The sequence below is a fragment of the Chenopodium quinoa genome, unplaced genomic scaffold, assembly GCF_001683475.1.
Source record: "Chenopodium quinoa cultivar QQ74 unplaced genomic scaffold, ASM168347v1, whole genome shotgun sequence".
Classification (NCBI taxonomy): domain Eukaryota; kingdom Viridiplantae; phylum Streptophyta; class Magnoliopsida; order Caryophyllales; family Amaranthaceae; genus Chenopodium; species Chenopodium quinoa.
The window spans coordinates 4,367,219-4,439,307 of NW_018744704.1; the positions used below are offsets into that span (position 1 = coordinate 4,367,219).

At 38.6% G+C, this 72,089-nt stretch overlaps 2 protein-coding genes across 2 annotated transcripts; one reads left to right on the forward strand and one right to left on the reverse strand.

Annotated features, from left to right (window-relative positions):
- Positions 1-16,491: 16,491 nt before the first annotated feature.
- LOC110702938 (developmentally-regulated G-protein 3-like) lies at positions 16,492-36,073 on the forward strand. The gene is made up of 10 exons (XM_021880699.1): positions 16,492-16,674; positions 17,044-17,097; positions 22,790-22,963; positions 23,316-23,387; positions 24,697-24,756; positions 32,080-32,189; positions 32,627-32,926; positions 33,434-33,625; positions 34,344-34,395; positions 34,492-36,073. The coding sequence occupies exons 1-10, from the start codon at positions 16,633-16,635 to the stop codon at positions 34,540-34,542; spliced, it is 1,107 nt and encodes a 368-aa protein (XP_021736391.1). The 5' UTR covers positions 16,492-16,632; the 3' UTR covers positions 34,543-36,073.
- Positions 36,074-67,668: 31,595 nt separating this feature from the next.
- On the reverse strand, positions 67,669-70,062 carry LOC110703002. Its single transcript, XM_021880760.1, has 2 exons — positions 69,470-70,062; positions 67,669-68,590 (listed from the first exon to the last, which is right to left on the reverse strand). Exons 1-2 carry the CDS (start codon positions 70,060-70,062, stop codon positions 67,669-67,671), a joined length of 1,515 nt encoding a protein of 504 aa, XP_021736452.1.
- Positions 70,063-72,089: the final 2,027 nt, after the last annotated feature.

A 72,089-nucleotide genomic window follows, 5' to 3' on the forward strand; every position in this document is an offset into this window, starting at 1 on the left:
GAAAATCGTGATTGCCCTTATAGTGAGTATTTTGTTCGAGCGCCAAACGATTTTAGAATTTTTCCATTCATATATGATTATTCTGAAAAACGGCTTGTATTGAATGAAATTTATTGGAGGATTCATGACGAATATTATCATAATTTGTATAATACGCCGGAGGAAGAATCATTGGTTAAAAAACCAATGGTTAAAGAGTCATTGGCTATAGAATCAGTGGTTGAGGTATCATTGGTTTCAATAGAAGAAGAATCATTAGTTGTAGAACCTTTGGTTGAAAAGTCATTAGTTGTAGAACCAATAGTCGAAAATTCTTTTTCTTTTGTTAATGGACTTATTCGTCAGCGTAAATTAATAGAGTCGTCATTAGGTGGTGATAAAGAACAAGACTACCTACATACTAATTCTGTTAATTCTAAACTCTTAGCGGATGAAGTAGGAGCTAGTGGCATATTTTCATCTCCTTATTTAAATTTCTCTTTTTACCTTGAGTTATCTTTGTGTGCTCCTAACCTTTTCTATGTAAGGATTATTGTGCTTGCAATTAAGCCCTATATAGTGCTCAATGAAATGTTTGCAGGAGCGTATGATAAGTTACTCAAGGCGTTAAATTCTTCCGATGGAAAAAGAATGGTCAAGCTAAAGACCTTATAAACAAGCGCTTTCGGGAGGCAACCCGCTTTTCGTTTAATTTTTTTTCAATTTTTTATTTATTTATTTATTTTTATTTTTTTTTAGTTTTATCTCCCTTGGTGTCTATATGTCGTTTTTGTGTTGTGTTTGTTATTTTCAGAGAACATCGGTATATAGGAAGAGCGAGATACCGAGAGATTTCATCAAAAGTGGAAAACAAGGTGTTTTGCTCGCTGCCCGGTCAGACCGGGCAAGGCTTGCCCGATCGGGCGCGAGCAATAACGTTGGAAGAATCAAGTGAAGATTGGGAAATCCTCTCCGCCCGATCAGACCGGGCATAACCAGCCCGATCGGGCGCGAACAGCAGCAAGTATTGACGATGATGGTGTTGACGACGATGATGATGATGGTACTGAGCTTGAGTTCGAGTGAGAACTCCGGTATTTCCTACTCCCCACTTGCTGCAATGAGGACATTGCCAAGTGTAGCTTGGGGGAAGTTTGTGCATAGTAGCTTAGGTATGTTCTATGAGTTTTCATTGCTTTGGTTTGTTTGATTTTATTGCTTTTGGTGTGTTTTATTTGCTTTCATAGGTTAGTTTTAATTGCTTTGATTAGTATTTCAGAAAAAAAAAAAAAGAAAAAAAAAAGAAAAAAACTTGAAAATACGAGAATCATGACAATTAATGACCATTGAACTACTTCCCTGTGCCCCTACCCTTAATGATAAAAAGGTTTTGTTTCAATGTTGATTGAAAGGCTTGCATTGTAGACTAAAAGATCATGATTTGACCTTGAATTTGTTGATCCCTAACAGGAGTCAAAGTTATTTAACCATGTATGATTTAGGAGCTTGACTGTGTTAACCGTGAGGCTTGAGCTTTATATATTCATTCTTGTGTGTGTTTAGTTCCTGGTGTAGCATTGATCTTAGTTTTGACTTTAGACTCTTAGTAGTGTGCCGTAATGCATTGCACGTGCACATTGAAATGACGAAGGCCATGTTCATTAGGTAGCCTCCAGACGAAATTAGAACATCCGTTCCCTTCTTGCTTACCCATGTTGTAGCTTGACTATATTTTTCGTAAACTTCACAAAAAATTACCCCTTGGCCCCAATTTGGTTACTTTTCCCAAGTTTAGCTTGGGGGAGCTATATTATGCAGTATTTTGTGTGATTTTAATTTCAAGTTGCAATTGATGAGAGACATATAAAAAAAAAAGAGAGAGAAAAGAAGGAAGACTAGCATGGAGGTTTGTTAAAAAAAAAAAAGAGAATGAATCGAAGAACAAAGAAGGAAAATCTTGTACTTAAAATGAAAGAAAGTGTCTTTGTTCTCGAGAAAAGAAAATAAAAAGAAAAGAAAATAAAAAAGAGAAAAAAATGTTGATGTGAATAAAATAATAAAAGGAAGCTTGAAGTTAGAAAGAAATGTGAAGAAGTAATGGGTGCTTTTATTGTAGTTGGGTTTGTGTTTTGTTGATTGAAAAATGGTGAATCGAGGTGTGACTCATTGCATTGGATAGCTCCCCGATTAGGCTAATATAGCCCACATTTCCCAAATTATTTTCCTACCCATTCTTATTCCCGGCCTACGTTACAAGCTTCATAAGTCCTTCCGATCTTCGTGCATAGCGTTGTGTTCATGTGAAATGAGTCTTTTGTCAAAATGTTGAAGTATATGTTGCATTTCGAGTCGACATTGACTAGGTTGAGAGATATTATAACCCTCCAAACATGGGAGTGTTGTGAGATGGGGGGATTGCATTATTGGTGGGGATGGTGAGAGATCGAGCTCATTTTTAGCTCGCCACATAAAAAGTGTGTTAAGTGACCACCGATGTGAGATACTCTAGTCATCGATTCTTGAAATATACATGGTTGGTCTCGTTTGACGATTGATTAGGTGGATCGACGGTTTGAGTAATTTAATGGTTGGCTAGGATGCATGCTTGTTTGATTTCGATTTTGAGTCGTGTTCTATATTTGCATTATGGGGTGAAGTATGTTGTTTGGTTGTTGATTATCTTTGATCATCTTACTTGAGGACAAGCAAGAGTTTATCTTGGGGGAATTTGATAGGTCCTATTTTGCACATGTTTTAGGTGGGTATCTAAGCTCATTTGATTACAAAATTAGAGATCTTTAGTGCAAATTTGCATTATTTGCTTAAGCTGTGCTCTACTACTCTTTGTTTGTGTGTTTTGATGAATTTCAGGTGATTTATATGAAAATGGAGTATGGTTGGCTAATCTTGAGTATAATAATCATGGAGTATGAAAACATATTGCTTAAGAATATCAAAACATGTGTTCGAGACGAACTTAAGTGAAAATGAAGCAAAACGTTGATGAAATACTTGACAAATATGACACATGTTCACTATTATGCTCATAACTTTTGATATATAAATGATAATGGAGTGATTCAAATTGCATTAGAAATTAGACTTAAAGACCTTTCCAACGATATATTACACGCCTCAAACGGAGCTCCAGATATGAAGTTATGACTAATTTAAGATGAGTTAAATACAAACTATTTGCTGCAGCCTCTACGTGCCCGATCGGGCATGGTCCGCCCGGTTGGACCGGGCACATAGGAGTTAGATGATTTTTGGTAATTTCGAAGGTAGCAAGCAATTTATGAAGACCGCCCCACGCGCCCGATCGGGCAAGGTCCGCTCGGTTGGACCGGGCACGTGGTGGAAGAAGTGCTACGAAGGAAAGCAACTCCGTACTCTCACCGCCCGATCGGGAGGTGCTTGCCCGGTTGGACCGGGCACAGTTATGCGGCACTCCGTATTATTATTTTCTTATTTTTAGGTCATTAAGGGTATAAAAACCCGTTGCAATCTTCTTTAGAAAACGAGTTTTAATTTTTCCTTTAGTCCTCTTTCTCTCTCTAGAGTTCTAGTTTTATATTTTAAAGCAATTGTAATTCTTTCCATTAGATTTGAGCATTTATCTTCAACAATTTAATTCCGTTCAATTGAAGAATCTTTGGTATTTATTTCTATTTCATTTTTTTCAATTATTTTTGCTTTTCAATTATGTTTTCTATAATTATGATTGTTATTGTTTATTTCATTATGAGTGAGTAGATTTCCTATTCCAAGATCTAGGGTAGCCCAATTATGATTGATGCATGAATTAAAAGTTTAAATTCTCTAATGACTTTTACAATTGCTATGCTAATTTGATTTTGATTATGTCAATACTAGGTTAGACGTAATCTTAGTATTGTGATTATTCCATTGTTTCTATCACAACGAGAGTTGGGTTTAAACAGATTTGAGTAGATCAATTTAAGGTTTGATTTTCAACATGAGAATAGTTGGGTTGATGATTGGGAAGTGAGAGTAATGTGTTTAATGTCTCTAATATGCATGATACCATGAGAATAGGCTTGATTGTATGTCAGAGAAGCCATTGATACTCGAGAGAGGTCCTTGGTATTGATTAGGGTTTACTTTTCCCCATTCAATTGGAATTGTATGTTAGGGGTAGAAATATAATTGCATCATTCGTAATTGTGGTGATACTTGATCTTGGATGTTTTAATTATTTGATTTCTTCATGTTCTTTAGTTTATTTTTGTATTTTCCATACATTAGTTCTTTAGTTAATCGATCATTGTTGAATTCTGCTTAGTAATTACTTGAGTCTAAATAGTTATTGGTGAACCATAGTCTCTTGGGATTCGACCCTTACTTGCCTGTCTACATAGTAGTGGTTAGTTAGGTTATTTTTGTTAGGTACGCGACACGCCTACCAGATACCTTCCAAAGAGACCTGTTATGTTACATAGCAGGTCTGTTTCCCTTCTTAAATTAGTAATCTAACTACGCTCAAAGAGACCTGTTGTCTCACTTATTAGGTCTCTTATTAATCATAAAGAGACCTATTCTACTGAACAGATCTCTTTACCAAAGATACCTATGAGCTAGAGACCTCCTCTTAACAGGTCTCTTAGGCCTATTTTAACAGGTCTCTTCGACCTTTTTTGTGGTAGTGACATCCGGTGGTGGTCTACAAAAACCAACCCCTCAAGCTGCCAATGGCAACTTTGGAGTCATCCGGCAAAATTCTCAAATGGGTCATTGAAATGTAAAGTCTAGAAATAACTTTTGAACCAAGAAAGGCAGTGAAAGGTCAGGCATTCGCCGACTTCATTGTCGAAATGACAAGGTCGGCTCAGCCGGAAAATGTTGATCAGGTTTGGAAGTTATATGTAGACGGGAGCTCTACTATGAACGGTTGTGGTGCAGGCGTAATTTGCAAGTCTCCGGAAGGGGACAAATATGAATATGCAATACGGTTCAAGTTCTAAGCCTCAAATAATGAGGCGGAATATGAGGCCCTGCTAGCCGGCATCCGTATGTGTAAGGCGGTAGGGGCAAGAAAGGTAGACGCCTGCTCTGATTCTTAATTGATCGTTAGCCAATACCATGGTGACTACGAGGCCACCCATCCGGCTATGATCAAATGTCTGCAGGCGGTCAAAGACGAGGCCGAAACACTTGACGAATTTCATCTAAGTCAGGTGCCCAGGTCAGAAAATAATCAGGCGGATGCACTGTCTATGTTGGCATCATCCGCCTCTTGTGATACGCCTAGGTTAGTCTTTTGGGAAGTCGTGGAAAAAAGAAGCATTGAATATGATCCCATTGGAGTTCTAGACCGAAGCTCGACCTGGATAGATGTCATTCGGGCTTATCTAGCAGACGGCAATTTGCCGGATGCCCCTTCAAAAGCGGCTGCATTGAAGAAGTGCGCCGCAAGTTTTGAGATCCATAATGGAGAACTCTTCAGGAAGGGTTACCTCCAGCCGCTGCTGAAATGTGTTACCCAAGAAAGGGGGAAAGAAGTTCTAAAGGATCTACACTCAGGCTTTTGTGCATCACATATAAGCGGCAGAACTCTAGCAAAAAGGGTTAGGCGGCAAAGCTACTTTTGGCCCACTCTTGAGGTAGACGCCATGGAAATGGTGAAGAAGTGTGACAAGTGTCAAAGATTTGGAAAACTCATACACCGTCCGGCCACTGATTTGACAGTTATCTACAGCCCGCTTCCATTTGCAAAATGGGGCATGGACATCCTGGGTCCATATACGCCTGCTACAGTCGGACGGAGGTACATTTGTCGCTATAGATTACTTCACCAAATGGGTTGAGGCAGAGGCGGTCAAGGGCATTAAGACAAAAGAAGTCATCTCCTTCATTTGGAGAAACATCATCACCCGGTTTGGGGTACCTATGTCTATGGTCTTTGACAATGGCCCTTAGTTTGAAACGCCTACCCTCAAGAGCTGGTTAAGGGATCTCACATTGTTTTGCATCAATCGGTCGTCCCTAAGCGAACGACCAAGTTAAAGCCTTCAACAAGCTCATCTCAGACGGCATTAAAAAGAAAATTGAAAGAGCTGGCGGGCTATGGGAAGATGAGTTGCCTCATGTCCTATGGGCCATCAGAACAACTGAAAAAGGGGCAACCGGTGAAACCCCGTTTCTCATGACATACGGCACTAAAGCCGTTCTACCTATTAAGCATTACGATCCAACACTTCGAATCATGCTCTATGATGAAGAGGCCAATTGGGAGGCCATGCGTCTAACATTGGATTCACTCCCGGAGCGCAAGGGCAATGCCGCCTTGCGTCATGAGATATACCGTCTGAGAATGACGAGAGCCTACAACAAAAGAGTGCACAAACGACCCTTAAAAGTGGGGGACTTTGTGTTACGGAAAATGGAGGTCATCGGAAAAAGGGGTTAGCCTCTCAATTATGGTACAACCGGCAAAAAAGTAAATTGTATAAAAGCACCTCAACCGGCTAATTACCTCAGCAAGCAGCGAGTTGATACGGTCAATGTTGACCTGGTGCACACCCGGCACCGCCTCCTTTTCGGACCGAGTGAGGGTCCTCAGCATCCTCTTGGCATATTGTTGGAGGTCAGGCCAACCAGAAGAGGTATCTGCATCAACAGATTTATTTGTTAAGTATTGAGCATAGGCTGTACCTAAATTCTGCCGGCTTCCTAAAGAATCCCAATATTAGGTAGCTTAGGCCTTGACTCGCATAGGCCCAAGAGGCCAGGGGGGATCAAAGGTGAAAGTCATACCTTCATTTCCAAGCTGAGAGGTCATCCCACCCCCAGGCGCATTGGAACCGGTCGCTACAGCAAACTGCCGGCTTGAGGGAGTTTCAGGCTCCTACGTCTCAACCTTAGCCGGCCTTGTGTTTAGGCCAAGGCCTTTCAGGATTTTGCCTACTGAGGAAGGCCTTTCAGGCACAGGCGGCCTTCTGGAAGAGGGAGGGGCAGCTGGAGTCCTCTTGGACTTGGAAGGAGGCTGGGAGGGGTCCTCGCACGGTCTTTTTAGCATCTTGGTTAGGGAGAGAGGAACATTCTTGCTCCCCGTTTGAAAAAGAAACAAAGCAACCGGTTAATATCAGATTTGACATCAAACTATACAGACGGTAATATCAGCCGGAGCTTACCCCATCATCCTTGGCCGCCAGTTGGGCCCTCTTCTTCTCTAACTGATCCTTCCGAATCTGAGCAGCCGATTTAGCGGGTGTCTTCTCTGGAGGCACCATCTCTAATCCTTTCTCTACAAAGGAGAAAATCAAAGTCAAAATCCATTCAAGCATGATACAGACGGCATAAAGTGTCGATTATCAGTCAACATACGTCTACTAAACGTTGTGCTAAGGCCACAGGCGGAAAGGAACGCCTCGTACTTTAGCCAGTTCGGATGAGGGACCCAATTCTTGGGGACAATGACTTCAGTCCCATCATCCAAAGGCATGGAGGTCTTCTTGAAGAGCCCTGTCTCCATTATTTGCATCCAAGCCTCATCCGATACTTTGAGAAGGGCGCATTTCTTTCCAAGGAGAGACGGGTGCTTGCTGTAGTACTGACGCAGCCGGTGGTTTAGACGCAATGATGGGGAAGAAACCAAGTAAAACTTTCTCTTCCAGCTGCTCCACTTTGACGGCTTGTCAAGCGTCATCATGTTTTCCAGATGCGTGGTCAACGTATACCATGCATTCCAGCCGCCTGGGGCATGACTGAGGTAGTGCATATGTGCAAACGCCTCCCAGCTAGGCGTTATGTCCTGCATCTCGCAGGCAGCAATGTATCCAAATATATTCACCCAAGGATTGGGTGTTAACTGCCAAACGCCAAGGTCGTAGCCTCTTATAATGGCTTTTATTGTATTATGGAGGGGGAACCGGAGGTTGGCTTTGAATGCCGCCTCATAATAGCATAAATATTCGTCGGAATGATCAAGGTCGTCATCCCAGACGACGGTTACCTCTACAGGCGGCACTAAAATTTCCCATCCTTCCCCAACCGGGCGCTTCTGTAAAAATCCGGGTAAGGTAGCATTTAGAGTGACCACATCCCTTGCGGTCATGTGCGCCTCTGCTGGATTATTGATTGGGGCCATTTATACGCGTCCTCATCTCCTTGGGGGGCATCGGCTCCAAGGAACACTCTGAAGAGTCTGATTGTTGGACGGTCTCTTCACCGCTTATATCCTCGAACTCCTCTAAAATATCATCACTGGGCGTGCTAGGTACACCTGGATGGTCATACTGTACAAGGTCAGCCGGAGCTTCGGCTGAGCTGTCTGATTGGTAGTCGAGGTCTACAGTCGTCCGTCTCGTCCGAGCCATTCTGTCCTGCACATGAACAGAGACGGTCGGATTCGCAGAAGAGTAAGGGTGGTCCAAACACCCCCAAATGGCATCCCCAATCCTAGACTCAGCCGTATCAGGTGACCAGTTGAAATCTGTCCTAGGCCGTGCCGTGTGTGTGTTGGGTGAGTCCATTATTCTTTACAAGCTATACAACCGGGAAAACTCAAAAAAGTTGCAATGGGTAGAGACGGTACCTCGAAAAAGTTTTGAGTTTGGGGGAGGTTGACTATCTGGATCAGCAGCCAAAACTCTCTTTATTGCTTGCTAGATACCCAGACTGTTGCCCGGATGTACCCACTTGAAGAGTAACTAAAAATTGTAGAAAAACCCAAGCGTTCCTCTGAAGTTTTGATTGAAGATACCCCAAACGATTGACCGGCTGTGGGTGTACTAAAATCTAGGAAGATGTCAAAGGACCCTAGGAGGTCTTAATATGTTTTGAATGAAGAAGCACTCAGACGGTAATCGGTTGAGTAAAGAAAAGGAAGACGGTTGTGCAAGAACTAGCAGCCGGTATCAGAGCGCACTTTTTCTCTCAGAAAAATTTCTTAAAAAATTGCATAGTGTGAGAATGAGGGGAGGGGGTCTCTACTTATAGAGAACCCCAGAAGGCGAACCATCACCTTCCAAGTTCAAATTCAAATTCAAAAAAAAAGAGAGAAAAGGAGACGAAACGTCACCTCCTCAGAGCATGACACCTGTCAGGTGCCACGTGGCAAGCCACGTCACACCTGTGAGGGGCAAATGTTTAGGGTAAAAATACCCTGTCCACGTGGACCAATCGCGTGCTGAAACGTGTCAGCATCAGAGAGGCTCTGAGAGAACCAACCCCTTGGTGACACGTGGCACTCCAACCCATGAAAGGGGAACTGATCTCCTTACACTATAAATAGAGGGAAATCCTCATTTATTGCACATTCATAAATATACACACAAAACCCGAGCAATATTAATTGCAGAATTCTCTCGGAATCCGAGAGAAAAACCTTTACATTCCGCACTTTTATACATCCGGATACGTTCTAACTTGATCGTCGGAGGCAGAACTCCACCCAACCAGGGTTTTCCGTGGTTTTGCAGGTACAGACGGTCGATGCACATTCTTGGAATTGTAACTCTCCCAAGGGACTCCAAAAATCCCGAAACAACTTTCATGTAATATTGAATGGAAGAAGAGAGCTGATATCGAGGTTTTGGATATTGAAATGGGGTTTTCTTTTCTTGCTAAAGAATATCTTCCTAAGAAAGTGAAGGAAGTCTTAGGAAAATGAAATTTTGAGATTTTTAAACGATATGTATGTGTTTAGGAGGTAAAGTAGTAAAGAAAAATTAAGAAAGTATAGAATCAATTGATAAGTGTTAAACTTATATGAGTATGTAATGGAAAATTTACGTTCAATATCATATCATTTGCATTATGTATACTGCATCAAATTTCCTTCATCATTTTTTTGCATTGGCTGACCTTTATTTATCAAGAGTGTCATTTTTATCATTCTTTATACTTCTCTAGGGAAGGACTTTTCATGGTTCCCCTCATGTGAGTTGTAGGTTATAAGATGGCATGACCACTAGGTACTACCTGGCTTTCTAGTAATTATTTAAAGTTCTGATCAGTTGAATACTTACGAAAAGGGAGGATGGGTAACTAGCCAATATGCCCACTGGGGTATTTATCCATGAGACATGTTGAATTAATTTTTTTTAATTGAGTCATTCATATCAAAATAAGTGTGAACAATATGTATTTTTCGTCTATGTCAAAGCTTGACTTTAATACTGAAGAAGAGAAAGATATTGTGGAGCAGGTTTTAAAAAATGCAATTCTTTGCTTGATTAAGGAGGACAGGGGTCTTCCTGCTATTGAATTGATGTTGTCAATTCTTCAATGGGGCATTGCTGCACCTTGTTTGAACTCCTTTTCCAAGAAGGGCTTGTGAAGGCCCAATTTGTCACCAAAACTGTAAGCTATCTAGCATATAGTAGTAATTACTACCTTTCTTTAATAGATAAGACATGTCTTCTCTATATTGGTAACTGCTTTACTTGATATTTTGCAAATTTTCATGCTATCCAGTAGCAAATTCCATAAACTTGTTGTTAGAAAGTGTGACACTAGTTGATACAGAAAAAATTAGCTTGTTAGGTCCTCGGTCATTGAAGTTTATGTTTGTATTTAACTGTTGTAACTCATTAACTCTGCTGCTTGCTTTGTTTTTGCAGTTTGCAATGGGCTTAAATATCCCCGCAAAAGCAGTTGTTTTTCAATGGTAAAAAAAATTGATGGTGATAATCATCATTACATTGGATCTGGTGAGTATATTCAGGTGAATGAAATTATCTTTCCCATGACCTATATTATAGTGCATCTGATAATTGTTTGATTTTGTTTTTACGCTTTGATTTTTCAACTTTTTTAAAGATGAGTGGAAGAGCTGTTGGTTGGGCTTTTAAAATTCTGTCTATTTCCAACCAACTAGTCCAATGTTTAAAACCACTTCAACCCAATTTAAAATACTTAGTTGCGCCAATTAATTTCTCATATTAATTTATACACACTAGTTTGATGATTAAATACAGTAATTGATTTCATTAAATACAAAATAAATGAATCATTTCAATTTATAAATAAAATATATAATTTATATATAATAATATAAAATATACAGGGTATTACATAGTGTTTGAGCCATCATCATTCGTCGTGGCCGGCAGCTTAGGTTATGTCCGTAGAGTCACCTTGGACTGTAGGACGTACGATTTTAGCAACCTTTTCTCAACCAATTTGTCCAACAACCTCTTCAGACTGTAGCATTCGTTGGTATCATGACCCACATCCTCATGAAAGTGACAGTAGTTGTGTTTGTCACAGTACTTGACCAGACCTTTCATCGCCTGGGGCTTATCAGAATACACTCAGCTCTTGCTTTCCATGAGGATGGACTAGCAATCTTTATTAAAATCATACTGGGGGACGTACGGTTTAAACTCTTTCTTCTTTTTCTTAGACGGCTAATTGGAGTCATCAACTTCCCATATATCTTTTCTTTTCTTGCTCTCTTCTTTTTTCCGAGCCGGCTGTTCATGCCGACTCTCTTTTGTTTTTACAGATCTCTTGATCTATTTGCTTGCTAGTAGCTCTACCGCTTGAATGTAAGCTTAATCTTCTCTCAAGGCTTTTGTAAGGGTAAATATCCTCTTCCGGATGTGGTTGAACTTGAAACCTTAAAGCCGACCCATCTTTCAAACCCTTAAAGAAGTCTGTATATGCAACTTCATCAGACAGCTTTGGAATCTGAATTTTCTCCAGGTTGAACCGTTTGACATAGGATCTCAGCCCCTCTCTATCTCCTTGAACTAACGCACCCAAGTCCATGCTTGTTTTCTTGGCCGGTTTGTTCATGGAGAAGTTAGAGGCGAATAAGAACGCCAAAATTCTGAAATTGTTGATGCATCCAGCAGGCAAGTTGTCGAACCACTGCTGGGCTATGCCCTTCAGTGTTGTCGGGAAGCATCTACACCATGCAGCATCATCCTAAATACATCAGGTTAGTATATGTCATTAGGTGATCCTCTAGGTTGGTTGTGCCATCATAGGCACCAACCAAAACATTTTTAACCTTAAATGGCTAAGCCGCCTCGGTTATCTCCTTGGAGAACGCATAAGGCTATATTCCAAGTTTTAGCAATCGGAGCTGCAAGTCCAAAAGCTGGACCTGTTGTGCCGCTTGACCTCCAAAGAAGCCAGGTTGCTGGAATGTAGCCCCAAATAGGTCGTATGTCTGCTGAGGGACATACGGTGCCAGTTGTATGATATGCAGGCCAGTGTGGATGGATTGACCGCCTAACATATTAACTTGTCTGGTATGGGAATACTTCAGTGAAGCATTCCGGAATGTGTCGTCTGGCATGGACGACGTTGATGTCGTATCAGACAATTGCTGCAATTTTTTGCGCTCATTAAGTTCCCGAGCGTCTTTGTAAACTTTCTTATTGTCATCCGACTCCTCATGTTGGATGGGATTCCTTTTAGGTGTCTGCGGGAGACAATGGTTTGCCTAGTCAATTGTTGGTTGACCCTACTCGGATAGAGACGACTTTTTGGCCGACTGACTCTTGCTTGGCCCAACATTCTAATGAGTGTTGGCTTTCATCATACTCTTGATTTCGCCTTTGAATTTCATCATGAACTCCATGAATTCCGACCGCATAATGTGAACGGGAGGAGTCGGCCCTTCCTGAAGTACGGGACTCCATTAGGGTTCCTTTCTTTCTCATCCTTTGACCGGATGCGCCTTACTTTAAGGGAGTCATCAAATGGGTCTATATTGGCCTCTGCCTCTACCTCCGTCTCAGTATCTGTATCGAATTCAATATTGAATTCTACCTTATTCGGGCACTTCATGTGGTACATGATCTTTAGAAGCCATCTTAAAGGTACTATCCCCACAGACGGGGCCAAATATTTTGGGGTTTTTTTGCAATGTCCTCCCGGAGAGTTACAACCGGATGCTCTGTACTTGAAACAAACGGAAGCTCCGATTTTTTGGAGTTGCGCCTCCGACGGTCAAGTTAGTGCCGAAATGAAGAAGTAGGCGGAGATTAAAAGTAGAAAGTAGTTTTCTCGATTTTCGAGATAAGTGCAATGAATGCTGTAATAATTGATGAATAGTGAATCCTTACTCCCACTGTCATAAATGTGCAATATTTATAGGAGTGTAGGAGTGCGTGCCCATTAGGCCATTTTAACCTAAGTAAATGGACTGCGTCGTTTTTACTGCTCCTCAAGATTTAGGCCTAAATGCCGACATTTCCTCAATGATGATGGATGCCACGTGTCATGCCCTGGTTGGCTCATTTTGAGCACTAGCTATGGTGACACGTGTCTAAGGTATTTTTACCCTAAAAAACTACAATTTTTGTTTTTTGGTTTTATCTTCTCCTTTTGAAAATTTATGATGGTATAGTGTATAATTGCATAGGAAAAAAGATGGAAAGCAAAGGTGAAAACACAAATGACAATACCAAATCTTCTTCCAAACCATCGACAACCGCAAGTTGTTCCCAAAATACAGTAGATAATGCAGAAGATAGTGCTGAAGGAACGAATAGAAGAGAGCTAAGAGCAAACTAATTTGGAGGATCCTTCTATTTTACCCCGAACTAGTAGACATACATTATATCAAAAGCTGAGATACTTTTACAAGCAAATGAGTGGGGGATGTAATAAAAGCATAGTGCAACTATTGTTTTAAGAAACTTTTTGGAGGATCGAGAGCGGGAACAAGTCATTTGACAGATCATGCACTACAAAATTAAGTCAATATAGCCACAACTGAAATTTGTTGCCATTCACCAAAAATCCGTTGCCAACTCTAGTTAGCAACGGGTTGGAAATGAAAAGTTGTTGTTGTTAAAAGGCTTGTTGCCATGGGATTTTGGCTATCAGTTGCAAAACAATTTTGTAGCAATATTGCATTCATTTACTTATAGTATCCATGATGGTTGATGTACTTGGTGCACGCGTTGCCAACTTTGGCAACATATTACCATTGGTTGTTGCTAAAAGTGGCAACAAATTATTGATGTAAAATTTATATCTAACACGGCTCGGCATGTAAGACTATTTGAATCCCCAGTCTCAAGAATCACAATTGGTAGGAGTCGAACCTGTGACCTCAAAGTCACGTGGTGAAACTCTTACCAACTATACCAAGTACTATTTGTTTACTTCTACGCACATAATTAATAATAAGTGAAAGAAATATTAGAGATGGAATTGAACTTAAAGACAAAATTAAAAATCCATCTCTAAATTACATAATTTACAAAATTCATCTCTAAATTACGGAGTACATAATTCGTCTCTAAAACAATTTAGAGACTGAATTAAAAATATGTCTCCAAATTAGGGACAGAATTAAAAATATGTCTCTGAATTAGTGACGGAGTTATCAGTCTCTAGTTTAGAACATTTGAAACCCGCACTGCCGAATTGCTATCCCTATATGTGTTAATAAAATAAGAAATTATAATCATCACCCGCTAAACATCCGATCCACCCGTTTCACTCCCGGATGACGGATGGATTGGATGCGGGTGATGGGTTTTGCGGGTGGCGGGTTGATTGGGTGAAGCGGATAGAGTGAGCGGATGGATGCGGATGAAGCTCCATCCGATTCGTTGCCATTCTTAAACGACATTATCTACGCTTCTGAAAAACAATTCCTCTCTCCAAATTCATCTTTGATTTTGTGGAGTATGTGAAAAGAACGAAACTCTGTTATTTTCAAGAACTAGCTTAAATCCTATGCCGCGCATGATTTTTACAAATTATGTAATGGAAAATGTTAATTCAATCATACGCAACTTTAACTTGCCAAAAGAAAAAAAAAACTTCAATTTAAATAATTAATTTGTACTCATACCAAAAACATTAATTTGTTAATGCATTAGACTTTATTAAAAAAATAACAAAAGAGATCTAGATATTATGCGGTTAATACCTGTATAATAAACTTATATACCTTTTGTCCCTTATTTTTATTGATACTCTTTGAATGATAAAAAGTTTAATGCAAATTAATTAATTTTTTTTTATTTTACTATGTGATAAAAATAATTAATTTTTATAATCAATTTTTCTATTAATAATTATTGAATACTATATATGAAGTTTTATAGTATTATACCAACTGTTTTTTAATAGGTTATTGCAAACATTTATATTATAGGTAGTATTATTAAAGTAGGGAAAGAAAAGCAGGGAAGAAAAATTGTATTACTGACAGATTAATTATTATATTAAAACAGTTAAGATATGTATTGTATTATTATTATTATTATATTATTATTATTATATTATTATTATCATTATTATTATCTTGATATTATTAATAAGAATTTTAAAAGTAGAAAATAATTTATATACATTTACAGAAAATATGATTGTCAAATTAGAAAATGTTACATATTATAAAAGCCTGAATTTTGACAAAAAAAAAAGAAGAAAGAAATGAAGAAAAAAGACCGAAACATATGTCGTTTCTGATTCGCTTTTAGTGTAGATGAATTGAATATTCAATGAATAAAAAAATGATGTATTTTTATATTTAAAGATATGACATAATATATAATATACGAAATGTGAAGTAATTGGTATGGAAAATATTTTATATAAGAATATAGAAAATTTGTGAATCATATTTTATGTAAGAATATGGAAAATATTTCATATAAGAATATGGAAAATTTGAGATATTTGCTATAATATAAATGACATGAATCTTTTTTATTGTATGAAAAAAATATATGTTGGTCAAATAGGAAGGTTATATTATTATAATAATATTCTAAATATAATTCTAAGAAGATTTGATGAAAAAAAAAAAAAAGAAAATGAGTGCTTTGGAGGGGAAATAAACAACACTATGAATGACACTTCCTGGTGTCTGTTTTAGTATTATGTTATTAATGAGACTTTGAACATCCCTCGAAGTTTTCACTGAGCGCAATTTTGCATTCAAAAAGTGGAATTGCTGTATCCTCATATATACATCTTTAGCTCGGGATCTCCAATGTAGAGATCCGAAACCTATCATTACCACCCAAACCCTCCTAATATAACCCCTATGTAGTTGCATGGGAGGCTCCTCCTCTCAACTCCTTCAAACTCCAGTTCAATGGTTCGGTCAAAAACAATTCAATAGTAGCAGAAGCCATCATCAAAGATAGTGATGGTACACCCATTGCATCCCAAGCTTTCAACCTTGGCACCACCAACAAACATAACAGAAGTTTTAGGTTCTCACGGGAATTATCCTCAGCCTCTAATAAGGGATACAAAATTTTCAAATCAAAGGAGACAATCTCCTAGTTATCAAAGCAGTGAGCGGTAACTAGTCGACCTTCGAATGCTTTAGAATGGCCCTCGTGAGGAAGAAGTCCTAATCCGTTAATTTTTTCTTACCCTATAAAACAGTAATAAATAAATAAACAACAAGAACAACCAAAAAAAAAAAAAAAAAAGCGAAGCCTAAATGACCAAAGTGTCCTCAATATTGGACTAACTCATCTCTTGATTGTGTACGGCTCCAGAGTCCAGCCCACAATAGCTCTGGGCTAGGTTGCTAAACATTGAAACAACTCAACTCCGTATTTTTATTTTATCGGGGTTTTTTCATTTCTTTTCGTTTTCGCACTCTTCCAGAACTCTCTCTTCATACAATCGCCTTGAACTAGGATTATCAAACACATTCTTTGAAGAAAAAACTCCCTTGATTCAGCAAAAATGGCGACTGTTATGCAGAAAATCAAAGATATCGAAGATGAGGTAATCTAATCTATATCTGTTTTCTGCCACTCTTTACTTATTTTTAATTAATTTTTTTTAGTATTTAATTTGTTATAGTTTATTGCTATTTGAAATTTATTTGGTGGTTAATTTTGTTTAAATTTTAGTTGTGCAGTTAATTGAGATGATTTTTATGCAATTTAATTTAGTTTTGTGGTATTGAATCTGTTATAATTTTATTTCAATTTGAAGTTTATTTGGTGGTTAACTTTGCTCAAATAATAGTTGTGGACAAAGTTAATTGAGATGAGTTATGTTTGTTATAATTAGATTTCTGTATTATTCTTAAAGCAATGGTGTATTTGATATTTGGATTCGTCGGAGTGACAATATATTTATTTCATGCAGATGGCAAGGACCCAGAAGAATAAAGCTACTGCCAATCATCTTGGATTGTTGAAGGTAATTATTGCTTAGTAATTAAGCTTTTTATCGAATTACGAAAGTTAATTTTTTTTTTTTGTGGCATTGACATTATAGGGATGGGTGTACATAGTTGTATTAATTTTGATTTGAGAGGTGAACAAATAAGCTTCTCATAGCTATAAGTATGTACTTAAAAAGAGCAAAGATATTGAGAATAGGTGAGCTAAAGAGTAAGTAGGAAAAATATTTTGTTTCGGCTATTGCATCAAAGATTGCTCTAAGAATATCTTATTTAAAAAATCTTTATAAATACATAATTAGAGATATTATGGTCAAATTGTGCGTTGATAACATGCACAATCATAATAAGATAATAAACAAAGGGAGCTGTTATTAATGTGTATTTGCCAAATATTTTCTTCTTTTTTTTTTTTTTTTTTTTTGGGGTTTTAAGATAATTTTTCTTGGATACAAAATTATAGATATTTGGCGATAACCAAATAGAATTGAGGAGTTGTGGTCCATTCTTAATTTTTAATGATATGATCTTATGTGACATGATTATTACAAGAATTAAGTGTTTAGCACCTAAAATAAGGGGAAGGGAACAAAGTCTAAGGCTTAGTTTGATTATAATCAACAGGGAATATTATCTATAGCTAATTGTAATCATTATTATTTGTTTAGTACCTAAAATAAGGGGAAGGGAACAAAGTCTAAGGCTTAGTTTGATTGTGATCAACGGGGAATGTTATCTATAGCTAATTGTAATCATTATTATTAATGTTTAAGAAGCTTATGTATATGAGGTCATTTTAATTCCTAAAAACTAGTTATGATAAGTAAAAATCTTTTTTAATTAATTCTAATCAATAACATTTAGTATGAATCGGTGAAAATCAATATTGTATACAACAATATATTTATTTCTTTCATTTCTAAAAGCTCTTAACATTTACTTTTTGTATACAAATTACGATAATTGTAGAGAGTGTTGATGTGGTGATTGGGTGTATGAAAATGGTAAATACAATAAGATTGTAAAAAGGTAGTCAGGTGTAAAACCATTTGGAAAAAGTAAGAGGGAGTGAGTGAAAATGTGTAAGTATTGTGGGTAAGAGGGGTAAGTTGGATAAAGGATTTTGCCAAAAATGAAATAAGTAAAGGTGTTTAGAAGAAAAACAGAAAAATGTATGAACTTTAACAAAGAAGGTAGTATTTGTTAATCACTTAACACCAATTTTAATCACTAATATATCTAACACTTTTTTACTCAAGTTACTCAACACTATTACTAAATACTAAATACTAAATACTAAATACTAACTCTACTTTAACTTTTGTGATTTAACTATGACGAAACATAGACATATAAGATCTTGTTAAATTTGTGTAAATGTATGTTTTCATAATACCAAAATAATTAGAGACATTCACATTAGTTATTAGTTTAATCAATAAAATCTTTTCATTTTAGTTGAATTCAGGTGAAGAGTACAAAGCCTTAGTGGTAGATTGTCAAACAAACAATTTTGTTTTTATGTCAAGATGAGGTGCACTAGCCCCCCCCCCCCCCCCCCCTATTTCCTTCACTCAAAATGGCAAAATATTACTTTCATTTCTTGTTCGCCTTCAAACACACTTCTATTTTTTTTTTTTAATTAATTTATTTATTTATTTATTTCATTCCTTCCACCTTATAATGAAAGTCCTCGAGCTTTCCCTCTCTTATATCATTAACTCCTCTCACGTAACTTTTAGAAATTTGCATTTTCTTACAATCCCTTTGATACCTTTGCAAAATTTTAACAATTCCTAAAGTAAAATGCTACTTGAAAGTACTATATTTTTCCTTGCTTAAACTTTTGTCCCTAAATAAGTCTTATTTTACCTTTATATATATATATATATTTTTTATATATATATATATATATATATTATATATATATATATATATATATATATATATATATATATATATATTATATATATATAGAAATGGGATCATGTGAGAACCCATGGCTTAGGTGAGAACCATTTAAGGGTGAAAACCCATCTTACACCATCCATTTTTATGTTATGGATGGTTGAGATTAAATCTTGGTGTTATGACTTGTGCAAGTGGGCCTCCTTTTTTTTTGTATTGGGACACACAATCTGTCAAAGCCTGTCATTATTGCATGCTTTTTTTTATTTCTTGCATTGAAACACGCTAATTTGCATTGGAAAACCAAGAGATTTAACTAGCTAATTTATTCCATTCATAATTTTCTCCTCTTTCTGATATATATATATATATGAACTATCTCCCCTTTCTCATTGACGCCATTATCACTCTCATCCAGCATATTTCAAGCTTGGTTGGTTCAATCATCCGTTTTTTTTTTGGTAAAGGTAGTATAAGATTTTTATTTCAATTGATTAGGACAATTAATTTTTGTTTTTTAAGAAAAAAAAAAATGCATATTCATGTAATAAATCTGCATATTTTGTTTACAAAATTTGCATATTTGATTTTTAATTACTTATTTTATTGTATTAAAGGAATAATTTTGAGATGTTTCAAAAGATGTTATTATTGTTTCAAAAAGACTTGTCGTTGTTTCAATTAAAAAATGTAATGTTACATTGAATTGTGTTGTCAACGTTACGTTAAAATGTAGTTGAAGTGTACGTTAATGATGTTTCATAAAATATATTAAGTGTTTCAATTTATAATATTAATGTTTCATATATATTATTGCTTGTTTCATATAGTTGGGCTTTATATGAACTAGGTTTACTGTGATTTCTTATACCTTATTGATGTTTCAAAAAACATACCTTATGTTTCATTTTATACTACTTATGTTCCATAAAATATATGTATTGTTTCATATACTAATGATATTGTTTTATACATAAAAATCATTGATGTTTCATATAATATTTCATTCGAATATTATTTATATTGTTCCAGAACTATGAACTATTGTCCCATAAATTATACATTGTGCATACATAAGAATTAATATGGTGAGACATATCATGTAATTGGAACTATGAGCATATCATGTAATTGGAACACTAGTTCTTATAAATGAAATAATATATAATATTTATGGGACAATAGTTCACATTTCTTGAACAATATAGTTATTATTTGACAATAATGGGCATATCATCCAATTGAAACACTAGTTCATGTCTATGGAACAATAGACCATATGTGTGGTACAATAGTTTAAATTTCTGGAACAACATAATTAAAATTCGAGAACTATGGACATATCATGTAATTGGAATACTAATTCTTATGTATGGAACAATATATAATATTTATGGGACAATAGTTCATATTTCTGGAACAATGTAAATACTATTTGACAATAATGAGCATATCATCCAATTGGAACACTAGTTCATGGCTATGGAACAATAGACCATATGTGTGGTACATCATTTCAAATTTATGGAACAACATAATTAAAATTTGAGAACTATAGCATATCATATAATTGGAACACTAATTCTTATGTATGAACAATGTATAATATTTATGGGACAATAATTCATATTTCTGGAACAATATAAATAATATTCGAATGAAATATTATACTTTCTCTGTTATTTTTTATATTGCATCATAGGGGTTTTGGAGGCAAAATTTGGTAGTGGGAAAAAGTAAGAGAGAGAAACGTAAAAATACAAAATTGTCCATGTAATGTAAAGATAAAATAAAAAGTAAGTGTGAAAAAGTAAGGGTATGTTGGGTATTTGCAGTGTGAACATAGATATGTTTTGTCCTAAAATGGAAGTGATGCAATATTTGTGAAACTTCCCTAAAAGGCAAGTGATGCGATATTAAAAGAACGGAGGAAGTATGAAACATCAATAATTTTTATGTATAAAACAATATCATTAGTATATGAAACAATACATATATTTTATGGAACATAAGTAGTATTAAATGAAACATAAGGTATGTTTTTTGAAACATCAATAAAGTTTTATACATATAGAGCCCAACTATACGAAACAAGCAATAATATATATGAAACATTAATATTATAAATTGAAACACTTAATATATTTTATGAAACATCATTAACGTACACCAACTACATTTTAACATAACGTTGACAACACAATTCAATGTAACATTACATTTTTTAATTGAAACATCGACAAGTCTTTTTGAAACAATAATAACATCTTTTGAAACATCTAAAAATTATTTCTTTAATACAATAAAATAATTAATTAAAAATCAAATATGCAAATTTTGTAAACAAAATACGCAGATTTATTACATGAATGTGCATTTTTTTTCTTAAAAAACAAAAATTAATTGTCCTAATCAATTGAAATAAAAATCTTATACTACCTTTACCCTAAAAAAAAACGAAATTAACAAAATGATAAAAGGATGTTTGCCACCATTAATGACATTGTGAATGAGCTTTTCCCAACCAAAAGACCATAAACATTTGACGCAATTGAAGAAGGAAGACCATTACTCAGGATGATTATTGATAATTCTTCTTCGTTTTCGTCCTTCTAAAATCAATATTCTTGAGGTAGGTTAGACATGGTTGCTTTTTTTGATAGGTAGACATGGTTGATTCAATGGCAGAAAGAATTCAGTAATGGAGGAAAGAGAAATTGGAAGATGGGAGAATTTCTAGAAAGAATAGAAAGTGGTGGGTCATAAGATTTTCTCTCTTTTCAATTTCTGGAATGCGTGCAAAATGGGGCTGATTAATTACACTTTCTATGCAAAATGTGTACTGTCAGATCTAATTAAATGGATGGCATGAGATTGGTTCTCATTTTAACCAGGTTCTCATATAAGCCTTGGTTCTCACATGATCCCTCCCCTATATATATATATATGCTCACTTTTAATCAAATAATGATTACCTTTAATCGACCTAATTCACTATTTCTTTTCTTATTGACCTTCATTTAAACATCTGCAAAATGCAAATGAGTAATCTATTTGAAACTGAAGGAATAGCATTATTGAAACCAATTTTTACTTCAAAACCTTGATCCTAAAGAAGTAAAACCCCCAATTAAAGAAGGCCTTTTTATTGGCTAATTGATGTATCAATCAAAGCCTTAATCCCATAAGTGGGGTCGGCTACATGAACCAAAAGTGATTATTCCGTATAGGTATAGTCATCCACAAAAATTGATGAGTTTAGTTATGATCTAATTGTGATGGGAGCCATTTAGCATAAAATGATGAGTTTAATTATGATCTAAATTTTAAATATTCCATAAGTCTGTATTATAATGTATTATATAGAAAACGCCTTGTTAATTTGAAAGAATATAGCTTTGATTTTATGATGGCTTATGGAATTTGTCCAGAAAATTTGTGAATAGCAATGTTACTGGGGTCTGAAGCCAAAATACACTCACATTAATCACACTACTGTGTATAGTTTATTTACCATATTCTCCGTTGCTAGTATGAAATCATATTCCCTGCATTCAGTTCCCGTTATTTATTTCTGAAGCATTCAAATCAATGAATAAATGGGATATTTGCATAATGAAGACATGAAGTTGAATTTCTTTATTTTTACTTGTATAGTACTCAGTTAAAGTTATATGGTTATCAAAGTTTCTTTTGTGTTACTGTGTCAATTTTGTTTCTTGTTCAGTATCCTTTCAAGTATGAGAATTTATTTTCTGGTTTTCTCTTACATTTTTTGCGTTGATTGTTTTGAATTGCCAGGCTAAACTTGCTAAGCTGCGGAGGGATCTTTTGACACCCACCTCGAAAGGAGGTGGTGGTGCTGGTGAAGGTTTTGACGTAACAAAAAGTGGAGATGCACGAGTTGGGTTGGTTGGCTTTCCATCGGTTGGGAAATCAACATTACTTAATAAGTTGACTGGGACTTTCTCTGAGGTATTGCGTCTTTTTCTCTGATCTCATGTTCACAAGTTGTTGGCAATAGAAGGGCTGGATTTGTTTCCTTTTGTTCTCTCTCTTATATTCACTATTATCTTCTCTTGCATTTGCATTTGCATGTACCCACACCTATTCCCGACTACCATCACACATGTTTTCTAACACTAATCTTCACACTCACATAGCCACAAGTACAAAATTCAGAAGGGGGTGGAGTGTGGAGGGGATGAGCTAGCAAATTAAAACAGATTAATTTTATTGAGCAGTAGACTACAGTTAAGAGACTAAAGACAGAGGAAGACCTTCTTGCTACTGGAAGTTCTCCTAATCCTTATTATATGTTGAACAGGTTGCTTCTTATGAGTTTACTACATTGACTTGCATTCCTGGAGTGATAATGTACAGAGGAGCTAAGATTCAGGTATACTTCAGCTATCAATTTATTGCAATATTTTTGATATTATTCTAGGTTCAGTAGCTTTTACTTTGTAGTATCATTATATTCATTATGGTCAAAAGTTTAATGGGACATCATTTTTATTGGACAATTTATGTGTATCTGTTGTAGTTTTTTTAATACTATACCCTCGTCTTCATTGGAATGTGAGGGTAAAATGTTATTTTTTGGGGATGTGTTTGGTTTCCTCGAATATAATATATTGAGGTCTCATTTTGCATGATTTTGCTGGTGTCTCAACTTTGAAAGGTCTGACTTTTGAATAAAAGTTTTAAGCTTCTAATGATGCTATGTATGAGGCTATAAAGATCAGTAATAATAGTATGCCCAAGGCTCATGGAATTAAAGAATTGGGAGTCTAAGGGAAGCCACCTTTTTGGAAGGGATCCAACTTGAACATGTTTTGATTGCTTTAGCCCTACATCTAGAGATAATTATTGCATCTAAAACTTTCACTCTGTCACTGAGACTCAGTTAGAAGGATGTCTCAAGTGTCAACTCGATGATCTTAACTATAATTTATAAGATCTTCTCCCAAATTTATCAGTGTCTTATCAATGTCCAATCGAGTATCCAACATGGGTATTTGAGATAATTTGAAGACTCATAGTAGCACAGCTTCCACTCTTATTGTCAATTTGTCATAGGTACTGATGTAAGAAAACTGTAATTGCAGGTCCTTGAGAATCTTTTTATTTTCTGACACAAACTTGTGTAGAATAGGTTTTTTTTTTTTTTTTTTTTTTTTTTTTTTTTTTTTTTGGGGGGGGGGGGGGGGGAAGAGTATAACAGTCTAATACTTAGAAATAAATTTAAGTCTCAGTAACTTGCCTAGCGTATTTTGACCCAAGTTGAGCATTCTTCAATGCGTGTGTACTGTGTAGTGATCATCCAGTTGCCTTTGTTTGTTCTATATGTTGGGGTATCTTAATTCAAGCTATGTTAACCAGGGATTTTTTGTGACTTGAACCTAGAAATCAAGACAAGAGAATAGGCGGCTCATATATGAGGATGTGGTCTGATTTTATTAGATTTATCCTTGTTGATATTTAGCTTCATAGCTTGTTTTATCCTCAATTTTGCCTTGATAGTGGAGTTGGATGGTGCATGGTCCTTGTATTATCAATGAAGTGTTTGGTATATCGTCTGTAGTACCATTTAATTTATGCCCCGCTTGTAACCTTAACAACCTGTCCATTTTAGAGCTGTGCTGTGATGCTCTTACACTTGCTATTAGTGATGGGACATCTCACTTTGTTAATTTGTTTGGCAGCTGTTGGACCTACCAGGTATCATTGAGGGTGCCAAGGATGGAAAAGGTAGAGGAAGGCAGGTAATAATTTCTGGCTTGCTATTCATGTCTTTATTTGGTTGCTTATGTTGTATATATGAGTTCGCTGGAAGTTAATCACTGTTTATAGACCAATTTATTTTTCTTCCTAGCAAGCAAGGTAGATCGAGGAGGGAATTAGGATCAGATGAATACTACCAGATCATAAGATCGTAAGACCTTACTATATAATACTCCGTAGCATATAATATGGATAATATTGCATACTTTGTATATGCCATACAAAACCACCTATTCTAAGTAATCCTAATACTTTGTATTAAATAGCCAAAAATATAAATATTGCTGCCATGCAATACAAAACTACATATGTTAAATTATCTTAATATTTAAAGGCATTGTTTTGCTCATATAAAGCCGATATTAAAGTATTTTCAATGGTACAAGTTATTAAGAACCATCACAATGATTAGATTTTTTGTTGTGTCGCTTCATCTAAGGCGACATTCCACGCATAACTCGCATTTAATTAATTAGTAAAAACTATAACCAACTTAAAGTTGTTATAAAATTATATGAATTTCTTTAATGTTTTCAATTTTCAAGCAACAATAGTTGATATAATTTTACTGATTGTTGAATTAAATAGTAATAAAAAATTATGTATGATATTGTTTATTCTTATTTATCATTGTATGTTGGATTTGATTGGTGGATCATAAGATTGTGGAATTGTATTGAGATCCTACCACTCTTAACCTTTTTTTTTACCCAAATATTTAAACGTTAAGAGATTTAAATCAGTGACATCAGGATTATAATGATCGGGTAGCAAGTCATTTGTAGAGATGAACCATGGTTCTATCATTCAAAATTGTTGATCACAATGAATGCTGTTTTTAATAGAGTGAATCAGCTGATTTCATGCTTGGACAGTTTCTGGTCAAATGTTCCGTGAACTTAGCTAGAACTGTCTGAATGGAACTCCCAAATCCTGGGAGATTTGAAAAAATTTGCATGCCTTCAACTTCATTCTGTGTTTCCCAAGGTTCCCAACCCATTTTGTATAATTTATCTTAAAAACAGTATGAAGAATCTGTGTAAGATAACCTAGATAATGGAAGAATCATTTATTTGTAGAAACTCTGCTCATTTGAACTGATGTTGTGAGTTCAAAATTTTAAATTCCGCTGTTGCTGTTCAACTGTTTAGTGTTTACTTATTTTCAGATTGTTGTTGGTATTTTTGATATATCTTGTTTTGATGTGGCTAGCCATTTTTGCGTAAATGAGTCCACTGAGTTTATGATCTTCCTGGTACAGTTAATGTGCTGTCTTGTAGGTTGTAGCGTATTAAAGCTTTAGAATTTAATGACATTTGAACTCTGTTTCATGACTTAAACCCAGTCCTGATTTTGCATTCTATGACCTCTCATATTCCACTTCTTAGCTAGGTCTAAGCAAACCAAACAAGTCACTAGGAGCCACCGTTAATTTTGTATCAGAGGACTGTTGGAGGCTGTTTTCTGAACTTCTAATCTTTAATGAAATACTTACAATCAGAAGCGCATAATCACTTCGTCCCTATTCAAGCTTTCTGTTTTTCCCTAATGGTTAGTTTAGATAGCAAAGTGTAAGGGAAAGGGAAGGGAGGGAAGAACAAGGAAAGGGGAAGAAAGGAAGGGGACGGAGAAGATAAGGTTATTTTTTTCCTCCAAATCTTTCCAACATTGGAAGGATTTGATTTATTAAAGAGGGAGAAAAAAATGAATCCTTACATTTCCCTTCCCTTCTTTCATAACAAATGGTATTCAAACAAGGAAGGATGGATCCCTTCTTTTCTCTTCTTTTCCTTTCCCTCCAATCTTCTCACTCCAAACAAAGTGTAAATGTTTGTCCCAAATAATTTTTTGGATTTTATGTGCTTCCCTTGGGGCTACTAGTTATAGAAGTTATTTCTTCCACTAAAAAATTATGGTTTCCATTTCTCTCCCATAATAATTAACATTAACTATGTTTTTCCACTCCTATGTTCTTATTAAGACTAATGAATCCTTCCATTTCCCTCCTAACAAAAGATATCCAAACAAGGAAGGATGGATCTCTTCTTTTCTATTCTCTTCCTTTCCCTTTAATTTTCTCAATCAAAACAAAGTGTAAATATTATAAACTTTCTGATTTCTCTACTTCCCTTGGGGCTAGCTATAGAAGTTCTTTCTTCCACTAAAAAATTATGGTCTCCAATTCTCTCCCATTATAAAAAATTGTACAATGCCATTAATCTACGTTTTTCCACTCTTTACATTCATATTAAGAGTAGGCATTTAGAGAAATGACTATAATCCCACAATTAACCAAATTTTATTGAACTTGAAAGAGTTAAATGCCGTGGTTTCTATTTGAGCAAGAATATTGTAAGAGCAACTCTAATGGTTGCCAATAGGTAGTTGCTTGCAAGTGTTTAAAAGATTAAGCTAGTAGCTATACTATTGGTGCATATGCTAATCTGCTTCATTACATTTTCTTAGCTTTGCAAATATCAGCAAACACAAATAATTTTTTATTTAATAAAAAATTAATAGGTTGTGGCTTACCATTGGGCGGGTAATGAGTCTAGAAGGGTTGTAGCTTTACTCTGAGAGTTGCCAAGGCATTATATACATATGATCAAGGTTAGAAATTTGCAGAAATGTATGGGACAAACCATTTTTTTAGCAGATAAGGTTGTTAGGAAGAGATCTCTATTCTTTATGGTTATTAGCCAAATAACTACTTTCACGCCATGTTACTCAATTTGGATACCCATGTATGTGTTAAAGTGTCCAACTCAGTTATTCTGAACAAAAAAATTTCATGATTTTGTCCTAAAATGAAAATGAAGTATCAATGTGCCTTACACTCTACTCATATCCGGCTTGGCTTTGAGGTGAAATGAAGAGTTCAAGTAACTTAGCTTTCACTTCCTAGTGCTTGTTTGTGACAAGAACTGACTGAGAATAACAATATTAAATAGAGTATAACAATGAAATATGGGGAAAGGTTTAAGCTTTCATTGATAATGGCCAAAAGGTTAACAAGATAACTTGAGGCTATCACTCTCTAGGGGTAACTTAAGGTTACCAATCTCTTTGCAATTGTCTTAATACTCAACATGACTACTATGCTAAACCTTCTTCTTTATATATACGAACTGCTACTTAAAAGTACTACAATATATGTCTTTACTTGCTCACCCTGTTGCACCCTCCCTAGTGTTTCATGCCTTTGTTTGCTTGTAGCTGGTCCCCACTATGATGTTGTATAATCTAAACCCTCCTTTTGTATACTTGGAGTAGTGGTTGTACATTAGAATGTGGGTTCATCACATCACATCACTTTCCCCCAAAAGAACCACCTTGTCCTCAAGGTGGAAAGATGGAAACTGCAAGTTCTGATTATCAAAGACTTCCCAATGTGCCTCAAAACTTGCAAGACCTTTCCATTTGATCAAAGAAACTCCCCCTTTCACCCTTTGCCTTGCTTCCAAAACATCCTCAGGTTCCGCAACCAATTCTAGATCAGCAGTAAACTAAGAGGGTGCACTGGTACAATCGGGTTATTGCTTTCTTCAATTGAGAGATGTAAAACACGGGGTGCACCTTGCAGCTCAATGGCTATTCCAATCAATGTGCTACTTTCCCAATGCGTTGGAGTATTTTAAATGGACCATAGAATTGTGCTGCTAGCCAATGAACATTGCCTATATGGCTGTAGTTTCGGAAAAACCTCCCCACCCACTTCAAATTATGCCTCTTTACGTTTTGGATCAGCAGACTTCCGCATTACTTGCTTTGCTTGATTTAAATTCATACACAACTCGTTCAGAATTAAATCCCTTTCTTTCAACTACTCTTCTTAGCTTCCCACCACCATTCGGTTATTCCCCAACCTCCACAACTTCAGGAGATCCCTCCCATAAAACATTGTAAACGGGATCATTTTTGTGGCCATGTGAGGTGAGGTGCTATGGGAGTACTTGGCCCACGGCAGCCATTGTGCCCAACTCTTTGGCCGAATAGCTACAAAACAACAAAGATACATTTCTAGGCCCTTGTTAACAATTTTTGTTTGCCCATCCGTTTGAAGATGATATGCGATACTCTTCTTTAGTTGAGTTCTCAAAGGTGGAAAAGTTCCTTCAAAAATTTAATCATAAATATCTTATCATGGTCAGATACAATTGAAGTCGGAATTCCATGTAACTTTGACTACATACCTCCGAAAGTAATCAGCCACCTTAAGTGCATTAAAGAGATGCTTAAAGCCGATTTAGGGTCTCTATTTAGATAGCTTATCCACCATAACAAGACTCAAATCCACCCCTTTCAATACGGGCAATCCCTCCACATAATCCATGGAGATGTCTTCCAAAATAACCCGTGGGATCGGTAATGGTTAGAGAAACCCAAGAGGTTTTTGTTGACACTTTGTTACGTTGACAGACATCATAAAGTTGCACATATTCCCCAATTTTCTTGTGCATACCGAGCCAAAACTAATTCGTAGCCATTTGAAGATAAGTTTTCACCTCCCCCTCGTGAGTCGTAACCACCCATCGAGGAGTCATGATATTGCTTTAGAAGCTTGGGAATGAACTGTGATTTTGGTGGTAGCACTATCCTTCCCTAAAAACCATTCGGCTCCCCTTTCTCCTCCTTTAATTGCTTTTCTACCTCCTCATCCACTTGTCCTCCTTGATTTCCCTATCCAACTAAGCCAATCTACAACTGTGGTACAAACCATAGACCCGTATTGCACTTCTAGCCCACCATTTTGTGACAGAGGATCAACCACTCAGTTTGAGGTCCTAGGTTTATATTGGATTTGAAATCTAAACCCATCAATTTATGCATCCATTTGTGATACTCTTCACCCAGTTTGTGTTGGTGTGTCAAATAACGAAGACTTTGTTGGTAAGTCCATATAATGAAGTGCCGGTGATAAGATAATGTTTCCGTTTCATCACTACCAAACTTATGGCCATTAACTCTTTCTCATACACTGATTTAGCCTGGATTTTTACCCCCAACAACTTGCTGAAATAGGCCGGGACGACCTTGCTTCATCATTATGGCACCCAGCCCATAGCCCGAAACGTCTGTTTCTAAGACAAATTCCCGCTTAAAATTCGGCAGACTACTATCGAGCTATTGTCATGGCCCTCTTCACCTCTATTAAGAGCCACTTTGCTCTACCGCCCCAAATTGTCCTTTTTCAATTATGAAGTTAATAGACTAGCAATTTGAGCATACTTTGCCACGAATTTGCAATAATACCCCGTGAGGCCAAGAAAACCCCGAAGCTTTTTTATAAAAGCTCCTCCTACTCCAAAATTGGTTTTTATCTAATCATTATCATTCAATGTAATTGCTTTTATCTTATATGATGTGATGAACTCACATTCGGTCGTACAACCACCACTCCAAGTATATAAAACGAAGGGGAATGCAACATCAAAGTGGGGACCAACTACAAGCAAACAAAGGCATTCAACGAAACACTTGGGAGGGTGCACCAAGGTTATGCAATACTGAGGTTGTATAATCTTCCCCCTCCTTTTGTATACTTGGAGTGGGCTGTACGGAAGAATATGGGTTCACCACAATTTAGTTAACCAAAAAAGTGGGGAAAGTTGGAATTCATGGGAATCGCAATTTTGGGTAGTTGTTTGGTTAGCACTATAAATTAGTTAAGGAGGAAGTAGAGCTTCCTAGAAATTTTTTACTTCTAACAAAACATGAAATTTGGGCACAAAACCCCCCTTGTTCATGAGACATTCATTGGAATTGGAACTTTTTTTAGTGCTAGCAAAATTGCACAAAGGAAGTAGCTTCCCATGATATGTGAATTCCCAAAGGAATTTACTATGCATGTAAACCAAAAAAGCATTCTGTATATTGGTTAGTTGCGTTGGAATTAAATTGCTATGGTAATTTACATTTCATAGGAAGTAAGTTCCTTCGTATATCTCCCATGAATTTGCTAAACTTGTTTCGTTGACATAAGGGAATTTTCATTTCGTGTGATTGTCAATGATGAGGGGAGGGGGGGGGGAGGGGTAAGTAGTAAACTTTTCGTCATATGTGGGAGCTCAAAATTCCTAGGAAGTTGTAATTCCTCCATTGCATGTGTCACCAAACAAGTGACCTAAGCATTTCCTAGGAATTACCGTTGCTTATGTCAAAAAAGTGTAACCAAAAAACACATAATTGATAGAACTACATGGAAGTATTTCTTTCTATGTTTTTACCAAAGTCACTGTGATACATCTCTAGTAACTGGCTCAATTTTATGATTTTCATGAACACTGTATCTAATTTAGTACTTTAGTAGTGGTGGTAAGACGATAAAAATAATTAATTAATTTTTATTTATGCTATAACTTAGCTACGGTAAAAAAAATAAAAAAAAATGAAAGAAAGATATATTAGAATAAGGCTATGTTTAGTTCAACTTATTTCAGAAATAATTAGATTAGATCTTATATTTAATTGCGTTTTTTTATCGTTGAATATCTTTATTTTGTATCTGGAAAGTACATATTAGTAAGAATCTAATGACATCTCATTTGATAATTTTTTAACTTACGGATTAGTGTATAAATTAGGTCAAAGTTTGGTCAAATCAAATCATATCTTGTGAACTGAACATAGTTTGAGTACTGTTATTTTGGTTCAAATTATGGGTATGTCCTTTATCTCTATAAATAGGGTGTCTGACCACCCAATAGCTGTTTGCATTCAACTTTCTCTTATTATCTTTTCCGGCCTTGCCAATGTGATCATAAAAAGTATGAATATTAAACATGAATGCCCTGTGGCAATATGCCCTTTTGTTTCCTGATGCAAAATGTAGCATTTTGTTAGTGCCCTGCGTCTGTAAGGGTTACCTAATACGCTCCTGCTTATTGTTACCCAAGATGCTAAGGCTTTTGAACAGGGGCTCACTCGGTCAGTCCTATTATTAAAAGAAGTAAAAGTAGACCAAGTGCCAAAAAAGCTGTGTCCTTTACCTCATTTTGTAGTGATAGTTGCAACTTATCCCTCTTAAGGCTAGCTCTTCTTTGTCTCCCTTTTGTGTGTGTGTGTCTGTCTCTGTCTCTGTCAGTCTGTGTTCTGCATGTTATATTTGACAAAATATGTAATATCGATTTACAGCCATATTTTATCAAAGCAGACACAAGAAGACTTAAATATACTTACTCTGTTTTTTTTAAAAAACTGTGCAACACCCCCCCCCCCTTCTCCATCCCCCATTGCAATTAAAATAGAATGGAGGAAGAACATTTTATATCTGAGTGTAAGTAAGCAATTTATGTGCTTTCCAGGTCATCAGCACTGCAAGGACGTGCAATTGCATATTAATTGTTCTTGATGCAATAAAGCCAATAACTCACAAGCGTCTTATAGAAAAGGAGCTCGAAGGCTTTGGCATTAGGTAATGTAAAATCTTCTATAGTCTATTCTTCTCATACTTTGTTGCGTATGCATTGTAATTTACTCTTAATTTTATACGGCATATGAAGATTAAGAACTCTATTTTTACCTGCTCGTAGACCTTGTCATAGTGTCTTGGTCCTATGGTTTTAAATCTACTAGGCATTTTGTGAAAAGACGTGTGTGATGTAGTGCCTCCTACCTTCACTTCACACCTCAGTAATGATAAAACCCGAAGCATTTTAGGGCGCCTCATGCTTTTTAAAGCTAATTTAATTGTCTATTGAGTTGACTGTGTCCGTTATTTTTTTTTAATCACGGTAATTGACCATTTGGTTTTCTGTATTGGCGGTACTATGTACTGTTAGATGTGTATAATTTTGCACTCTTTCCTTTTATATGTCCCTGCCTTACTCTTGTGTGCCTTTCTGGGAGCAGGTTGAACAAGGAACCCCCCAATTTAAGTTTCCGAAAGAAAGAAAAGGGTGGTATTAATTTGACCTCAACAGTTACCAACACACATTTGGATCTAGATACAGTGAAGGCAATATGCAGTGAATACAGAATTCACAATGCTGATATCACTCTTAGATTTGATGCAACTGCAGACGATCTTATTGATGTTATTGAGGGAAGTAGAGTTTATATGCCGTGCATATATGTCATAAACAAAATTGATCAGATCACTCTGGAAGAGTTGGAAATTCTGGATAAACTTCCTCATTACTGCCCAATTAGGTAGGTTACTCTTGTTATCAAACAGATTTGGTTGTCATCTGTTAGTTCTGTGTGATAACATTTCGCTTTCTTTCATGGCTTCAGAATTAATATCACCTCTTTTATTCCCGGTTTTTATTTATATGTTTATTATATTATTGATTATATTTATGATATTTTTGTCAAGAATCTATGTTTTGCAATCCCTTTATCATAAAATTTCGTTTTCTTGCATGGCTTCGTAACACGTTATTTTCTGAATTGTAGAAAGTCTGAGATGTTTTATGCTGTGGTCATACCAAGAGGGCATTAATTATTTTTGGTTCTTATTGTTGCATAAGAATCCTTATCAATGCTCCCTCCTCTCCCCCACCCCCCACCCCCCCCCCCCCATCCAAAGTCCAAAAAATCCTTTTGCATACATATATTGTCCTTTTGTGTTTTTACAATGCCAGCACAACTTCAGTTGATTCTGAAGAAGATTTACAGCCTCTTCTTCTTACTTGTTTAGTTGAAATCACTTTGCAGTGCTCATCTAGAATGGAACCTTGATGGTTTGCTGGAGAAGGTCTGGGAGTACCTGAACCTTACTCGTATTTACACAAAACCAAAGGGTTTGAATCCAGATTATAATGACCCTGTCATCCTTTCATCTCGGAAGAGAACTGTGGAAGATTTCTGTGAGCGAATTCACAAGGATATGGTCAAACAATTCAAGAAGTAAGTAATGTTGTGGATGCCTAAATTTACACTGCATTGTGGATGTTTCTATTGTCCATAGAGAAATGAAACCAATGTGCTTCATCACTTGTGAGTTTATCTTAAACCAAATAGAATGACATATTCCGTAGGAGGAGCAAGGAAAGGAATATAGCACGCCTTGCTAAGGCTGCTCAGATTTTGTCTGTTGAAGCTTGTCTTTTTACTCTAGCTTTGCATGACCCCTTCTGTGAGTAGTGTGGATGTTTCATGCACTTGTTCATTTTGAGTACTTAATTTCGGCTAAGCATAGTTTTTAAATGGTAATTATGTTTGTTTTCCCACTAACACGGATCACTTCCCCCAACTAAAATAATTTCAACGATAATCAGTCAAGTAAAAAGGCTACCAACAAGTTTCCTGTAAGTAGAGGTCATCCAATAGCTCTCCCTAATTTTAAGGCTTAGCTTTTGTTCTAAAATGCATGCAAAATTACCTTTTGACTAGAATTCTATTTCATACTTGCATTGGATTTCAAACCTCTTTGTGACCTCATCAGTCATCACTTCAATATCCAGAAAAGACTCGAGTTTTCTAAATTTCTTTGGGTTCTTAATTTTTTCTTAAGCTCATTTATCAAACCTTAGTCATTCAATACTAGCGAAAACGCTTTTTGAGTCTTTGCTTGATCTGCAATAAGGAAATACGACGTAATAAATTTTCCTTTTCTCTGGCACAGTGCTCTTGTCTGGGGATCTAGCGTGAAGCACAAGCCTCAAAGAGTTGGCAAGGTTAGTCCTGGGATTCTATGCTCTTTTTCTTTCCACTCTTGATGAAAATGATTATTTATTCTTCTGATCATGCATTTTTTGGTGCTCTCATGTCAGGAACATGAACTCGAGGATGAAGACGTGGTTCAAATCATCAAAAAGATCTAACTGAGCCTGGCATTCATAATTTTAAACAATTGACGACCAGCATAATTTCGAAGAAAATTTTTGTTAGAGAAATATTGTGGCAAAAGGTACAGAGGTCATGTTATCGATGTGTACTTCAGCTCTTTTCTGTGATGGAGGGATTTGGCTAGCTTGTACGTTGTGTTTTCTGCATACAAAGCAGAGCATGTTAGAAGGAGTTTTTTTTTTTTTTTTTTTTTTCCTGACAAAGGAGACGTGAAAAAAAAATAAAACAAACAAACAAAACTAAAACCGAAAGCAAAGTAAAGAACGTCTACGCTCAGACCCTGCTAGTTGATGCGCCATAGTGATTGCAGAACGAGACTCGACAGAATCTCCTGAAGGTCTTGTCTAATCCATAAAATAGAAATATCAACCGAGCGATGACCAGAGAACATAACTGGGATAGTACCGCAATCAGTGACAATCCAAAGGCGCCGAACCCCCCACCTGAGAACATGGTGCAGTCCGAACAAAAAGGCCAACAATTCCGAATGTAGAGCAGAAGAGGCAACACAAGCCTGAGCCCCCCCTCCCAAAATTTGAGAAGTATGCATATTAGCAAAAAACCATCCGGTACCAGCTCTGAGATCCCCCGGATCCCAAGCATCATCGAAAGCCAAACAAATTTCATAGTTTACCTCCTGTCATATATGAAGATGTCAGAACATGGAGGATAAGGACAAAGAAAGGAACCAAGAAAAGCCCTCGCCTCCCCACTCCGTTTGGCCCATCCATCAGCAATGGAAAACACTGTTTGAGGAGAATACATCGCACATCTAAACCTCAAACTATTCCTAGTAATCCATATGGCCCAAAGGAGACTAAACACACGATCCAGAGTAGACCATTCAGAAGCCACTGACACTCTGGAAATCAAATCAGCAAACAACTGCTCAAAGGTAACATCAGATAGGGAGAGCATCGGGAACTCCCTCAAGAGGTTATAGATTGAACAAAGGAACAATCCCGGAATAAATGAGCAGGTGTGTCAGGAGCCTGATGACAGAAACCACACCTGGGGTCAATCGGAATGCCCTTTGTCCGAAGTAACTCGGCCGTAGGAAGAGCCTGGTGCATGATTTTCCTACCAAAAATCTTCCATTTAGGCAAGAGAGGATATCCCCAGAACTTCTTCCACCACTGAGAAGGAACCAATGAAAGGGAAAGAGTAGAGATATTCTCCTAGGAGGGATAGGCCGATCTCGTAGAGAAAGATCCATCCTGAGTAAACTTCCAATTATGTTGGTAGCAGATGTCATAGGGGTACGACATATGCTATTAGAGTTCATAGAAAATATGATTTTTACAATCGTTACCTAGTGTTCCTGGAATCCCTGGATTTTGTATGGAGTGAAATGTTTTATTGTACTGTAATTTTAGAGATTGCAGAGTTTCTTGTATTGTCAATCCGTACCCCAGGTATAGATTGAGGATTGAGAATTTGAGAGCCGTGAATAAACTTTAAACTTATGACCTACTTAGAATGAACATGAAACTGTGATTGTTGCTATATTTGAAACCAATACATAATTGTAAATAAAATTCTAAACGGAGAGAACCAAGCTCTTGGAGTTTGTTTAAGAACCAATATGTGGACTTTTCAAGCTTACAAAAATTACAAGGAAAACCTGGAGACTGTTTTACATGTACCTTTGTAGAAATGTATTTTTGAATGAATATTCCGTTCAGAAGTAATATTTATTGTTAGTACCAATGCATGAACACAAAACTAGAGGTTTCAAACTAATCAATACATGCCTGCTAATGGTGGCCAAATACAAGTCTAGCCTTAATTTGCACCATGATACCATCAGAATTATACTTCACTCTTATATATCTCCTTGTAACCAAACCAGTTACAATCATAGTTACGACTTACGAGGTTTAAAGTCTCATATAATTTATCTTTTTAAGCCTTACATTCTTTGACCAGGGCTTGACATTGACGAAGATGCTTAGATGCCTTCTTATACTTTCAAGAGCTTGTAGTGTTCAAATTAATCAATACTAGATGAAGCTCGTGCGATGTACCGTTTATTTGTATTTTTTAAAATAAAATATTTTACTAAATACATATTTGTCTGATAAATTTTGTGATATTCGCTTAATATTACTTGAATTTTATTTTATTTCACAATCTAAAATTCTTAATCTAAAAAGATAATATTTTATTTCACAAAGTTTCATGTGTGGCTGGCCACACCTTGTGGTCGGGATTACTTGGTCAGGGGTTACTCGGTTGGTCAAGGGTTACTCAATCGATCAAGGGTTACTCGAACAAACAGGGTTTATTCGTTCAGTGTTTTTGGTGTATCTCAGCTGGCCACACGATATGGTCAACCACACAAACACGCTATTTTTGTAATTAATATAAAATTTTAGATCGAAAATAAATTGCAATTTTTTTTTTCATTGGCAAAATATAATTTTTTTTTAATGTGTCGCTCTGAAATATCTTGAAAAAACTCTCCTTTATGTAATTTTTGTAGCAATTTATCATAATCTTGGTTCCATTAATCACCCAAATAAATCATTTAATATTATTCATGATAATTATTCAAAACAGTAATCTTACTTGTCGCTCTGATATATTTTTTTTTTTTTAATGTATTCCAACATAGCACTTTAAAAAAAAACTAATCTTATGTGACATAATTCTATTGTAGCGTTTGAAATATATTAATTATTATACGTGGCGATTTTTTTTATTATAATCCTATATTGATTTGGGTATTTTTAACCCACCACGTGGACCAACCAGGCCGTGACACGTCTCACCCAAAGTGGACAACTAGGGCTAGACACGTGGGAGGCAGATACCCCATATGGAATTGGCGGCCTTCAAGGCCCAATTCCCTAGACTGCCCAAAAACGGCGTAGCCCACTAGTCCTAGGTTTCCGTAACCTAAGACAGGGGCACAAATCCCAATGACCCTATAAATAGGGAGATTTACCCCACTTTGGGGACACATTCAATATTGAAAACACTGAATTCACTCACCTTAGAGAAAACACCTGATCTCGGAATCTAAGAAGATCTCACTTTACTTTTCGCACCTTTTTACATTCTTCGATCAGTTCTAACTTGATCGTCGGAGGCAGAACTCCACCCAACCGGAGTCTCCGTTGTTTTACAGGTACAGGCTCCCAAAATCCAGACTTAGTGACGTAACTCTCCCGAGGGACACAAAAACCCCGAAACATTTGGCGCCGTCTGTGGGGAGAGTACCTCTAAGATGGATTCACAACAGTCTGTACCGCCTCCTAATGAGTAACGCCCTATGGCCGAAGCTGAGGTCTCTTCGGACCATGACAGTGATGACGACTTTAAAGTCAAAACCTATGTGGCCACTGATGGGTTACTCAGAACCAGACTCACCCGTCCCAAGGAAAGAAGGGAACGGGGCGATGATCAAGCTGGTCTAAGTAAATCATCCGGAGTGCCGTCTGAACAACACCAGGCGGTGGAAGGCACAACCTCAGTCACTCGAGACGAACTCATGAAATTCATGACAAGTTTCAAGGGGGATATATAGGACTTGATCAACAAGAGGACAACTGGCTCCAACAAAGGTCAGTCGGCCAAGAAGCCTTCTCTCTCTGAGAAGAACAAGCCAGTTAGGGACCGAGAGCCCACTCCGCATGCTAAATCAAAGGAAGGGAAGCGGCCCTTGATTGATCTTTCCAAGACCCGATTCCCTAAGACAAGGAAGAGGAAGGCCATCCGGTATGTTCAGCCAAATGGCTCAAAGAAGACATACTCTGATGCCCGGTTCCTAATCGAGCAGAGGAGAAACCAGCAACTGTCTGAGTCGACTTCAACGTCGAGTTACCCAGACAACTTCCAGAATACCTCAATGAGGTATTCTTAATCTTTACGAGTGAGTCAGTCAGGCGGCCCGTCCATTTACACTGGCCCTTAGATGATCCATTCGGCCCCGTATGTGCCTCAGCAGCCATACATGCCGTATGGACAACCTTACATGAAACCCGCCCTCTTTGGGGGTTAGGCGGCACAAAACGTCTAACCTTTGGACTGGCAGCTCTGTCTGCTAAAACTTAGGGAACAACCTTTTGCGTTCTCCAAGGAAATAACCGAGGCGGCACAGCTGGCCAAGGTTAAGAATGTCATGGTGGGTACTTATGATGGTACCACCAACCCTAAAGACCACCTAATGGCCTACACCTACCTCATGTACTTGCAGGGGTTGGATGACGCTTCCCGGCTACATTGAAGGGCATCGCCTAAAAATGGTTCGACAACTTGCCAGCTGACTGCATCAATAGCTTCAAGACGCTTGCGTTCTTGTTTGCTTCTAACTTCTCTATGAATATCCTTGCCAAGAAAACAAGTCTTGACTTGGGTGCAGTGCAGTAGGGGGATAGAGAAGGGTTGCGGTCATACGTCAGACGGTTCAATCTGCTGAGATCCAGATTCAAGGGCTGTCTGATGATGTGGCTTATACAGACTTTTTCAAGGGTCTGAAGGACGGGTCGACTTTTAAGTTCGATCTCGTCAGAAAGAGGGTTTCCACACTCCAGAAAGCGCTGATGGAGGCAGAAGCTTATATACAGGCGACCGAGCTCTGCTCCATCAGCAAGCAGTCAGACTCCAAGAAGTCTGACAAAAAAGAGAGTCGGCAAGCTCATACGACAAAGAAAGCTGAAGAGAGTAAGAAGAGAAAAGAGATATGGGCGGTTGACGACTCTGATCAGTCGTCCTAGAAGAAAATGAAAGAGTGTAAACCGATACGTCCCAAAGTACGATTTTAACAAAGACTACTACTCCATCCTCATGGAGATAAAGGACCGGGTGACCATAGAGAAGCCCGCTGCTATGAAAGGTTCCGCCAAACTTTGGAACAAAAACAAGTACTGCCACTTCCATGAGGATATTGGCCATGACACCAATGACTGCTATAGTCTCAAGAGGCTGTAGGATCGTCTGGCTGATAAGGGGGTGTTGAAGTCTTACATCCTGAAGTCTAAGGTGATCCTGAAGACAAACCCCGGGCAGTCGTCCAAAAAGGATGTCCAACCTACTAGTAGTTCGGACACTAACAAAGAGCCAATCTACACAATAGCAGGCGGCTTTGCTGGAGGGAGCCCAACCATTAGTGGCACCAAGGACCATGTCAGACGGTTGGATGTCAGTTCAGTTGATGAGGGCCAGGCGTCTACTAACACCTTCCCGGAGGTCATCATCACTGAAAAGGACAAAGGCAAGGTCCGCCGACCGCATGATGACCCCATTGTCATTGAGTGCAAAGTGGCCAACCAGAAGGTCGGAGGGATCCTCATTGACACCGGAAGCTCGTCTGACATCATCAGCTATAGGTGCTTGTCGAAGTTGAAATACAAGCCCGGCAGCATGCACAAGGTTTCTCACCCCTTGGTTGGTTTTGGGGGTGGAGTTGTGCACCCAGTAGGACGGATTGACCTACCCATTTGGCTGGGGGAGAAAGGAGAGGGACGCCACATGGTAGTCCGGTTCTTGGTCGTAGAGGAGCTGACTGCCTATAATCTGATATTGGGCTGTCCGACTCTGAATGAATCCAAGGCCGCCATTATTCCATCCCTCATGCTATTGAAATTTGAGAAGGCTGATGAGTCTGTTGGCTCCCAGAACGGGGATCAAAAGACGGCTAGAGAGTGCTACCTCTCAGACGTCAAGCCCACAGTGGCCTCAGTCGGCCAGGGTAAGGAGCCAATAGAACTTGACGATGTCAAGGAAGCTGAGCTTGCTCCACCAGTAGTCGGGAAAAAGAGAAAGGTCGTAAAGAAGAAAAGGCAATAGCAATCACTGACCAGGGAACGATCGGATGAACTTCGTCCCCAGCCGGCTGGTGAACACATTGATATTTCTCTAGAAGACACACATCTGGAGCGTATTGTTTAGGTGGGGACAGTTGCTTTTGCAAAGTTGGGTGTAGACTTGCACAATTTTCTGAAGGAATCTATAGACATCTTTGCCTTTGAAGTGGAAGAGATGCCAGACATCAGCCCAGATCTAGCTGTCCAAAGCTTGCCGTGGATCCCAAAAAGAAGCCGGTTAGGCAAAAGAAAAGAAACTACGGTGAGGAGAGAAGTCAGGCGGCAGCCGCCGAAGTGAAAAAGGTGTTAGATGCTGGGTTCATTCGGCAGTGTCACTTCTCAGATTGGGTTGCGAATGTTGTGTTTGTAAGGAAGCCGAATGGTACTTGGCGCATGTGTGTTGATTACACTTAATTGAACAAGGAATGTCCGAAGGATAGTTATCCACTTCCAAAGATCGACAGTCTGGTCGAATATACAGCCGGACATGCTTTGATGAGCTTTATGGACGCCTATTCAGGCTTTCACCAGATACCCTTGTGGAAAAAAGATCAAGAGAAGACGACATTCATCACTGATCAGGAGTTATTCTGGTATACTATGATGCCGTTTGGTTTGAAAAATGCGCCTGCTACTTTCCAAATGAATGATTAATACAGTCTTCATTAATAAAATTGGGAGGAATGTAGAGGCGTACATTGATGACATGATAGTCAAATCCAAACTACAGATGGATCACCTTGCTGACCTCCGAGAAACCTTCACCACACTCACGCCGCACAAGGTCATGCTCAATCCCAAGAAGTGTGTCTTTGGTGTTGAGTCTGGGAAGTTTCTCGGATTTTTAATTGATCAAAGGGGAATAGAGGCCAACCTAGAGAAGATACAGGCGGTTATTGACATGAAGTCACCCCGCACTGTCAAAGAAGTTCAGAAGTTAACAAGTTGTCTGGCGGCATTGGGGAGATTCCTCAGCCGGTCAAGTGACAAGTGTCTCTATTTTTTCCAAGCTATCAAAAAGAAGACTAGGTTTGAATGGGGGGATGATGCTGAGGTGGACTTTCAGAAATTGAAAGAACATTTACACTATTTGTCGAGGCTTGTTAGCCCTCTGCCAAAGGAGGTGCTTTACATGTACTTAGCCGTCTCAGACCATGCTCTCAGTGTCGTTCTCCTTGCTGAAAGAGACAACATCCAGCTCCCGGTCTATTTCATTAGTCTTGTTCTTCGAAATGGTGAACTACGGTACCCAATGGTTGAAAAATTTGGCCTAGCTTTGTTCATGGCAGTCAAGAAGTTGAAGCTTTACTTCTTGGCACATCCGGTTGTGGTCTACACAGACCAACCCCTCAAGCGGCCAATGACAACTTTGGAGTCATCCGGTAGGATGCTTAAATGGGCTATTGAAATGCAAAGTCTTGAAATCTCTTTCGAACTAAGGAAGGCAGTGAAGGGTCAGGCGTTTGCCGACTTCATTGTCGAAATGACAAGGCCGGCTGAGCCGGAGAATCTTGACCAGGTTTGGAAAGTGTATGTAGACGGGAGCTCTACTATGAACGGCTGTGGTGCAAGGGTTATATGTCAGTCCCCTAAAGGGGACACGTATGAATATGCACTGCGGTTCAAGTTTCAAGCCTCAAGTAACGAGGCGGAATATGAAGCCCTACTAGCAGGTATTTGCATGTGCAAGGCGGCAAGGGCAAGAAAAATTGACGCTTGCTCTGATTCACAATTGGTTGGTAGCCAGTACCATGGTGACTATGATGTCACCCATCCGTCCATGATCAAATATTTGCAGGCGGTCAAAGAAGAGGTTGGGACACTTGATGAATTTCATCTAAGACAAGTGCCCTGGTCAGAGAACAATTAGGCGAATTCTCTTTCTAAGCTGGCATCATCTGCCTCCTATGATACACCTCGGTCGGTCTTTTGGGAAGTAATGGAAAAACAAAGAATTGAAGAAGATCCCATTGGAATACTAGATCGGATTCCAACCTGGATGGATGGCATCCGGGCCTATCTGCTAGACGGAACTTTGCCGGATACATATCTAGAAATGGCTGCAATGAAAAAAAGTGCGGCCAACTTTGAGATTCATAATGGAGAGCTTTTCAAGAAGGGTTTTCTGCAACCTCTTTTGAAATGCATCACCCTAGAAAGGGGGCAAGAGATTTTGGAGGATCTGCACTCGGGCTTTTGTGCCTCACATATAAGCGGCAGGTCTCTAGCAAAAAGGGCCAGGCGGCAAGGCTACTTCTGGCCCACTCTTGAAGCAGACGCCATGGAAATGGTGAAGAAGTGTGATAAGTGTCAAAGATTTGGCAAGCTCATCCACCGTCCGGCCACTGGTCTGACGGCCATTCACAGCCCAGTACTATTCGCCAAATGGGGCATGGACATTCTAGGTCCGTATGCTCCTGCGCCAAGTGGACGGCGGTATGTTCTAGTCGCCGTTGACTACTTCACCAAGTGGGTAGAGGCAGAGGCGGTCAAAGGAATTAAGACCAAGGATGTCATCTCCTTCATCTGGAAGAATATCATCACCCGGTTTGGGGTACCTATATTTATGGTCTTTGACAATGGCTCTCAGTTTGAGATGCCTACACTAAAAAATTGGCTGGAAGATCAAGGGATCTCCCAATATTTTGCGTCAGTCGGCCGCCCCCAAGAAAATGGCCAGGTTGAAGCCTTCAACAACCTAATCTCAGACGGCATTAAAAAGAAAAATGAAAGAGCAGGCGGTTTATGGGCGGATGAGTTAACTCATGTCCTACGGGCCATTTGAACAACAGCAAAAGGGGCAACCGGCGAAACCCCATTTCTCATGGTGTATGGTGCTGAGGCCGTCTTGCCTATTGAGCACTAAGGCACGACTGTTCGAGTCATGTTATATGATGGAGAGGAAAACTGGGAGGCTATGCGGTTAGCATTGGACACACTCCCGGAACGCAGGGGCAATGCCGCCTTGCGTCATGAGATTTACCATCTGAGAATGACAAGAGCCTACAACAAAAGAGTGCACCAACGACCCTTGAAAGTAGGGAACTTTGTGTTACGGAAAATGGAGGTAACTGGTAGGGCCAATGAGCAAGGCAAGCTGACACCCAATTGGAAAGGTCCCTACCGGATCTACGAAGAAGTAAGAGGCGGCACCTACCGGCTGGAAACTCCAGACGGCAACAAGCTAGCTAGAACTTGGAATGTAGACAACCTTAAAAAGTACTACTTCTGAGACTTGTAAATTTTTGTAAACAAAAAGCCTATCAATGAAAAATTGCTTTTTTTTTTCAACCTTAATTATTTATGCATTGTTAGATATGTCTCCCAAAGGGAACACCGCTTGTACAATGTGTAGACGACTAAATCTAAATCAACCATCTGCTCCAACGTGAGTACGACATCCGACGACGCCCATCCGGGTGATTTTGTCGCAGAGAACATCTCCCATTTAGGTGGCACATTGCTCTATAAATTCAAAAAAACAAACGGCCTAATCGACTGTCTGGATAAAGTTAAGCTCGTAGCTGTTTGACCTGAATAATCTAATATGGGATCTAGATAGCTAAAGATTACCGCATGTTCTATAACAACCGGTAGCCAGCTATTATTTCATTTAAATAAAAGAACTCACTTCTGTTCTTACACCATTAAGACGTCTGTTATTGCTCAGGGGCAATACAGACGACCAAATTTGAAAATATAAGCTAAGTCCAAAACTTAGCAGCTAAACATGGCTCGTTTAAAGTGACTTGATACGACCAATAGCCGTTCGCTACTAAACATTTACCCGTCTTCTCCCACAAGAGCAAGACATCCGGTGACGCCCATCCGGGTGAATTCGTCGCAGAGAGCATCTCCAATCTGGGTGGTACATTGCTTTATAAACTCAAACACAAGTGGCAAAGACTGAGTAACCCAATAAGGGATAATTCACAGTCGTTTGACCTGAATTATCTAAAATGGAACCTAAACGACATAAACAAAACCGCATGTCTCATTGACACCAGCCGGTAACCGGCCATCATTCCAACTTAGATTATAATCTCATGATAATTGAGTAACTTAAGAAATCCCCCCAATAGGGAAAAAGGACGCTGGAGTATATTCAGGTAATAGCGTTGCTGTCAGCAGCCTGTTATTTCTCCAGGACAATGGAGACGGTCCAAGAGCAGATTCCCCTATTGGTTGGTCCGCCTGCTCAACGGAGACATTCCTGACCCAGTTAAGAGTGATTGACTCAGAAATTAAAAGCCCTTCGGCAATATCGATACGGTCAATGACCGTCTGATACTCTATCCGGATGCTTGATGGACGATTGTTCGCTTGCTTTGGGGCAATCACCTTAGTGATTGATTGACTCAGAAATTAGTCATACCCATACAGGTATAAAAAATTTCTAGGTCAATCAAACCACTTTTGAAACCAAGCGCACATCCGTCCAGGGGCAAATACATCCGGTGTACCGCATGTATAAAATAAAAAGGCTATGCACTTAGCAAATTTTATGCATAATAAAAATGCAAGGAATTTTTTTTTCTTTTATGCAGGAAAACCAACTTAATGGCCGGTTGTTTCATGTAAAAAACCGACCCCATGGTCGGCCAAAAGAAAGTGTTTACCAATTTTACAATCGGTGAAGAAAAGAAAAATTGTTAATTAAACCCGACTCCTTAGTCGGTAAAGATGCATACATACTCGGCACGCAGGCCGAAAAAGTAATTGTCAGGCCATTCAGCCAAAGGACGATTTAAACTTGATAATCTTCAGGGGAGGACTCTTCTACATTCCCATCCGGCTTATCACCAGCATCAGTCGGATGACCCCCATCATGCTCGAAGTCCTCATTCTCAACCATGTCTTCATCATCATTAGCTTCGCCCTTTTTCTCTGCCTGCAGTCGCTCCTCGTCAAGCTCTTCACTGGGTTGCTCAAAACGATACTCCCAAACGGAGTAGTCGTCAGGATGCAAAGCCTTCCAAGCCATTCTCATACGGATGGCACATTAGGCCTCATTCTCCTCGACTAGCTGCCTCTTTTCCTCCTCGGCCTTCAACATGTGCCATCCTGGTTGACGAGTTTTCTTTTCAGCTGCTCTTCCTGGTTGATGAGTTTTCTTTTCAGATTCTCGTTTTGGCGGCGGAGACTGTCTGTTTCCCTACTGACATCCTCATGCTTCTCAAGCTCGTCCTTGGTTGACTTCAGCTTTCCCTCAAGCTCAGATACCCTCTTTTGGGCCGCCTCTAGTTGCTGCTTGACTTGTAGTTCGGCCTCCGCCTGAGAATGCAGGATATCATGAGTTAGTGCTTCATTTTTATATATGTCAAACATGGCTTGGTCTAGAGCAGAGGCGACCCTTTCTTTGACACTCTTTACCTCTTTTTTTTTTGTTTGAGAATGGCTTCTTGAGCCCATTCACCCGTAGCATGGCCTGCATCCGGTAAAGAAGATCATCGATAAACAGACGGCACGAGAGGGGTTGGAAATATTTTCTAACTTAAAAACAGGTTACCTTAGCTAGCAGAGCTAAAATGGCATCAAAGTTGAGGGTGCCAACCCCCCTCATAGATTCCCGCTCCTCGGAAGAGACGACCTTCAACATGTTCTTAGCGAACTGCTGTATATCCGGCCTTTGGGTAGCATTTGCACATTCAACACTTGGTGAGAGGTTGACATAAGCCCAGCTTATAGACCGGGTGTCTTCAGAGCTGCTGGGCGACTGCTGATAAGATTTTACCCAATTAGGGTAAGGTAATGGATTGAAGGCACTAATACCTGGGAGCTCTACCATCAATTCTTTAGGACGGTTGTCTTTGCGTCCGCCTGTGACATGCCCCCCTGTTGCTGCTGAGCCGACAACAGCGTTGAGTGGCTTGCCACCCTTCGACGTTCGGGGGACGTTCGATTTTTAAAGGGCCTCGAGATAAGCAGGCGACTTGCCGGCAGTAGAGGGATGAGAATCATCCCCAGACTTGGCAGCAGATGGATTTTTCTGCGCCACATATTTCCTCGATTTAGAGGGCGTCCGGTCCTCTTCAGCAAACGGACGCTTCAGTGGCTTATCGCGAAAAGCAGGCAGCCTCGTTGATCCTTCCTGAAAATTAAGTTATGGCATCAAGTTCTAGACAATAAGGTTCACCTGACTATGACAATTGTGGAATACTTACATGTTCTAGCTGATCTTTCTTCAAGATCTGGTTTTTCTGCCGGATCATTTGGCGATAGGCAGCAGCAAAGCTCACGGGTTTCTTACTCGGAGATAGCTGCGACATTGCCTCTTCTACAAAAAAAGCTGGATGAGCGTCAGTAAGAAATAATACAAAGAATAAATATTTATTTTGCTAGACGGTCTCATCCGACCAGCTGCCTTTCGTTTTTTCTATGTTAAGACCGTAGGCGGCTAAGTAAAAAGGTCCCCTTAGACACTCAAACCTAGGGATGTAACTATGGGGAATTATCTCCCTTCCGTTCCCTCCCTCTAAGGTTTTCTTGAATAAGCCAGGCGTCAAAATTTGATCCCAGCCCTCATCAGGTTCAAGCGGGAGAATCGCCTTCTGGCTTAGAAGGTATGGGTTTCTGTTCAAAGTGTTATACTTTCGGTTTTGCCTTGTATCTGGAGAAGAGATGATGTAAAAACGGCTTCGTTTGTCCTTCCATTTTGATTCCTTGCCCAGGGACATCATGAACCCCTTGTGACAAGTTAGGGTGTACCACACAGGGCCGGCTGCCTTAGGAGCCTTGCTCAAATAATGCATCGAAGCAAAGGCCTCAAAGCCCGGTTTCACCCACTGTATCTTACAGGCAGTGACTTACCGAAGGACGTTCACCCACGAGTTAGGGGTGAGCTTCCAAACACCCAAGCGGTATCCGTCCAGGATTTTCTCAACGTCTTTATTAAGGGGAAATCTCAAGCCCGCCTGTATCGATGCTTCGTAACAGCCGAAGCATTGATCCCCATAACTTTGATTGAATGGCCAGACGACTGTATCGTCCAGGTCAGGGACATAAATCTCATATCCGGCCCCCATGACATAGGTGTCCCGGAATTCCTCAAGCTTTTTTAACATATTTCTCTAAGTCCTAGTAGAGACATGGGTGAAATAGGGAGTGAATTCTTTTTGAGCAAAGGAAGAATCTTCCCCTTATCCTCTTTCAGGAGAGGGGGCCTCCTCCTCAGAGTCAAAGGCAGACTCAGAGCTTTCTAGCTCTTCATCGGATACAGACGGCTCAGTTCTATCTTCGGAACTGCCTAAAACAACATCTGGCTGGGACGACCCTTGTTCAGCGCCGAATGCACTATCATTACCCCCATCATCTAACTCGTTCAGGACGGAGTCATTCGACGTGCTTGGAGTGCCGGGTGGGTGATCAAAACCCTCATCTCTTAGCACCCTCATAGCGCCGCCATCTTCCTCATCACCTATGGGGCCTTGGGCCGTCCTTTTGCAGGGGGGTGTCCAAGTGGGGGCAGGCGACACTCCTAGTCCTAGATTCAGCCGTCCCAGGTGACCGGCTGATAGCTACCCTAGGTTGTGCCGTGTGTGTTTGTGAAACCATTTTGAAAAAACAAGGAATAACAAACATAGATAGAAAATTAAAGAATAAGAAAGAGATGGAGTAGGCGGTTACCTTGTATTGAAGGTACTGAAGGAACCTCTTGGGACGTCTGTAATGCAGGCGGATTGTACTCAAGCAGCAATAAACAAATTCTCTCAAAAGTCTAAGATTCTCTCTCGGAAAATTTCTCGTGAATATGCTAAAATGAGGGGGTGAAAACATACATATAGAGGGGTAAAAGTCTCAGAGGCAACCCTGACATTTACTCCAGAAGGTAAACAGTAAAAATACTATTCACCCATGCATGTATGACGCTTGTCACAGGCGTCACGTGGCGCGCCACGTCATCCCTGTGAGGGGCAAATGATTTGGGTATTTTTACCCCGCCACGTGGGACCAACTAGAGCGTGACACGTGTCACCCTAGGGAGAGCCCAAAGTGGACCTACCAAGGCTAGACACGTGGCAGGCAGATACCCTATATGGAATTGGTGGCCTTCAAGGCCCAATTCCCTAGATTGCCCTAAAACGGCGCAGCCCACTAGTCCTAGGTTTCCGTAACCTAGGAAAGGAGCACAAATCCCAATGATCCTATAAAGAGGGAGATTTACCCCACTTTGGGGACACATTCAATGTAATCCCCCGTATTTTTAAATATTTTATAAAAGAAATTTTATTTTATTTATAGTATTTATTTGTATTTTTCCATAAATTAATTTTCAAATTATTAATTTGGGTCAAAAATTATTAGGCTAAATTATTTTATGAAGCTATATCCTATAATCCATTGTTATAAAAACAAAGCCTAACCCATTCGTTTCTTGGTCATGGCCTTGGCCTTTCAGTGACCCAATAATGATCCAATTTTTACACTTGTAATATTGGGGAGCAGACTAATCACAGGTCTTACCTAATCAGAACTTGCATCAAGAAGATGGGATTTTGAGTGGAGTGTTGGTTAATCTCATAGTTTATTACATTTCATAAGTTTGGATTTAATTAAACTTTGGTTTGATTTATTTACTACTTTTATTGGGTTTTTGAATAAGGGCCTTAATGGTTCCAACTTGTAAGACTAAATTTGGTTTTGATTTTTTGTTTTGAAACTTATTGATAGCTGAGTTAGTTTTTCCGCTGCTAAATTCTGAACTAGCCTTAACGTTTGAACACGTGGCGGTAGCACATCAGTAATTCTCTTGCAAATTGTTAAAGGTATTTACAGGTTTTTAAAGAGAGAATTATTGGGGTGTTACATTCAATCATTGAAAACACTAAATTTTCTCACCTTAGAGAAAACACCTGATCTCGGAATCCGAGAAGATCTCACTTTACTTTCCGCACCTTTTTACATTCTTCGACCTGTTCTAACTTGATCGTCGGAGGAAGAACCCCACCCAACCGGAGTCTCCGTTGTTTTGCAGGTATAGGCTCCCAGAATACAGACTTAGTGACGTAGCTCTCCCTAGGGACATAGAAAACCCTGAAACATATATAGCAATATAAAAAAAACTAATGTTATTTGGCATGATAATATTGTAGCGTTTTTAAATTATTAGTCCTACGTGGCGCTCTAATAATTTTTTAATAATTAAAATCTTATGCGGCACTCTAAAATCTCAGGAAAAAAAACTCGCCTTTATATATATACTAGTTTTGTGCCCGGGCGATGCCTAGATGGTTGGTAAAATTTTAAGATAACATTTTTACTTAAATGTTAAATATGGTCAAATAATTCGTTCTTATAATGTAGAATATTTAGACAGACGATATCATATGGCGTGTACTTTGTATAGTTTTGTTTATAAATAGATATCTATATTATTATTGACTTGAAATTATTTGTATTGAACTTAAATTATTTTCACTGAACTGAAAGTATTTTTACTAAACTAAAATTATTTTTACTGATTAAAACTTATTTTACTTATTCTCTAATATTTTTTTAAAATAAATTAAATAACAATACATTTTGTATGTGGCTAACTACACCATCTGGCCGGACAAAGTAACCCCTATACTTGGGGGCTTGAACCCACATCACATAGCCTACCTAGCCTAAGGAGTCATCATCTTTGACTCTTCTCACATCTATTTCCATCACCATAACCTTTGCAAGCCAGCCTTAGTATCACTTTCACACACTTCATTCACATATTCATGGCCATATCCTCCTTCCCTTAGGAACCCCTTATCATGAAATCTTGTTCCCACACCACGCATGCTTCATGAAGACATCCAGCAAAATCATCATCATTCGACAGCATTATCACAAATGTACTTAGCTTCTTGACCTAGGTACATTTATCAAGATTTGTTGTAATACTTGCTTAGCTTCCAGACTTAAGCAATGTCCAAGATTGTACACTATATATGATTCCTAGCTTCCTGACCTAGGCAACATACATTGACGACAAACTGATGTGCTTAGCTTCATGACCTAAGTGCATTCATTGATCATGTCACATGATGTAATTGTCCTTAGCCTCCTGGCCTACGAACATTCATCATGCATACATTATTTTCAAGACGAGCAATTTAATTTGTTCCATGCGATTCATCTCGTTTTGCTCATTGAGGATGGTCAAAGCTTCTTCCTTTTTTCATGTCTTTTCTTTTGGGGAAGTTCAAAAAAATTTCCAAAATTTTCTTGGCGAGAAAGTACAAAACTTCTTCTATTTTTCATATTTTTTCTTTTGGGGAAGTTTAAAAACTTTTTCGAATTTTTTATTAAGGGAAGTTCAAAAACTCTTACTCCTTTTTTACACGTCTTTGTTTTTCGGGAGAAAGTCGGTACCCTCCATTCATGACAAAATCCTCCACTCATGACAAAACATGAAAAAAACGACAGAAATTTTTTGCTTTTGCATTTTCATTTGCTTGTGTCAGCACACAAACTCAAATCATACACATACGCACACAATCACAAGTCATACACATGTCATGTCGTGTCAAGTCAAGATTGGCCAAGTTAGTTGGACAAGTCAATCACAGTTTATGCGAGTCGTTTGGCAAATCCCATTTTGAGGACAAGTCAATCACAGGTCTTAGGTACAACCCATGTTCGAGGATAAGTGAACCATCTACAGCCCACGTCCGGGGATAAGCGAACCATCAAAAGCCCACGTTTGAGGATAAGTGAACCATCAATAGCCCACGTTCGGGGATAAATGAACCATCTACAGCCCACGTTCGGGGACAAGCGAACCATCTACAGCCCACGTTCGGGGATAAGCAAACCATCTACGGCTTACATTCGGGGATAATCGAATCATCATCATTCTTCAAATACTAAGTGATAATCTATCATTTAGTAGGCTGCTCGAGGCGTAGGAGTCTACGTGTAAGACTACTAAACATGTGCATCATGTCACGACAGACACAACTCGCGCACCGCGTCACGGTATTCCGAGCTGTGTCGCGGTATATTGCACCGTGTCACGGTATTCTACGCCATGTTGGGGCACACATGTTGTTGCACCGTGGCATTTTTATAGGGTTTATCCGTGGCGCCTTTTCATTTCTAGGATTCCGTACCTCACCCCTCTTATTTTCTCTATAAATACGAACTTGATTTCTCCAGTTTCGAGGCACCAACAATCATTCTCTTCTCTCTTTAGCCTAAACACTAGCCACCATATTCTCTTATAATACTTCCCCTAAGCACTCCAAGGAGTCCATACTTGACCCGAAGTTCTATACTTAAACCAAGGCGTGAAAGGTAGAATTAACTGAGGGTTTGGACCAAATCAACTCTACTTTTCATTTAATTTAATTCAATTTGATTTATTATTTATTGAAATTACTAACAGTTTATTCATGATGTCGCAATTCAAGGAAACGTATATGTCAATTCCCACTTCTTATGAGTGCCAAGCATATTCACAACATGCTTAACGTAGGCGCGCTTCGAACGATGCCTACAAGTCTCCATATATTCGAAGCTTTTTGACTCCAAATGCTAATGCTGTTTCGAGACCTACCATACATGCTTCATACTCTGAAGCATTGTTGGTGACGTCAAAGTCAAGTTTTATTGAGATTGGGATGTGCTCTTCATTAGGTGACACAAGTAAGACTCCTACGCCACATTCTTTTTGGTTGGATGCACCGTCAAAGTATAATATCCAAGTGTTATCCTCAGTGATTTGTAATTCTTCATCCGGGAATTCATTTTCTTGCACTGGTGTTGAGTCTTCAAGTTAAAGTCTGCCAAAAAGTCAGAGCCTGCGGATCATTGACTTTTGAGACATAAACCTTTGGTCAAATTAAGCCAAGGTGACTATGAATCTTGATATTCTTCCATTAAGGGTGGATTTCTCAAAGAATACTTGAGAGGATCCATTCGGGATACCACGTGGACTGCGTGAACGAGCATGTAATGGCTTAGCTTCTTTGTGGCCCATACGAGTGCGAGGCACAATTTTCTAGTGGTGTATAGCGAACTTCATATTCAAGCATCTTCTTACTTAGATAGTAGATGGCATTTTCTTTTCCTTCTACTTCTTGTGCGAGCATAGCCCCCATTGTTTCCTTGGTGACTGTTAGGTATAGACGAAGAGGTATGCTTGGTATTGCTAGTGCAAATACAGGAGGATTCGCAAGATAGGCTTTGATTCTATCAAAGGCTTCTTAACACTCATCGTCCCATACTACTAGTACATTCTTCTTGAGCTTCTTGAATATTGGTTCACATAATGTGGTAAGTTTGATATGAACCGACTTATGAATTGCAACCGACCAATAAATCCTCGAATTTGCTTCTCGGTCTTGGGCGGTGGCATGGACATGATGGCCTTGATCTTGGTGGGGTCTATTTCAATGCCTCTAGAGCTAATGACATAGCCTAGAAGTTTTCCTGAGGTAACCCTAAATGCACACTTAGCTGGATTTAGCCTCAAGTAGTATTTGCGAAGCCTTTTGAAGAATTTTCTCAAGGCTGTTTGGTGTCCAAGACAATCCTTAGATTTTACAATTATATCGTCTACATACACCTCGACTTTTTTATGAATCATGTCATGGAGTAAGACAATTGCTTCTCTTTGGTATGTGGCACCCACGTTTTTTGACCCGAATAGCATCACCGTGTAGCAGTAAGTGCATGGTGTTATGAAGGTGGTCTTTTCCATGTCTTCTTCCGCCATGAGAATCTGGTCGTAATCCGCGTACCCATCCATAAACTAGAGAAGTGCATGATTTTTTGTGTTATCTACTAGAATGTCGATGTGAGGTAGGGGGAAATCGTCCTTTGGGCTAGCCTTGTTGAGATCCCTGTAGTCGACACACATTCTTACTCTACTAACCTTCTTGGGAACTAGTACCACATTAGCGATCCATTCTAGATACTTGGATACCTTGATAAAACCTGCAGTTATTTGTTTTTGAATTTCTTCTTTTATTTTAAGTGCTACGTCGGGTTTCATTCGACGTAACTTTTGTTTTACATGTTTCATTCCCAAAATTAGTGGTATAGTATGTTGAGAGATTTCTCTACTATACTTGGCATATCTTCATATGACCAAGCAAAGACATCGATGAACTCAACAAGTAGATTTATTAGTTCAACTATTTCATCTTGATTTAGAGTTAGTCCAATTTTAACTTCTCTTTTAACAGTGGGATCTTTTGAGATGCCAATAGTCTCAGTTTCTTCAATTACTGCCATTTTATTCTCAAGTGCTTCCATTGCTTTAATTATTTCTTTGCCATTTTCATTATTAGCAAAGCAATTTTCGTCATCATGGTAAGGGATGAGTAACACGAAGAGTAAGCGGAAGAAGTCATACTATTAAACTCTTGAACCATTACATCAAAAAGAGAAAGGTCTTTGGGGACCTGGCTACTAACTATTATAGGGGTAGAGTTTAAGCTAGGAGGGATAGTAGGGGGTGCAACTACTAGAGACTTAGTAGACTCAAAGGTAGAAGACTCTAAAGAAGACTCGAACTTAGACTTAGACAACTCAGACTCGTTAAGCATAAGGCCTTTAACCATAGTTATGGATATCTTCCTACTGCTGGGTGTGGTCACTTTCACAGTCTTGCGCTATCCCTGGAGTAGTCCTTCTGCTGAAGTGATGAGCTTTGAGGGGTCAAAGTCCTTGCTTTGTAAGACAGTTTGTACAAGTGTGGAGTTGTCGTCGACACATTTAGGCTCCTTTTTCTCGTACCCAAAGAGGAGACCCATGACATTGAAGTCAAAGCATGGGGGTGCACGCTCCTTGTAGGTAGGATTGGGGATCTCATCCAGAAAGTTGTAATCCAGGAAGATCTCGAACCCCGGCTGGTGTATCCCATTCCTAACAAGTGGTTCAGGAAATTCATAGCATGGATAATCTTCTCCCTCTTTTATAAATTGTCCATTCAAAGTGAGGGGGTAAGGATCTATTAGCATCACATTATGAATACAAGCTTTTCTTCGTGCCCTGGACTTATCCATTGCTCGCTTAAGGTCTTTTGGAGTTGGCTCAAATCCAAGTCCGAAAGTATCCCTTTTAGGGAGGATTGGCTATTTCTTTCTTCTTTCCTATAGTCATTCCGGGAAAGTATCCTTGTCTTTTTAGAATAGCATTGACGACGAGATTTGAGTGAGGGTTATAGTCAAGAGGGGTCTTTTCATCTTCGTCAATAAAAGAAACCTCTTCGGCGTTAAAGCGCACAAATTTTCATCGTGTTCATCGTGATCCACATGAATGATTGGTTTATCAATTCCCTTGATTCTCATGGGGGAGGCATCGATCGTAACAGGAATTCCTCCAACTATAGCCTTTTACTTGTTGGTGGAGAGATGAGGGAACGACCTTGAGGTCATGGAGCCAAAGGCGTCCCAACAATAGATTGAATGAATGAAGCTTTAATATCCACTACTTGAAAAGTAGTGCTATGTTCGACGACTCCTGTAGTTACATTCATGGTGATGGTTCCAAGAGCTTGGCGACAAGATAAGTCATAGGCCCTTATGCCTTGTGTGGATGGAGTTAAGTCCTCATCCTTTATCCCCAACATTCTGGCAGTGCAAAGTGGGCATACATTGATTGCCGATCTATTGTCTACGAGGGTAATTGGTAAATTCATCCTTTTGCACACCACTGTGAGGTGTAAGGCTTTTTTATGTTTGTCACCCTCTGGCGGTAAGTCTTTGTCAGAATAGGTGATCAAATTAGTTGGACTAGGGACGTCACTTGTGAGGAAGTTAGCCAACCCTTCTAGAGTAGTTTTGGAATTTATTGCTACTTTTACGAGTTCATCCATCACTACAACTCTATGGTCATGATGAGGCTAGAAGTTTCCAAACATTTATCTCAACTTTAGTTATCTTAAGCTGCTTGACTATGTCATTGTCCTATGTTTGGGTTAAAAAACCCATTTACTTTCCGCACTTTTACCCATCCGGAATCATACTAACTTGATCGTTGGAGGCGGAACTCTACCCAACCGGAGTTTCATGGTTTTGAAGGTACAGACGTCAGGCGCGCATACTCTAGATTGTAACTCTCCCGAGGGACTCCAAAAACCCCGAAACATCCTCTATGATGGATTTTGGAGCTTGTGTAGTTGCGAGTAGAGGCACAGGTGTGTCTGGTTGTTGTAACCTTCCGGACCTTGTAAGCACTGTGATTGGGGAATCCTCATCCCATATATCATCATTGTCATTGTATGGGTAAAGTGCAGCAAGGGGCAATTCGATCATGTCCTTGAGGTATACATCTTTATCATCATTGTCCCATATTCCATTGACAATGGTATCATTAAAGGTTGGGATAATATTGTCTTCTTTTGGGGTGTTCTTTTTCTTAAGATGAAGAGCTCCCCAATGTCTATGAGCTCTTGGACATATTCTTTGAAATGGAAACAAATTTCGATTGTGTGACCTCTAGATTGATGATATTTGTACTAAAAATTGTCCTCTCGCTTAAGGGACTCGAATGGCTTTGGTTCAAGAGGCTTGACCATACCCTTGCTAAGGAGCATGTCAAGGGCTCTTTCATAAGTGGTGCCTATAGGTGTGTAAGCCCTCTTGTTCCTTTTCTCTTGTGGCTCAATAAAGTTGAAAATAAATGGCTTTCTTCCAACGGTATTTGGTCCATAAGAGGAAGAAGAAGGGTCACACTTTCTTTTGAGGACAGGCTTCGTATTAAGTTTGTCTACTCTTCTAAGTAGAACTTGAAATTCAAGATGGGCTGTTTGGAGAGCATCACAAAGACCAGCAATGTGATCTTTGGCAATCCTTCGGGATAGACTAACAATGTCTTTATCAGCATTCTCATCTTGGGAATTAGTCATGACGTCGAAGAAGACCTCCTCTTCTTCTTCAATGGCATCAACCTCTTCCATGGAAATTTATTCAATAGGCTTAATAAGGAGTGATGGATCAAAAGGGGTTTGATCATCAGAAATAGCTAAGGCGTCAGAAAGTGGACAAGTATTGATACTTTGCTTTTTGCCGGCAGGAGGCACGGGAAGCTTGTTATTATCGATCAAATATTAGATACCTTCTTTTAGCTTCCGTCAGCTGTTAGTAGTGTGGCCCCTACCTTGATGGTACTTGCAATGGGCATTAGGGTTCCAGCTAAAGGGCCTCTTCTCAGGTGCTGGGTATTGAATAGGTCCAACGGGAGTTATGAGTCCCTTGGCGTGGAGACAATCAAAAGCAGTGTCGTAACTCATTCCAATAGGGGTGAACTCTTTCCTTAGTTCCCTTCTTGGCCCTTAATTGTCCATGTCTAAGACATCATTAAGATTAAAGGTTCTAACATTGTTACTAGAGTGGGTGTTCTTAGAAGAAGAAGAAGGATGGTCATTCTTCTTTCCTTTCCAGCCATTGTTGCTACTATTGTTGGCAGCTTTTGCTTTTATGAAGTCATCTTAGATATCGATGCCTATGTTGTAGACGGCCTTGAAGCTGTTCAAAGTTTGATATTTTAAATTCTTTTGATATTTCTCTTGAATATTTCTAATGATCCTTCTCACAGATTCTTTTTCACTAGGAACTTCGATTATTCTGGCAGAAGTTTCCTTCCACCTATTGTAATGATCCTTCCACGGTCTGTTGGAGTTTGTCAACATCTTGTTGTTTAGCTGCCATTGGTTTGTTTCTTCTTCTTGTTCGAACTGGGATCTGGAAAAGGTGTATTTGTACGAATGTGTTATCTTTGATTAAGCGTCCTTCTCTCCTCGACCAAACATTGTAAAATTAAACCATTGACTCTTTTAATGACTTGACTCTAATCGACTCGTACTTTTATTGGGTTTAAACGCGAAAAAATGGGTGCATATTTTGTGGGAATTAAATAAGGGAATCAAGTAAGGGAGACAAGTTTTCAAGCAACATGGCTATGTTGGGAGGATAATATCTGACTTACCCCCCTAAAAAAAAAATGATGGAAAAAAACACATGCAAGACTCTAAGCATGGTTATGGTAAAAGGACATGTACAAAGTGTGAGTGAAGACTCGTGAATGAAAGTGATATGTTGAAGACTCGTGTGGTGACCATGGGACTAGACTTGTGGTTAATCTTAATAAAGACCAAGTAAAGACCAAATTTATTATTAAACTGGTTAATCGTTATTGTAAGACTCGACATGAAGACTCGAAAAGAAGCAGTCGAACCATCGCGGGACGCTAGAACCATCACAATACGACAAGACTATTGCGGTGCGATGGATACCAGCATTCTGCGCCACAGACAAGGTTAACACGACATTGTCGGATCGTCATTCTGGTCTGTTTCAGTGATTTTTTGGAAGGTTGTAAACCCATAGTCTGCTTGGTCGAGAATATTTTAGACTTTAAGGTTCAATTTTATCAACCAAATTTAATTAAGTAATGTCCTTTTTATTCCTTGGTTAATTTATTTAGACTTTGTCAACAAGAAACATGTCAACACAAAGGGTTAGTTTAATCACAAATAAGGTATGCACAAGTAAGATATGCACAAGTAGTCACAATATGATGCAATGACTTTACCACCTAACCATAACTCTAGTTTTCTAAGGTCAAGGATTATGGTGTCCAAGAGGGTCCATGATTAATGTCCTGATGCATCGCGCGAAAGCCTTACCTTAGAAGGGTTGGCACGATGGAAGGGACCCACAAGTTAAATTCAACTCCATGGTTTGGTGAATTCAACAAACTCAGATGCACCCATTATTGCACGGAGCGTTTATTAGGGTGGATGGAGCGTGAATTCCAAGGGCTTTAACCATATGTAAAACACATATGGGTTCAGAAAAGTCGAAAAAGTTCAATTAGGAAGTAAAATCGTCGAGACATTACTAGTATCGGGCAAAATAGGAAGACAGAATTCTGGCGCCGTGTCGCCATCTCATATCGCTGGACGACAGGAACTATCGCACAACGATAGCTCCATCGCGGTGCGATGAAGCTATCGTCTGGCGATGGTTTCTGACGTCCTGTGATGGTTCTGACGCGCTACGACAGTTTTAGTTTTCGATGTTTTTTTTTTTTACGATTTTTCGTAGTGTCTATTTGATTTTAGTTGTGAAAGATATTTCCGGCCTTTCCTACGTGTATATTCCTACGGTTTTGACGCATTACGAATGGTCTATCCAATGTGAACCTTTTTATGCTTGTGCCACAATATTAATTAAAATTACGCACAATGAATATCTAGAATCATTCAAGTCTCATCCACTCATTCTAAATCAATTATTGTCAAAATAAATTTTAGGAATCAATCTAGAAATCCTCCCCAGTGGAGTCGCTAAAAACTGTAGGGAATTTTTCAACTCATCATTGAGCCCTAATATGGTTATGTTTTTAAGTATGGTGGTGTCTAAAGGAAAAGAAGCAAGAGATAAAAGACTCGCCAGCAAGCTTTAGGAACTTGTAAACCGTTCACGAGTGTGAAGATTAAACCCCATTCACAATCACAGAGATTGCTAACTCCATAGTGGTCTAGAACCATGACTGGATGTTCAGGAATGATGGTACGAATCCAACCTCAAAGAGGTAACCCGCCTTATATAGGCCTCTACTAAATTCTTATGATATTCATGTGCGCTTTTCGATCAACATGCATAGATCAAATTAATCCTAAACATGTTTAATCTACGTTGGTTAATTATCAATGCACAATCAAATCTATCATTGGTGATCACTTGAATTAAAATCATATTTTCCTAAATAAAATTATTAATTATCTTATTATTAGGCGTGATTTCAAGTACAAATTCCCTTTAATCTTGTAAAAAGGGGCGTGATCAAGGAATAATAATAAATTAAATCATGAATAATCAAGCAACATATGATTAATACAACAATCATCATCATAAAAACATCAACAAAATATCATTAGTAAGATCCTAGGCATGATACTAAACGGATTAATAACAAACCCTAGCATGTCACTAATAATCAAATCAAAGCATTATCCTAAATATGATGCTAGAAATCAAAATCAACATCCTAAACATGATACTAGAAATCATAAAAACATCCTAACATGATACTAGGAATTAAAATAATATTCTAAGTATGATTTCTACTTCAAAATCAAAGAATAATTATAAGGGTGATTAAATTACTCATTTTGAGGTTTCAAACTTCTTGCTATTAAAACAATACACACGTTAGTAAATTTCAAGAATGTTAAATCAATAAAGCAAATAAATCAAATATGAATTGAAATATAGATTTGGAACCACACCCTCAAAGCTATCAACCTTTCACTTCAAGGTCGAAGGCAAGGTCGAGGATGGCTAGGAGTATTCAAGTCTCGTGAAGGAAGTATTGTGTTTGATTTGGAAGAGTATCAGGGATGTGTTTAGGCAAAGGCTAAGAACATGGGGATCAAAGAGAGAAAAGATGATTAGAGAGGATTATTGACGATTGTTGGTGAAGAGAAAAGCTGAAAAATGACCTCTACTTATAAGGAAAAGAGAGAGTCAAAGCGTTAAAAAAAGATCAGAATTCGAATCGGAATAGAACAGATTCCATCGCGGGGCGACAAGTGTATCGCGGTGTGATAGTCCTGTCATCACTTCGATGGTTTTCTAAAGATAAGAATCCGTACAGAGTATGATTTCCAATCGGATTGAGTCAATGAAATTTCCGTACGTATTCTATTTTGACCGGGATTAGGATTATAAAAAAACAGATGTTTATTCGGTTTCGAATTCTTTCAATCTTTATCTTCTTGGAAAGGATAAAGTAGAACCTTCTAGATAATTCTAAAAGCTCCTAATGAATCCAAATTGGTTTAGGATTGGGATTAAGGTGTTGGACCCTCACATGATCATTGGGTCGTAGGTAAGGTAGACTTAGGTCCGATTCGGGCTTGGTTTAGTATTTTGGCCATAACCTATTCGTTTTAAGTCAGATCTGGGCTTATAATATATCGTTGGAAAGATCTTTTCATGCCCCATCCAACTAAAAAAAAAAAACTTTGACTGAGACTATGGCAAAATAATCTGGTTTGGAAGTTTTTATGAATTGGACACGAAATGAATGATTTTAAGGACACAAAATAAATGATTTTTTGTTAAAACATTTTAAGAAAAGTTAGAAATATGGTCGGGGCTTAAGGGAACTTAACGAGACTCTTCAACTCTTTACCGAACTTGTTAATCAAAGACGTGAAAGGTACTCATCACTGGGTTTGATTTTTTGGGGAGACACAATCAGGTGTATATAGGGCAATTTTATGTCCAAGACCGCTTGGATCTTCTCAGGGTTGGCTTCAATGTTGCGTTGATTGATCTAAAATTCGAGAAATTTGCTGTACTCAACAGCAAAGGTACACTTCTTTTAACATCACCTTATGCCGCCTAAGTTCGGTAAATTTTTCTCGTAGATTAATCAGATGATCGGTCGGCTTCTTTGATATAATAATCATATCATCAATATAGGCTTCCATGTTTCGGCCGATCTGGTCTCTAAAGATCATATTCACAAGTCGCTGAAACGTAGCCGGAGTATTATTCAAGCCGAACAGCATGACATTATAACAATACAACCATTGCTCGGTCACAAATTTTGTTTTCTCTTGATATTCTTCCCACAAAAGGATTGGGTGAAATCCAGATCAGAATAGGCGTCCATGAAACTCATCAAGGCACGCCTGGCCGTTGAATCAACCAGGTGGTCGATTTTAGGCAGGGTAAAACTATCCTTGGAACAGCCTCGTTAAGTTTAGTGTAATCAACACACATCCTCCAAGTTCCATTCGGCTTCTTGACCAAGACTACGTTGGCCACCCAATCAGGATAATAACATTATCGAATGAAACCTGCGTCCAGCAAATTCTGTCCTTCGGCCGCAGCTGCCTAATTCCTTTCTTCACCCTGGTTTATCTTCTTCTACCGGATAGGCCTTACATCTGAATTAACCGCCAACTTATGCACTGCGAGGTCTGGGCTTATACCCAGCATCTCATGGACTTCGAACGCAAATACATCTCTGAATTCTCTTAACAAATTTACCAAGTCATCTCCAAGAAATTCTATGGCGATAGTGCCAACCTTGACCATCCAATCAAGCTGGTCCGAGTCCACCACTATTTCTGCATGATCGCCGGCCGGATGCGGCCTCAACTCTTTAGGCCGGCCGACGGTCATTAATTGCTATGACAACTCTTTCTTGATTGACTTGCGCTTTTTTTTGACCTGCTGTGCTTGGAGTGACCCTCCTTTAGAGTTTTTCTTAGACGCCCTACTATGTCCGAGTGAGGTAGGCTTCAAGGCCATCTGAATACATTATTTTTCCATTATTTGGTTTCCTTAAATGGAGCCTATTTTCCCGTCCGACCGCTCAATCTTCATCAACATTAGGTGAGGGACGATTACAGCCTTTGCCGAGTTGAAGGTCGGACGGGCGATGATGACACTATAGCTAGTGAGCTCTTTAACAACTTGAAAGCGGACGACCATGTCACTTCCCTCCCTCTTTTTCCCAAATAGGATGGGCAAGTCTATATGTCCCACGAGATGGATAATGCTCCCTCCAAACCCAACCAAGGGGTGGGAGATATCCTTCAAAGTATCTTCTAAAAACTTCAGATTCTTCAAGCCAGCTAGGCTAATTATGTTGGATGAGCTGCCAGTATCTATCAGCACTCGTCCAACCTTCAGGTTAGCAACCTTTAGTATGAACACCATAGGGTCATTATAGGGGGCTTTGATTTTTCCTCTGTCTGCCTCGTAGAGAGTCACCTCTAGGAAAGGCTCCACCTTGGCCTCTTCTGTGTGCATCACTTTCCCCAACTTCCTAGCATCTTGCTTAATTCATTTCAACGTTGGGCCGCCGGCAGCGAAGCCGCCTGAAATTACGGTCGCAAACCCTTAGTTTGTGCTATTCCCATCTTCGTCATCCATTTTCTTTTCCTTCTTCTTCTCGGATTTGTTGTCCGTCCGACAGTAAGTGAACTTACACTTCAGTACGTACGATTTGAACATGCCCTTCTCTGCCAGTTTGGCCAACAAACTTTTCAGGTTATTGGATTTGTTCGTGTCATGCCCCACATCCTTGTGGTAATGGCAATACTGGTTCTTGTTTTGGTACTAGACCGGTCCCCTCAAGGGCTGGGGCTTCTCGAACTTGAACTTTTCTTTGATTTCCATCAAAATTGAGTGACAGTCTTTGTTGTACTCATACTGTGGCATGTACTTCTTGGCTTTCTTGAACTTGGTCTTTTGGTAGTCAACCACCCAGACTTCTATTATTTTGTTACTTCCTTCCTTCTTTTTGTAGGCCGAGTCTTGTTGAGAAGATAATTTCTTCTCGGCGCCCTTGGCCGGCTCCTCTGCCTTTGTAAGCGAATAAAAATCAGCTGCCTCTATATATGATTCGGCCTCCCGCAGAACACCTGTGTATGTCCGAATCTTTTTTCTGATAAAGTTAAACTTGAAACAATTATGCCTTAATCCTCGAAGAAACTCTGAGTAGGCCATTTTATCTGGCAGGTTCTGAATTTGTGCTTTCTCCATGTTAAACCTTTGAACATACAAACGCAACCCCTCTTTCTTCCCTTGGATGATGGTTACCAAGTTAAGACTAATCTTCCAGGGTGGTATATTGTAGTAGAAGTTTCCAACGAACAACAAGCTGAGAGTTGTGGAACAATTGTTGCATTTGACTGGCAGATTGTTGAACCAGTCTTGAGCCACACTCTTGAGGGTGGATAGAAAGCATTTACACCAAGTGGCATCATCTACATTTTGCAAGTACATCAGATTTTATTACGAGGAGATATGCTCTTCAGGTTTTCCTGTACCATCATAGGCACCCATAAGTACACTTTTCACTTTAGCCGGATAAGGAAAGTTGAGAATTTCTTGAGAAAACAGAGGCGGCTTGTCACCGAGAGTCAACAAGCGCATTTTCCAATTAATAGACTGAGGTTGAACAGCCAGTTAGGCCAGGTAGGCTGAGGTTGCGGGGCCAGTTAGGCCAGTTAGGCTAGGTAAGTTGCCTGATCGTGAAAGGAATGGTGTCCTTTAAACAAGTGTATTATTCCGATAGAGGGTTCAAAACAAATTAGGAAAGCTAATTATTTAGTGAGGTCAAATGATCGGACTGCCTAGCTGGAGGCCGCTTCCGATAAGTAATATTAATGTATAATTAATGTTACAGCTTGCTCTTGAATGAACCCTTCGGGTCACAACTAATCGTGTAACCCAACCAAAGCGACGAATTAATCCAAAGGATTAAATGAGTCAATAGAGATTTTACGAACTAAGACGTCAGATTCCGAGCTTAAAGCGTTTAAGCCAAGCATCGAAAGTCGAGTCGAATTTCTACAATCGACGAGACGAAAAAACTAATTAAACATGATGTCACAACGTATAGCCCTAGCCTCGAAATGGCTTAGCCATGCAAGGGCTACGGCAATGCGGCTAGCAAGGGCTGCTAGCACGCAAGGCATGGACGAAGCCCAGCAGCAGCATGCGCGTGCTAGCTGGGCAGTCGCGCCATGCCAAGATGGCCGGTTCCTATTAGGGTCGGTTAAATGGTGAGGGTTGCCCTGGGGAGCAAGGGAAGGGTGGTCCTTCCCTTGTGGTTCTTACCTACTCCCTTGCTCTCCTTGTGACACTTGTTGTTTGAGGATTGTTTTGCCATTTTAATTTATTTAATTTATAATTAAATTAATTCTTTCTTTTGGCATTTTTCCAACTATCCCACATTGAAAGATGATGGGAATTCTTGGGAACAATTCCCTATAAATACCAATCATTATGTATTGGGATTTTCACTTGAATTGGTGAACTCTACGGGATCTCCAAAAGCGAGAAAACCTTAGTCTAGCCCTGCTAAGCTACGGGGTAGGGGCCGATTCCGATTCGGTGATCGAAGGTGTGAGCCATTGGAGGTTTCGCACTTGCGGGGCTTGAAGTTTTCCAAGTCCGAGCTCGATAAGTGAGCGAAGCACGTGTCTATGGTGAATTTCTTTCTGTCTTATTCTCTTTATGTGTTTATGTTTTTGTGTATTTGCATGCTTTTGTTTATGTTCTAATTATTATGCATGCGATCCGGTTATCGGGTTTTGTTTCCACACGGTTTCGGGCACCGCAAAAACCCAACAACGGTATAAGAGCCTCTTGCATTTAATTTGTACAAATAAAAATTAATTAAGGTGATTTAATTTTATTTAAAAAATCTCTAGTTTAGCATCCTAATTAGATTGGGACCATGTTTTTAATTAGATTAAAATCGTATTTATGCTATTTTTGGCCTAAAAACCCCGATTTTGACCCAAAATAGTGAATTCTTAGTGGAATCGACGCTTTAAATCATTCTTTATCTACATAGTGTTTAAAAATGACCTTTTAGAAGCCAATATCCACCTAGAAAGTAGTTTTTCGAGGGTTTCTTCGTTTGGAACGAAAATTTTTAAATCTTTAAACCTTGTCTAATTATGCCATGCAATTGTTTGATTATGTGTTTGATTATACCATTAATCTTCTGCAATTTTACACCTTATTAAGCATGTTTATGAAGTCATATTGGTTGCTTATTTTGGCGAGCTCTTAATTTCGCATAAACTTGATATTTTACATTCTTGTAAATAAATTGCTTGTAGTGTGAAAGTTTATGGAGAAGATGATTTTGAAGCCCTTAAAATGTTAAAGATTCAATCTTTAATGGTTTAAATGGCTGAATCTTAACTTGCTAAAATCCATAATGAACTAATTTTTGGTTTTAATCATTTTGGAAGTTGATTAAAATCATAAATGTTCATACTTGTGCTTGAAATATTATTATTCTTCATTAGAAGGTTACAATATTCAAAAGTTTATAAGTAAATATTGGATAAACTATGTCATTGGATGGTTGATTATTTATTCAACTATTTTGTCACATCTCATTATTAATTAATTGTGAGAATAACCCTCAATTTTTGTAGCATCAAGTTGAGCCAAAAATAATTTAAAGAATGGTTCGTGAATTAATTTTGGTTTGTGCAATAAAATTGAATTTATTATGTTGGACTTGATTTATTTTCAATATTGCACAATATTAGTTCTAAAATCAATTTAGAATTAATTTTAAAGTCATACACAAAAATCAGAATGAAATTCCGAAGCATGAGCATGTGAAACGAGGCCCCGATCCTCGAGCACCACCCTCATCTAGAAAGGCTGCTTGCGCAGCACACATGTTGCTGTAGAGGGAGTGCGGGCATGAAAGTGTGTGCGAGCATGTGATGCGCGTTGCGTGGGTGCGACTACCAGGCAGCGCCCGACCTGCAAGGCAAGGCTGCTTAGCAGCGCCCTAACACACATGATCTTAACATATCTTCCAAGGTTTGGATAGTTCTTCAGATTGTCCATCTATCGCAGGGTGAAATGTTGTACTCATCTTCAATGTCGTACAAAAATTCTCTTGAACACTTTTCCAGAATTTCGAAAGAAACCTAGAATCCCTATCAGAAACGATTTCCTTAGGAATTCCATGTAGCCTCATAACATTCTTGATGTAAGCCTTTTCAAGTTGTTCCATTTTCCAAGTCTCTTTCATTGGTATAGTATAAACACTGCCGATTTGGTAAGTCTATCCACCACAACCCAGATGGTATCATTCCCATTCTTAGACTTAGGTAAACTAGTGACAAAATCCATCGAGATGCAATCTCACTTCCAAGCCAGGATCTCAAGTGGTTGTACTGTTCCCTGTGGCCTCTTATGCTCTATCTTCACTTTCTGACAGATTAGACATTTGGCTACAAAATCTGCTACTTCTTTCTTCATCTTAGGTCACCAATACACCTTTATCAAGTCCTTGTAAAGCTTATCTCCTCCTAGATGTATTGAATAGGGTGTATTATGCCCTTCTTCCATCAACTTCTTATTCAATTCCTCACATTTTTGTGGTACACACCACCTCCCCTTAAATCGAATACTCCCATCATCATTGATTTTGAAATCAGACGCCTTTCCTTGCTTGATCTTCTCCCTTATGCGATCTAATTTCACATCTCCTACTTGGTTATCCTTAATCTCCTCGAATATCGTTGGTTAGATACTCAAATTATTAAGCATTCCTTCCGACTTTCCATGTGGTACTACCTCGAGGTTCAACTTACTCATTTCCTTACAAAGTTCATCTGCCACTAGCAAAGCGTTCACCCCATGAGTTGCTTTACGGCTTAAAGCATCCGCGACAACATTTGCTTTACCCTCGTGGTATTGGATATCTATTTTATAGTAATTGAAGAATTCTAGCCACTTACGTTGTCTCATGTTCAAAGTTGATTGCATGAAAGATACTTCAAACTTTTATGGTCAGTGAATATCCTACATTTCACTCCATATAAATAATTTCTCCATATTTTCAACGCAAACACTATCACTGCCAATTCTAGATCATGAGTAGGGTAGTTAACTTCATATTTCTTCAATTGTCTCGATGCATAAGCAATCACCTTCCCATTTTGCATCAAAACACACCCAAGTCCATTCTTAGATGCATCACTATATACATCATAAGAACCACTCCCATCAGGTAAAGTCAACAGTGGTGCTGTAGTCAAACTACTCTTCTTCAAGGTTTGAAACGCTTCCTCACACTTATCGCTCTAAATGAACTTAGATTCTTTCTTCATCAACGAAGTCATGGGTCTAGCTATCTTTAAAAAATTCTTCACAAACCTCCTATAATATCCAGCTAGGCCTAAGAAGCTTCAAATATCCGACACATTTTTAGGAGTAGGCCACTCATTCATAGCTTCAATATTTGCATGATCTACCTCCACTTCTTCCTTAAATATAAAATGTCCCAGAAATGCTACCTTCTCCAGCCAAAACTCACACTTCAAGAATTTGGCATACAACTGGTTAGTCCTTAAAGTAGCTAATACTAATCTCAAATGCTCTGCATGGTCCTCTTCATTCTTTGAATAAACCAAAATGTCATCAATAAATACCATGACGAATTGGTCTAGGAAAGGTTGAAACACTTTATTCATCAAGTCCATAAAAATTACGGGTGTATTTGTCAACCCAAAAGGCATTACTGTAAACTCATAGTGTCCATATCTCGTCCTAAATGCCGTTTTCGGAATGTCCTCTTCCGCAATCCGCAGTTGATGACATCCAGACCTCAAATCAATCTTAGAAAACACTGCTGCACCTTTCAATTGGTCAAATAAGTCATCTATCCTAGGCAAAGGTATTTTTTCTTTATGGCTACCACCTTTAACTCCCTATAATCGATGCATAGCCTCATGCTACCTTCTTTCTTCTTCACAAACAATATAGAAGCTCCCCATGGTGATGCACTTGGTCATATGTATCCCTTCTCCAACAAATCTTGTGATTGACTTTTCAATTCACTCATATCAGTAGGAACCATCCTATATGATGCCTTAGAGATAGGTGCGGTTCCAGGTACTAAGTCTATGGTTCTTTTTGGCGGCATACTTGGAATCTCTTTAGGAAACACATCTAGAAACTCCCTTACTATTTCAGTATCCTCTAGTTTAGATGGTTCCTCATACTCCAAGTTTCTCACACTATAGAAATAGATTAGGTTTCCCTTCTTCATATATTTTGCCAACTTCACCACAAAAATGATCTTAGTATGCTTGGGTTTTCCATGCCTCCAATGGGTTACGATCTCTCCTTGAGTCGTTTTCAAGTGGAGTTTTTGTGTCTGGCATCGAATCTCAGCATGATAACGACATAACCAATCCATTCCCGGAATTATTTCAAGGTATCCTAATTCAAATTCAATCAGGTTGGATAGGAATTCCTTACCTTTAATCTTTATGGGAACATCCTTATAGACCCTAGTACAATGAACTACACCCTCATTTGGAAGTTCTATAGGAATATCTATGTCTTCTACAATTTTCAGACAATGCGATAGTTTTGGAAGCATAGCTTTAGAAATGAAAGAATATGTTGCACCAAAATAAAACAAAACTTTAACAGAAACTGAGTTTATAGAACATGTACCGGTAATGACATCTCTCGCTACGTAAGCCTTACGCGAACCCATCACAATAAGCTTTCCCGGTGTTCCACCCTTGACTTGTGTGTTACCACTATTGGTATTCTTATTTCCATTCTGAAACTGCGTCCCCTTGTTCACTTGATTCCCATTACTCCCTTGACCTCCTTTCTGCTGATTCCAATTTTGTCCACTACCCTTAAATTGGTTGTTTCCTTGACCCCCTTTATTCTTGGAGAAATACTCATATGCCCTGTGCCCTTGTGTCACGGTCCAAGAGTTTTGACACTGGATCGTGCGGCGCGCACTTATCTATTGACGACAAGGACGCAAGCCTAGAGCGAAGGGGGTTGGTGGCACACAGCAGCACAGACCAAAGGTATCTCTACGAAGCACTCGTCAACAACGAGTGCTGAGTTGGGGCTTGTGACTGCCGATATTTCGAAGCGAGCACAAGCGGGACCGACGATAAGGAAGGCGTCTTTTGAGGTTCTATTGGTTTGGTGGGGAGGCTTTAAAACAAGGCAAGCACAATATCTATAAAGGCTTAAATAAACACACAAGTCTTAAAGTAAAGGCAACCCGGATAGGAGCTTTCATTCATTCAACCATTTGCCCCATAAAGAGCTTTATATTGATTACATGGAGAAATACTAGTGAACGCTGAAACTACAGTAACACAATAATTTCCCCTAGAGCCTAGAAAACAAAAAGAAAGGCTTAGAAGACACTACATAAGGAAAATACAAGGAAAAAGGAAGGGGGATACATAGAGAAAGAGGCGGATTCTAACACCTTGCTTATTGCACAAGTTACAAGTGACTAAGTTACCCTCACAGTCTTTCCCTGGGTTGTTGTTGGAGCATCTCTTACAGTAATATATCCTCTAGTTACGATCTCCAGGTTGGTTCCTATTTCCCTTAGGAAAATTGCGCCCAACTTGGTTGTTCCTATTGTTCTGGATGTTATTACCTTGGTGGTTGTTAAACTTTTGCTTCTTAAAGTTATTCTGGTTCCCTAGACAGTCTAAAATTAGTCATAGGCTCCTTTCTTTTCTCCCTAGCTTCCAACTTAGCCTTTTTAGCTTTCTCCTTCAATTCTAACGCATGTAAATGCACTACCCCTACCATACAACTCATCCAAATTGTAAAACACTTGTCCTGACAATTTTCTTTGGAGAGAAAGAGGCAATCCCCTCTCAAACCTTCTAGCTTTCTGCCTATCAGTAGCCACAGTACCTTCAGTAAACCTAGACAGCTCAATAAACTTAGTGTAATACTCAGTTACCGACATACTCCCCATCTTAAGTTCCAAGAACTCATCAGCTTTCTGCTTCTGCAAGAATATAGGGTATAACTTATCCCTCACTTGCTCCTTGAACACATTCCATCTAAATTTAGGTAATGCTCTCACAGCTTGTTCATTCTGCTGCCACTTCAGATCTGCTTCACCCCTTAAGTAATAAGCTGCTATACTCACTTTGGACTCATTAGGACATGCTATTACCACAAACAACTTGTCAAACTCTATCAGCCAGTTTTCAAGGACAGTTGGGTCAGGTTCTCCCTGGTAGGTAGGAGGTTTGCTTTGGGCTATCTGCTTAAACAACTCCCCAGCAAGGTCAGGATTGTTATTATTATTCCTTTCAGCTAACTGTTGAGCTACAATAGCTAATTGCCTTACTACCTCATTCATATCATTGTTATTGTTGTTTCTCCCGGCCATCCTAGTCCTCCTGAATAAAGAGATGACTATTATTAGGTTGGTCACAACTTTCTCGTAACTAAACAACAACCAAACTACTTTAATTCAAGCATACAAGCAATCATTTTGAATTATAGTAGAAGCAACGAACTACTCATTTCTCCTAATAATAATTCAACATATTGTTTTGGTTGTCATGAAACCATTTCACTTAGATTAATATATCACAAAAATATTTTTGAGTCATTTCCCTTGATACCATTTACAAAAAATAAACGTAATAAATGACGTTTGATAAGGTTGTTTGAAGATGGAAATATATATAAAAAGAATAAATAATACTTTATTGAAATACTGAAAAGAAATGTATGGAATATCCCAAATGTAGCTTTGCTACTTATTACTCACGCAGTACTTTATTAAATTGTAACTATGAATGAAGAATGAAATAAATAATCAAAGCACTAAGGAAAGTTAGTCTAAAATCTTCAAATGTTGACATTGTCAATCTTGTCTTTTATCTGCTTGTACTTCTTTGGATTACTCAGGATCACTCCCATTATCACCGTCATTGCCACCATCATCATCATCATCATCATCTTCCTCAGGATCTTAGTTAGACTCATCAGATTCTAAGTTAATGAATACTGGAGGGCTTGGAGGATTTGGATTGGGAATGATTTCACATGAAGAATCTCCAGACTCATTATCTTGCTCCATTGGCTCACCCTGACTCTCATAAGTTTGCTCAGGTTCTTACTCAGACATGGAATCATCGTTTCTGAAGAATAATAAAGTGCATTTTGTTGTGAAGCTGGATCACCAAAGTTATGGTAAGGAGGAGGATAAGAAGCATACTAAGGGTTAAGGTAAATGAATTCCTTATGAGCAATGTAACGGTATAAATATCTCCAATCTGGTCCCCACTGACCATTAGAGTCCTTATACTTAGTATAGTTAGCTATACCATTAGGCAAATGAAAATCACGAAAGCGATTCTTAATAGCCTCATGGGGAGGATAGTAGGCAAATAATGAACAATCATGGCAGAGACATAATCAGGTTGGTTAAGATGATGCTCTCCAAATACATTAGATCTATAAGTATAATAAAAGTGAATCCTGCGAATATAATCCCACGCATGCTCATAGTCCTTCTTTACTAAAGTACCTGTTGTAGTGAATTTACTAGGTAAATCAAATATCCTGCAAGGTATTTCGGGTTATGACTCAATGAGAGAATTTTTTTTTTTTTTTTTCAGTCGAGTATACAGTTTCTTGCAAAAATTTAAGTTTGGTGTTCAATCATACAATTAGGTTATTACACATATACATGCTTTCGCATAGATACATATTATCATACAACATGCTTGAACACCTTACATAAATAAAATATGCACATAGGAAAACATACAATTCTAATCTATATGCCCTTTCTTTCCTACCCAATCTTACCACATGCTTTCAAAAGCAATTAACACATAATTACATACCTTAATTCCTTCGCATATCTGCACACATAATTTTATTTTTATTTTTTTTTAAATGGAACTTTATTTTCGAAAATAATTCTCCGAAAAAAAAAAAAATTCAAACCACCTTAAATAAAAAACAATTCAGCCCTTATTAATTAAAAAAAATTCGGACCATTTAAATAAATAATTTTTTTTTCCGGCCTTTGTAGAAAAAAACATCGGACCTCTTAAAGATATTTTCAAACTTAATTAAATAAGCACATGGCCAAGCTTTAAAACATAGGTACCTAAGAAAAACGTTTTTGGCTTCAGTGGTAATTAAAATCCAACCAAAGCTCCCAAAAACCACTTTGTAATACCCTGGAAATTTCTTTCTTTTAAAAATACTCATTTTCTCTAAATTAAACCCTTTTTAGGAAATAACCAAAATATTACCGCCATCGTGATAACAGCTAATGCTAATTTTCAAAGTCTCACAGCAGAAGTATAAAAATAAAAACCAACTTTCAAAAATAAAACTTGAGTTCACAACCTCAAAACAAATGTAAAATAAAACATTTACAAGTTGAAATCA

Bases quoted from the DNA above. Each gene is read 5' to 3' on its own strand.
- LOC110703002 (XM_021880760.1), bottom strand. From the start codon at position 70,062: ATGGCCGGGAGAAACAACAATAACAATGATATGAATGAGGTAGTAAGG. The intron at 68,591-69,469 runs GTATGGTAGGGG...ACAAGGGCACAG, and splicing joins TTTTACAATTTGGATGAGTT to GGCATATGAGTATTTCTCCA.
- LOC110702938 (XM_021880699.1), top strand. From the start codon at position 16,633: ATGGCGACTGTTATGCAGAAAATCAAAGATATCGAAGATGAG. The intron at 22,964-23,315 runs GTATTGCGTCTT...TATGTTGAACAG, and splicing joins TGACTGGGACTTTCTCTGAG to GTTGCTTCTTATGAGTTTAC. The intron at 24,757-32,079 runs GTAATAATTTCT...TGTGCTTTCCAG, and splicing joins GAAAAGGTAGAGGAAGGCAG to GTCATCAGCACTGCAAGGAC.